Here is a 72,089-nt window from a genome sequence, read left to right as displayed (position 1 = left end):
GGTTGTGATATCCGTGCCCGACCAGATATCACGACTTAGAATTGTTCTAGGAGTGAAACTCTCCTACTATGTAAAGGAGATAACTTTTATCCAAGGGATGCGGTAACACGCATATTAAGGCAATATGCACATGTTTTTCTCTGCTTCTGAAAGTTATTCATAGTTCTTCATAAGTATTTGGCTCCGAATCGAAGGCATACTAGTTGTTAAGCTCATAATCGAGCCCAGATTTAATATAATTACTGGTTTGGCTATTTATTCTATCTTTAATTTGCTCATCTAACGTTATTAATCACTTTTATTGAATTGGTCCATATGTCCTTAAAACCGCGTATAAATTTAATTGTTATCCATTTTCAAGAGTAAGTAACTTTATTTCCTATTTATTTCCATCTCTCAATTTTTCGTTTTTCTTCCAGTGTGGATACCCGCACTGGGACAATGTTTCATACCAATATTTTTTGAATTCCCTATACTCGAAACCTAAAACCTGTGATTATGGATCCATCCCACCCGGCCACAACCATGGGTGGTTATTATTTCAATCTCAGTGTAAATGCTCTAACCCCCAACAAACATTAGGTAGTTAGTTGATAAAAATGTCAAGTCAAGTCTAAAATAGTAAACCAATGTAATAGTTTATATTTGTTTGAACTGTTGGAGAAAATATTGGAATTTAACGACAAAGCAAATTTTTTGGGACAGAGAAAATTCAAGTTACTAGAATGGAGGAAATCTATGAAATTGTATTTTAAATTACTTTAAAATTTGACCAGACATTCACATTAATGTGTAACTCCATCTTCTGCATTTTAATGCTAAAGTCATTATTTAATCTTTCACAAGGAAATAAACGTTGTTTTAACAATTTAGTACGTCTTTTTATAATCATTCTTCGTAAAAGGTTGTAAAGAACAAAAACAAAAACAAAAACAAAAAGAAACGAAAACGAGAAGAAAATTGGTTAATTAAAAGAGAGAAGAAGTCAAAGTTCAAGTTAGGTGATATGGCCGTTGTGGGTTGAAATGGTAAGAAAAATGCAGAAACATTTGGTCTTATTACGGGACAGATTAAAACGTGGCACAGAGAGGTGGGACCTGATAGAGACGTGATCAAAATGTTTATACATTTCTGGTCCCGACCACGATCTTCTGCTAAAACTGGGAATTCAACGGTCACGTTCTACAGTGCCGTAACCTTTGAGTTTTAACTCATTTGCCGCTCAATGCCCCCTTTTGTTCTTCCCACCAACTTTTTATTTGCTAATCTTTTATTTAATTATCCCATATTTGACTTCGCCATGTAGAAAACCTATTATAAAGGTTTTTAACAAAACAAATGGAATTTCATTTAGCCAGAGTTCCACTTCTGGTTTGTATGGGCCAAAAAAAATCTCTCATATGGGTAAACCACGTCAGTATTATAGTAGCCCTCGTTGACCGCCACGTGCTATCAACAAGGTCCCCACAAAGATCGGCCTCGAGGTGAAATAGCCTCAAAGCAATGAAGGATACGCTCGAAGAGTCAGCAAAGCTCAAAATCGCGAAGTCACCGTGGATCAAGGTCGAGATCTAGGCCAAACATCTTCGACAGAGTTATAACGGTTAGTTCCAAGATAAGAAAAAAAAATATTCAAGTGGATATTCCCGGTATATGTATTATTAGGATTTTCTGGGAACATATTTGTATACGGTCAAAACTGGGCTCGCCTTTTTATGTGGTTAATTGAGACTGGAATATGATAGGTTAAGGTTCGACCTCAGATTATATCGAACAAGGTGCGAGGCTATATCGTTGAGTTCGACCCCGGGACCGGACAAGATTGAGATTAGACGAGATCGAGGGAAATTTGCCATGCTGAATAATAGAAGGACGAAATATCCATGATCGGGTGCAGATCACGACAGGAATCTCGGCACATATTAAGGATGTGCTAGTTAATTAGCTAATCATGAGATTCCTTACCTCATATAGAACTGTAACAAGAGTAGGACTCCTCTACTATATAAAGCGGGTCTGATCATTTGTAAAAGACATCATCTTTACGCAACATAAAATGATATACCGTCATTTTCTAGCTTTCATTATCTTTTTACTCTATCACTTGGTTCATACTTCAGTTGGAACACCTTTGGTTCGAGGGTGGTCGAACTCGAGGGCCAAGGCAATTTGACTCGTGTGGTTTGTATTTATTCTTTTACTGTCAATCTCAATATTAACCTATTCTCTTAATTTGTACCAAGTTATATCACGTATCCTTAAAATCACTTATAAATTCAATTGTAATCCGATTTTAGGGTAAACTGTTTGGTGCACACCGTGGAGCTAAGGATAATAGTGGTTACCTGCTACAAACTTTCGTGATACACACTATTTACACTTATTCTTTGAAGTATCTTTGATTACAGGACTAAAAACTCTCAGTCAACCCCTCTACACGTTGACAATGATTTCGGCCACCCTGGCAAAAATGATAACATAGCGCTAGGGAACGATGTACCCCTGGTTGGCCTCGATGGAGTTCCGATTATAGATCGAATCGACGTCAGTTCACATGTAGCAAAAATTTGGCCGTCGATCCCGAAGGCAGCATCCGTGGCGATGCTCGATCAGTCGCTCAAAGCATACGTGGCAGTGATCTTCGAAATGTTGCAGGCTCAGCATGCAGCAATAGCCCAGCTCCAAAACCAGAATCACATACCGAGCAGGGTCAAGCTCGAGCCATTCTAGGAAGTTATGCATAGGATTGAATCGGTTTCAAGGAAATCGAGCGAGAAAGAATCAGAGACCAATCTTGCTATCATGAAGATGATCGAAGAACTGACAAAGCGAATCGAGTCGGGAGGAAAAAAAGATCGAGGAAAACGACAAGAAGGTGGAAACTTATAACTCCAGGATCGATCAAATCCTGGGGGCACCGTCAATATTGAAGGGACTGGATTCCAACAAGTTCGTACAAAAACCTTCTCCCCCTCCCTCCCCCCCCCCCCGGGAGTGCGGCTCCAAAGCCAACCCCCAAGAAGTTCCGCAAGCCCGAGATTCCTAAGTATAATAGAACGATCGATCCAAATGAGCATGTCACCTCTTACATGTGTACTATCAAAGGGAATGATCTAAAGGACGATGAGATCGAATCTGTCTTGCTAAAGAAATTTGGGAAGACCCTGTTGAAAGGAGCTATGATATAGTACCATAATTTACCGCCTAATTCCATTGACTCATTTGCTATGCTTGCAGATTTTTTCGTAAAGGCACATGCCGAGGCTGTCAAGGTCGAAACGAGGAAATCAAACATTTTCAAGGTAAGGCAAAAGGACAACTAGATGCTTAGAGAATTCGTGTCTCGATTCCAAATGGAATGGATGGACTTGCCATCGGTCGTCGATGATTAGGCTATTCAAGCTTTCACTCAAAGACTCAATGTTTGAAGTTTAGTGGCTTCACAGCAGTTAAAGCAGAATTTAATAGAATACTCGGCTGTTACTTGGGCCGATGTACATAATCGGTATCAATCAAAGATTAGGGTCGAGGATGATCAACTTGGGGCTTCTTCTGGGTCCGTTTATCCTATCAGACCCGTCGATAGAATCAAGAGGGATATTGACCGAGAACCAAGGTCGAATAGAGATCGTATCAGCCATTGAACGCATCAAAGATACCAAGTGGCTCGACCTTTACAAATTGATCCAACATAGAGGGATCCCAACCAAATATGAAAATATCATGGCATACATGGCCACCGAATGGAGGACTGTCGACAATTGAGAGAAAAAGTAGCCCGGTTATTCCATAATGGGCACCTTCGAGAATTTCTGAGCGACCGAGCTAAGAATCATTTTAGAAATAGAGATTCCTATAAACAAAATGAACAAGATGAGCCCCATCATGTCATCCATATGATCATTGGAGGGGTCGATGTTCCTTAAAGTCCGATGATAAAACGCACCAAAGCATCAATTACAAGGGAAAAGCGGACTCGAGATTGCATACTAGAAGGGGCTCTATCTTTCAATGACGAGGATGCAGAAGGGATTATGCAACCTCATAATGATGCACTGGTAATTTTTGTACTCATGAATAAAACTCGGGTTAAACGTGTGCTAATTGATCCAAATATCTCGGCCAACATCATTCGATCGAGGGTTATAGAACAACTCAGCCTATAGGACCAGATCGTACCTACAGCCCGAGTGCTAAACGAATTCAACATGGTTTGCGAAACTACTAAGGGAGAAATAATGTTGCCGATAAATATTGCTGGTACCACCCAAGAAACCAGGTTTTATGTAATAGAGGGGGACATGAGATACAACACCTTGTTCGGGAGACCATGGATCCACAACATGAGAGTCATGCCCTCGACCCTTCACCAGGAATTTCCAACACCAGAAGGGGTAAAGACGGTTTATGGGGAACAACCCGCCGCAAAGGAGATGTTTGTCGTCGATGAGGTAATTCCAATGTAAACACTCTCATCGACAAAAGGCTCAGGTTTAAACACAAAATAGGAAGCCAAATAGCAATCATCGATGTCATCCTCGACCCAATCAAACAAGCAAGGGATTGACGAAGACGAAGATTGCGGGGTTCCTCGATTTTTTATAGCCCCCGATGATTCCGATGCTACCAAATCAACGGTCGAAGAGCTAGAGCAGGTCATGCTGATCGAACATCTGCACGATAGAAAGGTATATCTGGGCATGGGGTTAAATTCCGAGCTCAGGAAAAAACTCATTCAATTTCTTACAGCTAATATAGATTGTTTTGCTTGGTCCCATCTCGATATGACATGGATCCCACCGGAGATCACTACTCACAAACTGAGCTTGGACCCGAAGTTCCATCCGGTAAAGCAAAAAAGGAGACCCCAGTCCAAGATCAAGCATGCCTTCATCAAAGACGAGGTAACTAAACTCCTTAAAATAGGGTCCATCCAGGAGGTCAAATACCTGGAATGGTTGGCAAACATCGTAGTAGTTCCTAAGAAAGGGAACAAACTGAGGATGTGTGTGGATTATAAAGATTTAAAAATGTCATGCCCCAAAGATTCCTTCCCTTTGCCTAACATTGATCATATGATTGATGTCACGGCCGACCACGAGATCCTCAGTTTACTCGATGCCTACTTTGGGTACAACCAAATACGGGTGAACCCGGATGATCAAGAGAAAACCTCTTTCATCACTAAGTATGGTACATACTGCTATAACGTAATGCCATTTGGATTAAATATGCCGGGGCCACTTACCAACGACTAGTAAATCGAATGCTCGAAGAACAAATAGGGAAATCCATGGAAGTTTACATTGATAATATGTTAGTTAAGTCCCTGTGAGCAGAGGACCATTTAATGCATTTGCAGGAAACCTTCAGTATATTGATGAAGTACAACATGAAGCTAAACCCAGAGAAGTACACGCTCGGAGTCGGATCGGGTAAATTCCTCGGATTTATGGTGTCCAACCGAGGAATCAAGATCGACCCCGGCAGGATCAAAGCTATCGAAGATATCACGGTAGTGGATAATGTCCAGGCCGTACAAAGGCTAATTGGGCGCATTGCAGCACTAGGGCGATTTATCTCGAGGTCTTCCGATAAAAGTCATCGATTTTTCTCGTTACTGAAGAAGAAAAACAACTTCACATGGATCCCGGAATGCCAACATGCTTTAGAAGAACTTAAGCAATATTTATCGAGCCCGCCATTGCTTCACATGCCGAGGGCAGATGAACGACTATACTTGTATCTAGTGGTATCAGAAATAGCGGTAAGTGGAATCCTAGTCCAAGAAAAACAAGGTACGCAATTTCTAATTTATTATGTTAGTAGGACCTTAGGTGAGGCTGAAACTAGATATCCTCACTTAGAAAAATTGGCACTCGCCTTGCTAAGTGCCTCTAAAAAACTGAAATCATATTTTCAGTGCAATCCTATATGTGTTGTGACAACCTACCTTTTACTAAGTATAATGCATAAACCCGAACTCCCGGGACGATTGGCCAAATGGGCAGTAGAAATCAGTGGGTACGATATCGAATATCAACCCCAAACAACCATTAAATCTCGGATTTTGGCAGATTTCGTGGCCGACTTTACGCTGGCCCTAATACCCGAAGTCGAAAGAAAATTGTTGGTAAACTCGGGAACATCTTCGGGAATCTGGACCCTCTTTACGAACGGTGCTTCGAACGTAAAAGGGTCCGGACTTGGCATTGTATTGAAGGTGCCCACAAGAAATATAGTTAGAAAATCTATTAGAACTGTAAAATTGACTAACAACGAGGCCGAATATGAGGCCATGATTGTAGGTCTTTAACTAGCCAAGCTAAATGTGATTCCTTCCTTGTAGTAAATGAAGTAAATGGAAGGTTCGAAATCAGAGAAGAATGAATGCAAAAGTACTTGAACAAGTTACAGGTAACGTTACAACATTTCAAAGAATGGACTTTGCATGTGCCCCGAGATCAAAATAGTGAAGTCGATGCCCTTGCAAACTTAGGGTCGTCGGTCGAAGACAACAAGCTCAATCGAGGGCGATCGTACAACTCATAAAGTCGGTAGTAGAGGAAGGTCACGCCAAAAAAAAACTCCACAAGTTTAACCTAGGATTGGAGAAATAAATACATAGAGTATTTGAAGACCAGGAAACTCCTTTAAGATCCCAAGGAATCGGGGGCCCTGCGCACAAAGGCAGCCCGATTAAGCTTGTCCGAAGACAGAACCTTGTTTAGGAGAATTTTTGATGGCCCATAATAAATATGTCTGGGATTGGGATATACTGAATACATTATGAGGGAAGTCCACGATGTCAATTGCGGTAATCATTCAGGCACCGAATCACTGGTTCAAAAGGTGATTAGAGCCGATTATTACTGGATCGACAAGGAAAATGATGCGAAAGAGTTCGTAGAAAATGTGACAAGTGCCAAAGGTATGCTCCAACAATTCACCAAGCTGCGGAGCTGTTGCATTCGGTCTTATCACCATGGCCATTCATGAAATGAGGGATGGACATTGTCGGCCCTCTTCCATCGGCACCGGTTAAGGCTCAATTTGTCTTATTTATGACTGACTATTTTTCTAAGTGAGCTGAAGAACAGGCATGTGAGAAGGTCAGGGTGAAGGAAGTCATTGACGTCATTTGGGACAACATCATATGTCGGTTTGGGATACCATCTGAAATTATATGTTTCAACGGAAAACAGTTTATCGACAGTAAAGTGACCAAATCTCTCGAAGACTATAAGATCAAAAGGATCTTATCGATACCTTATCACCCTAGTGGGAACGTACAAGCCGAATCGACCAACAAAACCGTAATCTAAAACCTCAAGAAAAGGCTGACTGACGCCAACGGAAATTGGAAAGAGATCTTGCCCGAAGTTCTTTAGGCATATCGCACAATTTCGAAGTCTAGTACCGGGGCTACCCCATTCTCATTGGTTTATAGTACCGAAGCTCTAATATCGATCGAAGTCGAGGATCCAAGTATCAGATTCTGATATACAACAAATGAATCAAATGACGAGGCCATGAACACGAGCCTGGAGCTATTGGATGAAAAACGTGAAGCTGCCCTTGTTCGATTGGCCGCCCAAAAGCAACGGATCGAGAGGTATTACAATCGAAGGGCCAACCTTCGATACTTCAATGTTGGGGACTTAGTACTAAAGAAGGTCACATTAAGCACCCGGAATCTGAACGAAGGAAAATTGGGTCCGAACTAAGAAGGTCTATACCAGATTCTCGAGGTCACAGGGAAAGGATCCTATAAGCTTGGAATGACAAACTGGGAACAACTACCAAACAATTGGAATGTAACTCACCTAAAACGATATTACTGCTAAGGTATGACCTCATTTCATTTATTTTTATTTTTAGACTAACACTTGCAGGTGATCGACAAGGAGCGGCACAGAGTCTTTAGGTCTGAAAGCACACATTACACTCTTTTTTCCCTTGAATCGTTTTTGTCCCAATTAGTTTTTTCGACAAGGTTATTAACGAGGCAACAATGGATCGTACTAACATAGAATCAAAGGCCGATCACAGATCAGTGTCGAAGACAACACTAACAATATTCGAGGTTCCTCTACAATCAACCTCGAATACTGGGGGTATTACCTTCGGATGTCAACTTTTTGCGAGGAAATTACTTCGTAATAAAAGGGTCTCGATAGGTAAGATTTGTTGTAAGGAACAAATGATCAAACGAACTGTGCCTACATAGGTTGCTCAAGCCCTAGCCTAAAACATGTACACATGTATAACTATTTTTCATAAGAATAAATAGAAGTACTTTCCTTGCAACTATCTCATGTCATAGAAAAATTTCTACTTTACAATTTTTTACTTTCGATCTCTTAAGGAAACGAGCTCAAGGGCCGATTGTAACAAGAGTTTGGATGATCACTCCTACACTAGGGGACTGCCATCCAAAAAACAAACTCGAACAGATCGAACTATTAATCATCGGGGGCATAAGACCTCTTAGGCAACCCCCGAATTTTAAAGGCTACGGCCATACCCACTCGGGGGCTGTTATCTTAGGCAAGCTCGGATAACTCAGGAAAATAAGCTCACTCGACTGTGCCCGAATTAAAAGGCTACGGCCGCATCAACATGGCTCGGAGACATCCGAGAACCGTAACAAAAAATAGGCCTTTGAAATTTTTATAACCGATTTTAAAGGCTACCCTCGACAAACTATAGTCTGAGTTACTTGCTTTGGGAGAAGGTTCCCGGTAACACCGAACCTCCAAGATGACTCAAAAATAAAAATAATATAAAGGCAGGATTGTTCGAACTTACACAACCTAAGCTATTTTATGCTAAGGCATTCCGTCCTTTGTGAATACAAGTAATAAAGCAAAGGAAAAAATTCGAAAGCCAAAAGGGAAGAGAAAGCCATGTATATATTTACCTTTTCTCATAATTTGTACCAAGTTATATCACGTATCCTTAAAACCACGTATAAATTTAATTGTTATACGGTTTTAGGGTAAGCAATGTTCCCTATAAATAGAAAGAGATACAACGATTGGGGGCATGAGATAAGAACACATTGACTTTATAGAGAATCTGGTATTATCGCATATATACAAAAATAAACTTTTTACCATGATTTTAATCTAGCATTCCACCGGATCCAAGAGCAACCCAAGTATTCAAAGGTTTATCAATCATTCATCATTGTCAGAAAAAATAACCACTGATCTCACCCCATTTTGGTGACTCGCACGTTTTATTTACCTGGGTACGATTTATTACTATTTGTTACTACTATTTAATGTCATATTCCATCTTTTTGTGTCATTGAATATTGTTATCATTGTTCATATTCATTATCGTTCAGGCAGATTATATTAGTCGCTTTGCCTTGTCACCAATAACTTTATCTTTTGGATATTATTTTTAATTAAGATTAACTCTTCTTTATATAAATTTAATTAATTGAGCAAAAATCAATAGTTTTTTTGGTCAAACATGGTTTTGATTAAAAGTGGAGAACTTTTACCATTTCACTGTATCGCTTGGTGATAAAATTTTTTTTACTCACATTCATATATACACCAATAATAATATGACATGTCTCTTTTATGGGCGACTCTAGTGCTACGGTTATGAGTTCATATGAATTCAGTAATTTTTGTCTAGATTGTGTATTTGTACTAAAAACGTTATTAAATACAAAAGAATATTTAGCTTGGAACCTGGTTCATTGGTTTGAGTATTATTATATATTAACTTGAGATAGTTATAAAATTAATTCATAAATTTAAAATTCTGAGTCCATCTCTGGTCTCTCAAGTATATACTTTTTATGGCTTAGTTATTATTATTAATGAAATTTTTTATCTCAATTTATTTCCTTAAAAATATAATCGTAAATAAACAATTATTCTATTACTACTCCCTCTATCCTCTTCTACTAGGCCGTTGGTTATGTTATCCAGGCGAAAATGGCAAATGCCAAGCCCCACGTAACTAGGCAGTCTATTTTATCCTCCATTTTCTTTTTTAGAAAACCATATATAGGATATAGTTTCTGCCCACTAACAAACATTCTTGTATTAATCGTTCTTAAACAACTGGTGTCTCTTCCAAAAACATTGAAGCATCTAATATATCGTTATTCGAACTCATAAAAGACAAAAACACTTTACAATACTAAAAGAAGTTTGACTTAATGTTTGATTATAATTAAATGCATACCTAACAAGATGCTTGTTCTTTAACAGCAAGAATTTCGTTGTAAGGAACGAATCGCTTCTGTCCCTTTTGTCGTTTCTCTGTTGTGGTTTATACAATCTTTTACTTTCGTGGATCGGAGGTATCTTTTTTCTTCTTTCACTTTTAACCCTTATTAAAAATTTATATTATATTAAAAAAAGAGTGGTGAAGCATGTGGTTAAGTTAAGTGACAAGTTAAAATGAAGCCACATGACAATTTTATAGAATCTATTTGTTGGATTCTATTTGTATAACAATGAAAAAATTTATTAATAGATATTCTTTTGGATCTAATTAATAATAAAAAATATATATATGAGGAATTGCATATTCTATAATCTATCTATTATATTAAAAGGAGAGTAGTATGCATTATGGTTAAGCCAAGTGTCAAGCTAAAATGAAGCCACTTGGCAATATTAAATTAATAATTAGAAATTATATATAGAAACATAATTAATGGAGGTAGTTTAATGAATCTTATACATAATCTAAATAAATCTAGACAAATCTAATCTATATATCTATATTTAAATTTATATGTATATTTGTATCAATATCTATATCTATATCTATATATTGATCTACTCATAGATTTTCTTCTATGTTAGCTAGAAATATGGAGGTGAAAAATTAATGAAAAACTATAATAGAAAAAAAATATATAAAGACGTAAATTGAGATAACCTATGACTATTTATACTTTGGAGTAAGTTAAAATATAAAATAAATCTAAAAATTACTTAAGATAGTAAAGATTTATTGAGTTTAAAAACTAAATAAATTCAAGCAACAAAACAAGATCTTACATAAAGTATACAAATTAATTATAAGGTAAGAGAAAAATTAAATAATCAACAAAAGATATTTTAATAACAAGAAAAATAAATTCATATTAATATTGATAAATCGTGCAAACGAATATTTTATACGTAAATATTACTACAACATCTAGGTATAACATGTTCAAATAATTAAGAAAATATTTTTCTATGATTAATATTTGAATTGAATTTAGTTAGTTTAAGTTTGAAAGCATACCAATTTTTTTTGAAAATATGGTCCAATTAAGAAAATAGAATGATAAAAATTATTTTAATTTGAGATGAGAAAGTATTTTAATTTTTATTTATATTATATTAGAATGAATGTGGTAAAAATAGATATTAAATTCAAACGGGCTAATAAAAATTCACATGACAATGTAATAATATTAGGTATTGAATAATATAAAATCAATAATAAAGAATAAATAGAAAAAAAATTAAAATTTTTTATCATAGGAAAAAGTGTAAAACTTATTTAAATTTGAGATGAGAAAGTTTTTTATATTATGATAAGAAAAGTCATAATATAAGTCCACATAATTCAAGTCTATTAGTAAAATCAAAAACTAAAAATATTGAACAATAAAAATAAATTAGAGATAATATAAGGACATTTATAAATCATAAGTTTAGAAAATAAAATAAAATAAAGTAAATATACAATACTTAAAAATATTATTAAATTTTAAATAATTTAAAATTTTCGAGCAATATTTTTAAAAAATATATTTATTTTATAATTAAAATATTATATATTTATCTTATATTATTAAAGAAAAGTAGTTGAGAATGAAATTAAATGAAGTTACGAGTTAATGAAAAGCCACATAAAACGTAATAAGACTATATATTATATTAAAAAAATGGGAGAATTATGTTAACTTATTAGAAATTTACTATCAGAAATGAAAAGAAAAGACTGTTGAATTTGAGAATAGAAAGTTCTTAAAACTATGCTATGAATGCTCAAGTTATGAATAATACCATGAAATTGAAGTCTTATTTATTAAAAATAAAACAATAATAAAAAATAAATTTTTAAATTATAAAATAAATTTTCAATATAGGTAATTTTACAAAATCTTAAAACTAAAAAAGAATAAATATTATGTAAAGAAGTAAAATGACAATGAAAATATTACTACAACATTTAGATATACTATGTTCAAACAATTAAGAAAATATTTTTTTGTGATTAATATCTTAATCGAGTGCAGTTAGTTTGAGTTTGAATGCATAGCATAATAATTTGAAAATGCGATTCAGTTTAGAAAATAAAATGATAAGAATTATTTGAGTTTGAGATGAGATTTATTTTTGAAAATATTACGTAAAGGATTAAAATGATAGTAAAAATATTATTACAATATTTAGAAATAATGTGATCAAAAAATTAAGAATTGTTTTTCTATGAATTAATAAATTTTTAAAAATACAAAATAAAATTCTAATATTGGTAACCTTAATAACGAAAATTAAAAATTAAATTTTATCTTGTAGCTACAAAAGAACAAAAATTTAACTGCATCTAATACAAAATTAATTATAAGAGAACTCAATATATTTGGAACACGATAATCAAATAATTATGTATTAATATTTTAGACTTATGATTGATATCTGAATTGAGTGTAGTTAGTTTGAGTTTGAATGCATAGCATAATTTCTTGAAAATGTGGTCCAGTTTAGAAAATAAAATGATAAGAATTATTTGAGTTTGAGATGAATTTTAAAAAAAAATATTACGTAAAGAATTAAATTGATAGTAAAAATATTATTACAATATTTAGAAATAATGTGTTCATAAAATTAAGATTTTTTTTCTTTGATTAAATAAATTTTTCAAAATACAAAATAAATTTCTAATATTGGTAATCTTAATAATTAAAATTAAAATTAAATTTTATCTTATAGCTAAAAAGAAAGAAAATTTAACTGCACCATACAAAATTAATTATAAGAGAACTCAATACATTTGGAATATGATAATCAAATAACTTATGTATTAATATTTTAGACTAATTAAAAGCTACAATTTAAAACAAAATATGATATTATTTTGGTTATAGATAAAATATTAATATAAAACTAATTAACATTTATAGTAGGGAAGAGAATGTATATTAAAAAGAAAATAGAGGTAGTGTGAGGATACTTATACTTTAAATTAATTTTAATATAGATAAAATCAATTAATTAAATTATATTAAAAATATTACTGACAAATTTAAATGATTAAAATATTATAAATAAGAGGATAAAAGCATAAACATATATTAAATTTCGAGAATAAAATATTTATTTTATCACATACTAATTAAAGGATAATAAGCAAGACATTAATTTAATCATAAGCTAACAAAAAATTATATGATAGTATGATAATATGAAATATTAAATAATATAATAACTATAAGAAAAGAACAAAAAAAAAATTTACGTAAAAATGATGTGATGAATAAAACATATTTGACTTCCTGTTAAAAATAAAGTGATTGTAAGAATTTTGTTAAAATAATATGATCTAATGTGCTCGAACAAGACAGATCACAATATGACATATTTAGTATTCTTTAATATCGATAATGGAACAAAATGCAAGTACTAAAATCAAGGGGTTAGGTTGCTACAAATATATGTTAAAAAGATTGGTTGTCTACTACGAGATTTGATCAATAATTTCATATCCTGCTTCATAATTAAATTCCCATGTTATATAATTTTTATCCGAGATATATATATAGGTTATTTGTACATGATTCAAACAACATACATCACAATTTGAAATGATTTGTTCGTGCATTGCGCGGGTACTAATACTAGGTTGTAATTAAACGGAACAATATTGACATTTTCGAAATTTAATGTTTTTTGGATTTGGATGGTATAATAGTATGTTTGGTCAAGTTGCAAAAATTAGCTTATTTTGAGAAGTGTTCTTTTCTGAAAAGTACTTTTGGTGAGAAATAAGTTGTGTTTGGCTAATTAATTTGAAAAGCACTTCTGAGCAGCAATTAGTGTTTGACCAAGCTTTTAAAAAATAGCTTTAAGTATATTTTTCTCAAAAGTGCTTTTTAAAAAGTGCATTTGGAGAGAAACTATTTTTTTCTGCTTCTCCAAAACTGATTATGCTTCTACTCAAAAGCACTTTTTTTTCTTCTAAAAGCTTGGCCAACCACTCAACTTTGAAAAAAAAAAATTAATACACTTAGAAGAAACTTGGCCAAACAAGCTATAAGCCGCCTAACCGTTTTCCTTTTTAGTTTTAGATACAGCGGGAAAGTGTAGGATGTCATGATCATCCAATTAAATACCAAAAGAATTAAAAATATAAAAACGTTACACTTAGGGATGGCAAACAGGCGGGTCGGGTCGGATATGAGCAGGTCAAAATGGGTAATTTAAAAAAATGGATAAATTATCCGATCCGATCCGTATTTGAGACGGATAAAAATAGGTTTATCCGGCGGATAATATGGATATCCATATTATCCATGACTTCTTAAATGTGATCACTTATGAGAAAATTCCTAGTCTTCCAAACTTGAGGAACTCCAATTTAAGGCTTTACAAATGTAAAAGTTAATCACATTAGTTAGGGAGAAATTCAAAAATAGCCAAATTTACAAACGGTCATTCAAAAATAGCCACACTTTTAAAAGTAATCAAAATTTACCTATTTTTCATGTAAAAATAAATTTGAACGAAAACACTGTTCAAAATTCGGAAAATACTCCGGTTTATTATACTGGAATTCCAGCATAAGTATACTGGAACTCCAGCATAATATAATGGTGTTCCAGCATAAGTATACTAGAACTCCACCATAATATACTGGCATTCCAACAAAGTATACCGGTCCCGTATAATATGCTGGAAGTTCATAAACATGTGCTCAAATCTTCAGTATATTATGCTGGACCTTTTCGCGTGTTGGAGTTCCAGCATAATATGCTGGAAGTTCATACACATGTGCACCGAACTCCAGTATATTATGCTGGACCGGTCTCTGTTGCACCAAAATAGTGGCTATTTTTTAATGACTTGGCAAACGCTGACTATTTTTGAATGACCAGTCCGAAAACTAGCTAGCCCGTGCTATTTTTACCATTATATATCCATTGGTTATCTATTTGGTTAACCATTTTCTAAGTAGATAATATGATTCTTTATCCATATTCGACCCGTTTTTAAATAATTCATTATCCAACCTATTTTTTGATGGATAATATGAGTGAATAACTATTTTCTTTTAACTATTTTGCCACCTCTAGTTACACTCCAATATGAGTTTGGAGTGTGTTGGGAATCTTTTTCTTGTTTTTTTTTTTTGTCCCTATAATACTAAAGTAGCACGATCTTTATTTGTTTCTCATTCTAGTATGGTTTTTATTTGGATAGAATCATGTTAAAGTTAAAACTTCTACTCGGTTGTGGTTATACGACTATAAAGTATATGCAAGCAATTTTAGGATACATTGTATGAATAAGCCCACTTATGTTTTAGCGCTTCATGATATTAAATGCATAGTACTAAGTGTTAGTAAACTGTATTTGTAAACTAATTCTGAAAAAGATAAAATAACATAAACAGAAATATAAACGAAACAAAAAATTAATTCGAGCCCACTAAATTCACAGTGTTTCTTTAAGGAATTTAATCTCCTTCTAGTACCCAAGGTTATGGATTATTTTCTCCCGGGATAGATTACACACTGGTGTAGGTGTACTTCAAACCCCAGTGTTTCAGCGAACACAAAGTTTGGTAGCAAATCACACTTACTGTTGCTTTCTTTGAAGTTAAAACAATGCAGAAGAAGGAGGAAAAACTCAGAAAATCGTATGAAAAATCTGAGAGAATGGACTTGTATTTATAGCCAATGTTGGACTGAAATCTGAAAAGGTGAAACTCTTCAGAATGGCTGTTTATGCAAAATGGCCACAACATAAATGCCATAACATAAATGGTTATTTACTCAGCAATGAAGAGGGAAAATAAAGAGGAAAAATTGAAGAGGGTAGTTAATTTTCTGTTACCAAAATTGAAAATGGAAAATAGAAACAGTTGAATTTTAATATTAATATTCTTGAATTTAATATTAATATTTGTTATTTAAATGGATATTTAATAATATTTCTGTTAATATTTACTATTAACAAATAATTTTGGTCCCAAAAATTAATTAATCAATCAATCATTTGACCAAATTCAAATCCAAATCCAAATCCGAATCCGAATCTGAATTCGAAGCCGAAGCTGAAGCCGAAGCCGAGTCGAGCGAGCGACGACGACGACGGCGCGAGACTTGCCTTCTTCTCGACTCTTTAAGAGCTAGAAAAAGAGCAATGTTCCTTCATCAAGGAGGGAATCTCAAATGAAACTTAAATATTTTATTTTCACTCCATTTCCCATTCACCCTCTTTTAAGCATATACTTAAAATCCAACAATCCCCCACATGAATAGGGAATGACTATATCACGAAAATATGCATGAAAACTGTATGATTCTCAAGTAAGGATTAGTTGCATCTAGATAAGTACGTTTTCCTTTGAACTTTCCGTAGTGAACTTATGTCGGATATACTCGATCAATCGCTAGATTTGATATCTTTGAATCGTCGAACTTTGGTGTATACCTAGACAACCATAAGTCACACAACCAACCCTTAAGCATCTTTGGTTCTCATTGTTGTGTTCGTTTCATCCATGAACACAGCCTGGTTTCATAAGTGTATAGAGAACTGGACTTGCAAAATTCTCCTTGAAGCGGATAACACTTCACACTTACATAGGTGATTCCTAAACGTGTCATCCCGTAGATACACTATTTGATATACCCCGTATCAAATTTAGAAATCATTAAAAAGCCTTAATGCTTTATCCTTAGTACTGCACATTTTCTCATCACGAGAATGGACCAAAAGTTAAGTTTGACAATGTCGAACCGTCATTAATGACTTTGTTTGATCTCCTTGAACCTAGATCTTGGGATCTATAGTCTTCTAGGTAGCTTTACCGCCACTATGACTTGTTCTCGGCCATAGTCCCATTCCCCTTGATGATTTCTCAACTACCTCTCTAGTTAGGCCTTTTGTAAGTGGATCTGACACATTATCACTTGATTTTACATAGTCAATCGTGATAATTCCTCTAGAGAGTAATTATTGAACGGTTTTATGTCTTCGTTGTATATGACAAGATTTACCGTTATACATAACGCTCCCAGCCCTTCCAATTGCCGCTTGACTATCGCAATGTATGTATATTGGTGCTAACGTTTTGGGCCAAAATGGAATATCTTCCAAGAAATTTTGGAACCATTCAACTTCTTCACCGGCTTTATATAAGGTTATGAACTCAGCCTCCATTGTAGAGCGGGCAATACAAGTTTGTTTGGACGACTTCCAAGATACCGCTCCTCCACCAATAGTGAATACATATCCACTTGTGGACTTGGAATCAGTTGATCCGATGATCCAGTTTGCATCACAGTATCCCTCAATGACCGCGAGATATTTACTGTAGTGCAAAGCAAAGTCTTGGGTATGTTCTGAATATCCCAAAATTTGTTTCATTGCCATCCAATGAGATTGACCTGGATTGCTCGTGTATCGACTCAATTTACTTATAGCACAAGCTATATCTAATCGTGTACAATTCATGATGTATATTAAGCATCCCAACACACGAGCATAATCCAATTCTTATATGCTTTGGCCTTTATTCTTTGCTAATGCAAGATTCACGTCAATTGGAGTCTTTGCAACTTTAAAACCCAAGTGCTTGAATATTTCAAGTACTGTCTTAATATAATGAGAGTGTGATAATGCTAGACCTTGAGGAGTCTTTTGGATCTTAATCCCCAGAATTAAATCAGCAACTCCCAAGTCTTTCATATCAAACTTTCCAGTTAGCATATACTTAGTTCGCATTTATATTGGCAATGTCATTACTCAATATCAGCATATCATCCTTATATAAGCAAATAATGACTATGTGATTTGGAACATTTTTAATGTACACACATTTATCACATTCATTTACTTTAAACCCATTTGACAACATTGTTTGGTCAAATTTCACATGCCATTGTTTGGGTGCTTGTTTTAGTCCGTAAAGGGACTTAACAAGTCTACATACCTTCTTTTCTTTACCTGGAACCACAAACCCTTCAGGTTGTTCTATGTAGATTTCTTCCTCCAACTCTTCATTTAAGAAGGCAGTCTTAACATCTTTTGATAAATTTCAAGACCATAAACTGCAGCTAACGCTACTAACGTTCATATGGACGTAATTCTTGTAACTGAGAGTATGTATCAAAATAATCAAGACCTTCTCGTTGTCTATACCCTTTGACACCAAGTCTTGCCTTATATTTGTCAATAGTGCCATCATCTCATTTTCCTCTTTAATATCCATTTAGAACCCAATGATTTATTTTCAGGAGGAAGATCAACCAATTCTCATGTATGGTTGTTAAATATGGATTTTATTTTACTATTGACTGCCTCTTTTCAAAAAAATAATTCCGAAGAAGACATAGATTCTTTAAATGTTTGAGGCTCATTCTCCAATAAGAAAGTACAAAAGCTGGTCCAACTGAAGTAGACGTTCTTTGACGTTTACTACGTCTTGGATCCTCCTGATTAAATGTACTTTCTTTTGTTTCTTCCCGAGGTCGTTTAGAACTTTTTCCAATCGACTCACATTCCTTTTTATATGGATATATTTTTTAAAGAACTCAATATTATCTGATTCTATAACCGTATTATTATGAATGTCGAAATTTTCTGATTTATGAACCAGAAATCGATATGTTTTATTATTGGTCGCATATCCTATGAAAACATAATTAATGATTTTCGGTCCTATTTTTACCCTTTTGGGTTTATAAACTTGTAATTTTGCCAAACACCCCACACTTTAAAATAATTCAAGTTGGGATTTCTTCCTTTCCATTTTTCATATGTGTCACACCTCCTTTTTACCCGGCGCCTGCAGGGGCACAGAGGGAGTTTTTCCAATTAAAGGACAATCGAGACGGGATTTGTTGTTTAATTCAGAGTCGCCACTTGGGAGATTTATGGTGTCCCAAGTCACCGGTTTAATCCCAAATCGAGGAAAAGAATGACTCTGTTTAACAGTCAGCGTACCAGAAATCCGGATAAGGAATTCTGTTAACCCGAGAGAAGGTGTTAGGCATTCCTGAGTTCTGTGGTTCTAGCACGGTCGCTCAACTGTCATATTTGGCTTATTTATCTGATTTTAATACATTTTTAATTTGTGTACCAATTTTAACCTTGAACAGCTTTTATCATTTATTATTTAAAGAATTGCAACGTCGTGAGAATGCATCTAGAATTGCGCCACATAAATGTACCCGCAATTTTCGATACGTTCCAACATCGTTGAGATTTGTATTTGGGTCACATAAATGTGCACCCGAGTTTAGGAAGATAACATTATTAAATACGCGCCTAAAGATGCTAACGCGTTATTATTTTGAGAATGCCGCGAAATTTGCTAAGACGGCATATCCCGAAACCTAAGTGTTTATCATAAGCACCTATTGAGGGCCCCACAGTTTTCAACTTATTAGGCGAGGCACGCCTCGTTTATTTTAAGGATATCCTAAAGCGACTATGGTTCTCTATTTACTTTTGTCTCTAAAGATAGAGAAAAAGGCCTAATTAATTACAAGCGTGCAATGTCCCAGCTTTTGTTGTTCGAACCAACAACTTAACGATGACGCACCTCAACGACAATGCATACCTTCATTTTAATTGACAGACATGAACTCCAAAATTCTTAAACCAATTTATCATACTCATTATCTATTACGAACTATGGGTTTTAACGAACCGATTTAATGTAAATGAGCCTTTCTTTTCCTGACTTTTAACTGATTTCAACACTAGTCTACCAACAACAATTCAGGTTTTGCTTACTATCGAATTCAGAAACTGTTATTCAAACGAAGACATCCTAATACACTAGCATGATTAATGATAAAATTACTAGCGAGTAGGATGAATATTACTAGATCAGCTCATGAATTGAAATCCTATTACAAGTTCATTACCCTTTTAACCTGACATTAATCTAGATCCACCTATTACTGATGACAATCGAGTTCCTCCAAACTGATTTAACAATCCCATTTCACAAACCTATTGAACTGACTACACTTCATGTCATTCCAAGGGTTCAATTTAACAGTTCAATGTTATACAATGTTTAACAGATAACCCACCTTAAGAAACAGTTTTAATTATACACATAACTACCATCTATATAACAGGAAAACATCTAAACTACTATCAATTAAAATGCAGGCAGTCCTCAGTTGAACAATAAATGTGTTCGAACATTTCATTTCAAACTTCAACGAGCTTACATCAATGTGGTTCAGGGTAGTGTACCTGGTATTGGAATACAAGAAGAAGAAGATCAGCAGAGTAGTATGTAACACAACAACAACAACAATAACCAGCAATAACCAGTAAACAGAACACCCAGTGACAGATTTGAAAACCAATAGGATTCTATCACACTCAATGAAACAGTACCAACACAAACCAACACAGACCAGAAATAACAACTCAAAAAACCACTTAAAACCTCAGTGAAATCCCAGAAATAACCAACAATCAGAACAGAACCAGAATGTATTCAGAAGTGAGACAGGAGAGTAGATTTTCTGATTTATGTTCTTCAGATTCTCAAATAAAGACACTCAGAACCTTAATTAAACAGTAACAAACTGATTCTGATTTTCAGTAGTAAAGAAGACCTCACTTTTTCAGTATTTAGCTCTCAACCTATTGAACTCTTTAGGGTAAAAACTCAGCTTGTATTTCACTCTTAAACTATTTGATGTCAAAATCCAGCCTAGACTCTCTGAAAAAAACTGAAAGAAAACTGAATTTTCTTCTCCAAAAAAAAACCAGCCCCTAAATCTATCTTAAATGACTCTATTTATAACCCAAAAACAGGCCTGCTATCTCTGCCTTGAAACTATCAGATTCTAACTGCCCATCCCCCTTTGAATCCCATTACTTGATGTTTTCTTGTTTGAAGTTATTTTGTTCCCCACACTTGCATGCCTTGTTCCCTATTGTTTCAATCAAAACTATGGGTTATTATAGTATCCCTATTAACTCCCATACTATCATGTTATGTTCCCCATTGATATTAAACTAATGGTATCTATTATCCACTGAACAGACCCTTAAGTTAGTCCACTTGTAGACCTGCTAAATTCCAAAAATTACCCCCTTAACCCCTGTGTATTACTGCCCTGCCCTAAGCTTCATTGATCTGTTATTAAAACTCTATGAGTTGTAACCCTAACAACTAATTTCTAATTGATCACTAAATTACTATAGCTATAACCAATTCATAACCAAATTCAAGCAATGATTCAATCAGAATTGAAGCAGTATGAATCAAATTATTATCAGGTTATTCTAACATTCAAGCATGTAAAACTAATCGACGACACTTATCCAATCGACTACATGAATTACAACACATACAATCAATAACAAATAATCAGAATCGAACAGGCACACATGTGATTCGAGTCGTATTGATAGAAGCAGGGATTTATAATAAAACTTAACTAATCGACGAAACTCATTCAAATCGATTATATAGTTTATTATATACTTGACCATGACCATAAAAAGTTCGACCAAATAAAAGGTCATTGAAGAAGGACAGAATCAGTCGACCACAAAAAAAATTAAAAAATCAATAAAACTAAACTAAACAAATAAACAGATATAAACAAATACAAAATGGAATAAACAGGAAAGGAAAAATACCTCAAGAACTCGGAAACTGGACGACCCTGACTTGGACTCTGACTCGGACCTTTTTTGAGGTCGAACGGACCTTAATCGAGTGTTCTCTACTGAGAACACTTCGACTAAGGTCCACTGGAGCCTTTGGTTTTCTAGGGTTCTTGGGGTTTGATTTGGGGTTCGAACAGTTTTAGCCTGATTGGAACCAAACCAAAGGTGGTTTGGTAACGAGGGAGGTCTGGGGGCGTCATGGTGTGAGTTTGGGGCTGGTTGGGGTAGTTTCAAGTTTTGCTCGAATCTTCGATTGAAGATTCGAGAAGCTACAGGCTGATTCGAGCAAAACGGATAATGGATTCGTGGAGAGGGTGGTTAGGTGCTCTAGGGGTGTTAGTTTCATGGCCAACGACATCGTTGCCGCCGGCTTTCAGGCGAAGGGGTTTCAGGGCGGCTAGGGTTTCAGGGGAGGTCTGTTTGGTTTAGTCTCTGAGAGAGACGAGATAGGAACGGGGGATATGGCTTAGGGGGGTGTGGGGTGAGAGGTTGGACTTATATACGGGGGAGGGAGTTAGATCCTGGCCGTTTGATCAATTGAGATCAACGGCTAGGATTAATTCATTAATGAGAAACGGTACTGTTTGGTTTAAGTGGGGGGTTGGCTGGATTCGGGTAACGGGTCGAGTTTGGGAACGGGTAAGGGGGATTGAATCTCAGCCGTTAGATCGATTTAATCCAACGACCTTGATTAAGAGTGACCAAACGACGTCGTTTTAAAACGTCTCTGGCCAGGCCAACTGGACCTGGTAAATGGATGATTTGGGCCTATTTTTGGTCAAAAAATAATGGTCCAATCCGATTTTCACTCTTTTCTTCTTTTTCTTTCATTTTCCTTTTAATTCCTAAATACCAAAATTCCTAAAATAAATTGTAAAAAACAAAATTAACTTAGAAAATACTAATTGACCTTTAACAATAAATATCGCACCAAAATAAAATATTAATTACAAACAAAATCGGACACTTGGACATTAAATGCCAAAAATACGAAAAATATGTATTTTTTGTGATTTTATTTATTTTAAAACCAAACTACGGTTAATTAATTCCTAATTGTAAAAATAAAAATCCTAAGTGCACATGCAACGTGTTTTTTGTGTTTTAATTAATTAAAACAGGATAAGCGTTCATAGACAAAAATACAAATAAATCACGAACAAACACAAAACCATTTTATTTTGCATTTTTGGGAGTAGTTCTCGTAGGGCAAAAATCACGTGCTCACAATATAGAGTAGATTGTGTTTTGCTATGAGGTACTCGATTTAGTATTCGGTTAGCCGTAAGAACGGCTTCCCCCCACGAGTTCTGTGGCAAACCAGAACTTATCAATAATGCGTTCATAATCTCCTTGAACGATTCTTTCTTTCTGCAATCACATTGGATTGGGGCGTGTAAGGGGCCGTTGTTTGATGAATAATTTCATATTCTAAATATTTTGTTCAAAAGGAGATTCATATTCACCACCCCTATCACTTCTTATCATTTTGATTTTCTTATTAAGCTGTGTTTCATCTTCATTTTTATATTGCTTGAATGCGTCTATTGCTTTATATTTACTATTAAGTAAGTAAACATAGCAATATCGAGTACTATCGTCAATAAAAATTATGAAATACTTCTTTCCACCGCGAGATGGTATTGACTTTATGTCACAGTGTCACGACCCAGATTTCCCACCTTCGGGAGTCGTGGTGGCGCCTACTAATGTGAGCTAGGCAAGCCAATCCTTAACTACTTACTTCATTAACAAATTACTTCTTTTAACAATTGTCAGTAATATCATGAAAACAATGGAATTAAATAAATGTGCGGAAGACTTAAATTAAAGAAACTGAACAATAATGCGGAAATCAACATATGCCTCTACCCAAGAACTAGTGTCACATTACTCACGAACTTCTAAGAGTACTAAATGCAACCGTTTGAAAGAAAAATATAAAATGTTTGTCTCAAAAACATGAGATACATACTGAAATAAAAGATAGAGGAGACGCCGGGCCTGCGGACGCCTGCAAGGCTACCTCGGTATCTCACTGGACTGAAGGCTGGCTCCCACGCTACTCTGCTATCCAAGACCTGGATACGTGCAAAAGAGCACAAAGTGTAGTGTCAGCACAACTGACCCCATATGCTGGTAAGTGTCTAGCCTAACCCCGGTGAAGTAATGACGAGGCTAAGACCAGACTCCAGATAAACCTGTGCAGTTATATACCATATGACGGAAAAAGTAAATAGGTAATAAGCAATCAAAGCTGGGAAAGGGGAAACATGCTCCGGGGGTAGCAGATAAAATAGAATATCAAAGAATAGTAAGGAAACTACAATTTAACTTCTAACACGGATAAAGAGAAATAAGGCAACTTTCACTTTCAGTTTTATCTTGTTGCAGGCGTGCAACCCAATCCCATTTCTCATATCTTGTGGTAGGCGTACCACCCGCTCCCATTTCAGTACATCTTGTGGTAGACGTACCACCTGCTCCCATTTTAGTATATCTTGTGGTAGGCGTACCACCCGCTCCCATTTCATAATATCTTGTGGTAGGCATACCACTCGCTCCCATTTCATTATCTTGTGGTAGGCGTACCACCCACTCCCATTTCATTATCTTGTGGTAGGCATACCACCCGCTCCCATTTTATTATCTTGTGGTAGGCGTACCACCCACTCCCATTTCATTTCCTCACACAATCATAAGAAATTCCGGCAAGGAACATAAGTAATATAATAACTTCCCGGCAAGGAAACCCAACAATGTAATAATTTTCTCGGCAAGGGAACAACAATATTGAAATAGTCATCCCGACAAGGGAGAATCAGCTATAACCAATCTCAACTTAACCTGTACTCAGTTCAATTATCGAAAATTGCTCAATCATAGAAGATCATTAAGTAAAGCATACAAAGTGTCATTCAAGAACACAACAACTTTCAATTTAAGACCTACGGTCATGCTTGACACCAACGTATAGATACTCGTCACCATACCTATACGTCGTACTCAACAAGAAGCAAGTGGCAAATATGACTCAACTCCTAATCCCTCAAACTAGGGTTAGACCAAACACTTACCTCGATGCCTTGAACAACAATCAAGTCTCAATTATAGGTTTACCCCTTGATTCCACCACCAATCCGCTCGAATCTAGTCACAAGTTATTTAATTATATCAATAAGTGCTAAATGAATCAACCCCAATGCATGAAAATGAGTTTTCCAAAGTTTTACCCAAAAGTCAAAAATCACCCCTGGGCCCACGTGGTCGAAACCCGAGGTTTGAACCAAAACCCGATTACCCATTCCCCCACGAATCCAAATATATAATTTGTTTTGAAATTGGACCTCAAATTGAGGTCCAAATCCCCAATTTTAGAAAAACCTAGGTTCTACCCAAAACACCTAATTTCTCCCATGAAAATCATTGATTTGAAGTTGAAATCATGTTAAAAGATGTTAAGGAGTGAAGAAAATGAGTTAGAAATCACTTACCAATATTTTTGGAAAAGAAAGGTTGTTTGAAAAATCGTCTCTTATGTTTTTTGGGGTTTTGAAAAGTGAAAAATAACTGAAAATTCCATTTATTTATACCCCTCTCAGACCCCCAGTGCGGACCGCATCAAATGGACTGCGACCGCACAGCCTCCACCGCGGACCGCATAAAGGCGACCGCGGCCGCACAGGCCTCCCTGAAGACCTGCAGTTCAGCACCCTGTGCAGACCGCACAAAGGCGACTGCGGCCGCACAGCTTTTACCGCGGGCCGCACAAAGGCGACCGCGGTCGCGCTGGCCCCTTCGCAGTCGCACGCGATTTGTCGCGGACCGCACTAGAGGATTCAGAGACCTGCGACTTCCTGAACCTACAACATCTGATTTTCTAAGCCTAATGCATCCCAGAACCTACTCGAAACTCACCCGAGCCCTCGAAACTCCAACCCAAGTATACACACAACCTCAAAAACATCAATGATATTTCTCAAAACTCTTTTAAACATCAAATTTCTCAATTTAGGTCCGGATCGCGTCAAACGACGTCCGTTTTCAACCAAATTTCGCATGAATGACTCGTGTCATGTATAAGACCTGTACCGGGTGCCAGAATCAAAATATGGGCCAGATACCATTGCTTTCTAATCAATTTTTATTTCAAATTTTCCTTAAACAATTTATGAAAACAATTTCACTTAAAAATTCATTTCTCGGGCTTGGGACCTCGGAATTCGATTCCGGGCATACGCCCAAGTCCCATATTTTCCTACGGACCCTCTGGGATTATCGAATCACGGATCCGGGTCCGTTTACCTAAAATTTTGACCGAAGTTAAATTTATTCATTTTAACATCAAAACTTAGCATTTTTCACAGAGTTTCATATTTAAGCTTTCCGGCTACGCGCCCGGACTGCGCACGCAAATAGAGGCAACTCTAATGAGGTTTTCAAGGCCTTGGAGACATAGAAATCAACTGAAAGCAAGTGATGACCCTTTGGGTCGTCACACACAGATATCTGTGTAAATTAAGTCTAAAGGATTTGAATTCCTTTCAATTGACTTATAAGGATGTTTAACATACTTAGATTTCACACATACTTGACATTTCGATTTGTCGCATTCAAACTTAGGCAATACTTCCAAATTAATCATTTTTCGCAAGGTTTTATAATTAACATGACCCAAACATATATGACATAATTCATTTGACTCAAGTAAGTAAGACAAAGCTGAAATTTTATTATTATTCTCAACAACCATTACATTCAGCTTGAAAAGGCCCTCAGTGATGTAACCTTTTCCTACAAACATTTCGTGCTTACTTATTACAACCTTATCGGATACAAAAACACATTTAAAACTATTCTTAACAAGAAGTCTAGCTGAGATTAAATTCTTCCTTATCTCGGGAACATGAAGGATGTTGTTCAAAGTCACCACCTTGCTATAAGTCATCTTCAGAAAGATCTTCCCACATCCTTCAATCTTGGCGGTTGCAACATTTCCCATAGAAAGAGTCTCTTCGGGTCCAATCAGAGCATATGTTACAAAGGCTTCCCTGATAGCACAAACATGACAAGTGGCTCCAGAATCAATCTACCACTCCTTAGGATTTCCCACCAAGTTGCATTCCGAAAGGATAACACACAAGTCATCAACATTTTTATGCTTTTCAACCATGTTTGCTTGACCCTTCTTCTTGTCTTTCTTCGGAGCACGACACTCTGTAGATTTGTGCCCAGCTTTCCCACAGTTGTAGCAATTTTTGTTGAACCGCTTCTTGCTTGGGTTGCTTTTCGGTCCAAAAGCCTGCTTCCTCTTTCTCTTATTTTGAGAAGTATCCTCAACAATGTTTACTCCTATTATTGTTGAGTTTCTACGGCCTTTTTTTCAGCAGCTTTGTTGTCCTCTTTAATTCTCAACTGAACAATGAGATTTTCAAGGGACATCTCCTTGCATTTGTGTTTCAAGTAGTTTTTGAAGTCTTTCCACAAAAGAGGCAACTTCTCAATCATCGCTGCTACTTGGAATGCTTCATTGATGACATGACCTTCAATAAAAATTCTATTAGTAAAAATACTAAGATTACTACTTTCAACATCAGTATTAATTTGATTTATACCTTTAGCAAGGAGATCGTGAATACTCACTTGCAATTCTTGGACTTGGGTAATAACAGACTTGCTATCTACTATTTTGTAGTCCAAAAACTTGGCGGCAACGAATTTCTTCAACCTGACATCTTCAACTTTGTATTTCTTTTCAAGCACAGTCCACAATTCTTTTAACGTCTCCACGCCACAGTAGACATTATACAAATCGTCCTCCAGTCCACTAAGAACATAATTCTTGCACAGAAAATCAGAATGTTTCCACGCCTCAATCACGAGAAAACGTTCATTCTCTGGAGTTTCATCGGGCACAACCGGAACATCTTCCTTGATGAACTTCTACAGACTTAAAGTAGTCAAGTAGAAGAACATCTTCTGCTGCCACCGCTTGAAATCTAACCCGAAAATTGGGTTTCTCCGTCGGTGCCAACGCTAGTGTTCGGCTTGTTGATGCATTGGCAGTCACCATTGGAACAGTCCGGTTCCCGTTATCATTAGTCATTTCTGTAAAAGAATAACACAAACAAACATTAAAATTACGTAGATTTTAATCTCTAACGGAGTAAAAAACAACAAAGGTTTTAAACTCTAAAATAGTGAATATAACACAAATACAGAATACAAATTAAATTCCTTAAGCTTGTTAGTAAACTGTATTTGTAAACTAATTCTGGAAAAGATAAAATAACATAAATAAAAATATAAACGAAACAAAAAATTAATTCAAACCCTAGTGTTTCAGCGAACATAAAGTTCGGTAGCAAATCACACTTACTGTTGCTTTCTGTGAAGTTAAAACAACGCAGAAGAAGAAGGAGAAACTCAGAAATCGTATGGAAAATCTGAGAGAATGGACTTGTATTTATAGCCAATGTTGGGCTGAAATCTGAAGAGGTGCAACTCTTTAGAATGACTGTTTATGCAAAACGGCCACAACATAAATGACTATTTACTCAACAACAAAGAGGGAAAATTGAAGAGGGTAGTTAATTTTCTGTTACCAAACAGAAAACTGAAAATGGAAACAGTTGGATTTTAATATTAATATTCTTGGATTTAATATTAATTTCAAAAAATTAATCAATCAATCAATTGACCGAAGCCGAAGCTGAGCGACGACGGCGCGAGGCTTGCCTTCTTCTCAACTCTTTAAGAGCTAGAAGAAGAGTAATTGCTTATATACCCATTAAAAACTTCTTCCTTTTCCAATATGGGACAATATTCCTTCGTCAAGGAGAGAATCTCAAATGAAACTCAAATATTTTATTTTCCCTTCATTTCTCATTCACTCTCTTCTAAGCATATACTTAAAATCCAACACTAAGGACCCGTTTTCCCAAAATAAAGTTTTTCTTTTTTTGATTTTTTTTTAAAAAAAATATGTTTGTCCATCAAATTTTACAAGTTTTTAAAATTTTTTTGAAAATGAGTTTTTCAAAACCAAATTGTAATTTTTTTTTTCAAAACCCAAATTGTTTTTCAAAACTTTTAAAAAAAATTTCCTCACTTACACAATTGTAATATTTTTTCTAGTAAATGCATGTCGAAACATAACTTTAAATTTTAAATATTATTTTTCAATTTAACTCCAAATACTTTTTTTAAAAAAAATTATAATTTATGTTCAAACACCTACTAAATTGCTAGAAAATTCAAAAATTCTGGTCGAAGAAAGAAGAAAGTAAAAAAGGAGAGGATGTGAAGGAAAAAAATATGCACGCACAATCTTTGGGATGCACAAAAGATACGAGTACGAGAGATAATGGCAACGCCAGTATACAGAAAAAAGCTGCCAGGTAGGTAAATGGCCCACTTGTAACGAATTCCAGCTGTGCCAACTTTTTCTTTAATTTTTGTTTTTCCAACCTAGCATTGCCAATGAAAAGATTTTTTAAATTAAGACATTTTTTTTTATCTTCCTTACTTTCATTATCCACAAGCTCCCCATCATTAAAAACGTATAATAATAACAAAGAAGTCCATATAAGTAAATGTATAATCCTTCAATAATGGAGATGCCACAAACAAAACTAATTTTATATGTGTAGTTTATACTGGTGTGAGATAATAAATACATAGAAAGGTGCACGTCGAACTTATTGAATTGCCGTTATAAAAAAAATAGGAAAATGATGCCATATAGACGTTCTCAAAATAAAAGCAATATATATGTGTATTATACACTAAAAACATATACGAATTTTATATATTTTTGCAGCTACTAAATATAAATAATTTCTATCGCGGACTAAAAGTGATCTTTGCCCAAATAATTCTAACATTCCTTGACATTTGGTTACCATTGTCTAATTAGACTTGTCTAATTTCCCTGTTAATGGTGTAAAAGAAAAGAAAAATTCAAGTAACCGAAAAAAATAAAGCATATCGTTATTTCATTTCCCTTAAATAAAAGGGGTAAAGGGGAAATAAGAAAGAAATAAAACTCGACGAAAGGAAAAAAAAAAAAGAAAGAAAGAAAGTGAGAGAGCACAAAAACTCCGGCGACAACTCCAGTCCGCCTCGGCCTCTGTTTAAATTTCTCTGCTCTTATAGAAAGCAAAGTAAACTGCATTTTCCTTAACTGAAAACCTAGCCGGAAAACGGCTTTATTCGCTGCCGTGAGATGGGCCTTGAGCCGCCGCCTCCTCCGGTTTTATTCTCTATATATATAATTTCATTTCCTCTACAATTTATTATTCACCAAATCGGACCTTAACTTGTTTTGTAATTAGCATCAGTAATTGGAATTACGGATGGCCTTAATGTGGAAGATGCTGGAGAAAGTAAGGAGATGTTTGAGGACTATATATTTCATGGCGGCGATGTTAGCGTCGCTGCTGATGCTATCGGCGCCGGTGATGGTGATACTAGGGGATGTACTGGTACCGAGCGTATTGATTTCAAGCTTCACGTGCGTAAGGTGTTACAGTTTCAAGGAGCATTTGCAACGATATGCCTTCAAAACTTCCTTGACCGATATTCCTCTCGTTTCCATTCTGAGATCTCTTCTCATCACATGTACGTGCTTAGTTACTACTTCCCTTTCAATTTTTGAGCCCGCCTGAGTTAGCTGAGCGCAAGTAGTTGATACTTAATTTCTGAAAGAAACTGATTATATAAAATAAGCAGCATTTGAATAGAAGTGCTGAAACGGATAATAAACAATTGATGAAATATATTTTTTTGCTGTTTTAAGTATTAGTTCCAAATGTCTTGATGTTGTGATTCAAATTGGAATTCGTTCTAACTTGTTATTGTTCTGTGATGATAGGTGTTTATTCTCTGTGTGATGGACCTGGTCTCTCACATGGACCATATCTCGGGACTGTTACATTCTGTTCATTTATATCCATTGTTCTTCTTTCCGTAAAGGCTTGTGTTTTCTCTGTCAATTCATACCTCGAGGCTGAAGCTGAAGCTTCATCTGCTATCTCAAAGCAAAAGCTTCATTTGAAAAAGTCATGGGGGATGCCTGTGTTGTTTCTATCATCTGTAGTGTTTGCTATTGGACATACTGTTGTTGCCTATAGAACAAGCTGTCGAGCTAGGAGGAAGCTCTTATTTCACCGAGTTGACCCCGAAGCTGTAAGTTGTTATGTTTTCCCCCTTCTGGTTTCCTTTATTTCTTGGATACATTTAGTTCATTCACTGGCGGAGCCAGAAATTTATACACGGGGATTACAAAAGACATTAAAATGTCGCACTTCGGATTGAAACTGTCACCAAAATTAATTTTTGAAGCCATCTTTGCCACTAGACTAGAATTTTTTCTTATATTGAGGGATTCAACAGTTCATATATACTAACAAATAAAAAAAACTCACTTTTCTCTATTTGCGCAATATAATTTTTTGATGGAGGGGATTCAATTGAAACCCCTTATTCCTACCTAGCTCCACCCCTGAATTCATTGATGACACGGTGCCAATGGTTCATTTTTGTGATTTATCAATGATAATGTTAAAATGTGAAGGTAATCAGTGCTGTTGGTTTTATTGATTTCTCATTGCTCTTCAGAAGATGCAATTTAGTGGAACCTATAAGTTTGTAACAGTTCTTTTTTCTGAAATAACAGGTGCTTCCTTGTAAAGTTGTCTTCTCTGCATACCATAAGGTTCCACGGTCTCCAACTCCTTCCGCTGGGAAAGCATCAAAATGTAATAGTGAAATGAGGAAACTTGCTGGCTCAGCTCGTGAGGAAGGGGAAATTCCTGCCAAACTGCTTGCTGATGTTGACAGCTTATTCATCTCTTGCTTAGGGGTTACTCTTCATTACAAACTTAGGTTGCCTGGATCACCTTGCCGTTCCTTGTCCTCCACACCCCGTGTTGACAGGCCATTAAATCTTTTATCAAATTCGGATTATTGTATCCGGAGGAGCTACAGTAGTCAGTTTCTTGCGAACTGTCTATCCACACCTTTATTAGATGGTTTTCAAACTCCCTCCATCCTGTCTGAAGAAATGCCTAGTCTCAACCTAGATGAAGTTGGTGATGGAGATGCAGTTCATGGGTCGGGGTCTCCTCTGTCTATACGAGATCTGGAAGATAATGATCAGTTTGGAATTGTTCTGGTGCATGGTTTTGGTGGCGGGGTCTTCTCTTGGAGAAATGTGATGGGAGTACTAGCTCAGCAGGTAGGTTGTGCAGTCACTGCTTTTGACAGGCCAGGATGGGGATTGTCATCTAGGCCTTTCCGAGCAGACTGGGAGGAGAATCAATTGCCTAATCCCTACACGCTTGATGCTCAGGTAACATCTCACTTTTCAATCGTATGTTTCAATGACTATTTAGTTAAATTCAGCACGAAACCAAACAAGAGAGGTGACAGTAATGAATTGAAAATAAACAGCGAGTTACCAATTTAAATGCAGTACCAGAAAATGTGTATGTGTATGCATATGATGTACTAACAGAGTATTCAGGGCTCTGATTTCTAGGATATTATGTATATATGTGTATGCATATGATGTATTGTATACATGTAGGGAGTTTCTTTGACTTTGAAAAGAGATGGCATCTGAAAAGATCCTTTTCAATTAGTCTTGGAGAGTCTAATTGTTGGGCTATATTTGTCCTTCATTCAAACAGATACTCGTAATGATGACAACCGGGGATGTTGTTTTCCTTTTAAATTTATTCGCTTTTATTTTTGACAGTTAAATTTTCACTTTTCAGGTTGACCTGCTTCTGTCTTTTTGCTCAGAGATGGGTTTCACTTCAGTGGTACTTGTTGGCCATGACGATGGTGGATTGCTTGCACTAAAGGCTGCACAAAGGGTGCAGTCATCCACAAATTTTATTAATGTGAGTGATAACGGTGTGTGCTTTAACAAGTATAGTTAGCATAAGTCTTATCGTCTTTGGATGAATTGTAAACCGGGTAAAATTGCAATTCAAATTTGAGAAAAGATGTCAGTAGCCCACTTCTTTTCTTCCAAACATACATTTAGTGTCCTCGTTGAAGGGGATGATGTGGAATCTTGTGTACCCTCAGTTTTAAACCTATGCACTCCAATTTATTGCATAGTTGTTCATGCTTTGACTGTTTAACTATTTTTGCCTTCTATATTAGGTTAAGATCAAGGGGATTGTATTATTGGGTGTTAGCCTGTCAAGAGAAATGGTTCCTGCCTTAGCAAGAATATTATTACGCACTTCGCTCGGAAAAAAGCACTTGGTGCGTCCTCTTTTGCGAACGGAAATTACTCAAGTTGTTAATAGACGAGCATGGTATGACGCAACCAAGTTGACGACTGACATTTTGAGCTTATACAAGGTATGCTTGCTTATGATTGAAATGTTGATTGTGCTAAAGACTTTCTTTGTTTAATTGTCAAGAAACATCTAATTTGCTGTCTACAAATTCAAGCAAATTTTGTTCTGCTTTTCTGTATTCTGGGATGGATGATACCATAGTCCTCCTCAATTTAGACTTTTGAGTGTGCTACTTGTGATAATTAATTTTTGAGTGGAAGTTAGGAAGTAAAAGAAAAAGAGGCAAAATGAAGATAATCACACCTTGTAGAAGCTCCTAAAGCATGAATACATATAATGAACTGGATCATTTAATATGTACCCGGGGATGAAAAATTGTCCAAGAAAAGATTGATGGACTGTAGAAGTACCTGTTTGGAGAGTTTCCAGTACATGTATATTTATGTGGAAGAAAAACTTAATGGGTTCATATCACAGAAAAACTAGTGTTTATGAGGGTTCAACTTTTGCTATGAATGAACTGAAACCATTGTGGAAAAGTTTTAGAAGACTGCCCCCTAAACAGTTCTTGCCACTTCTGGGCATGTAAGATGCCTATAGTTTTTTTCATAAGTTACAAGACGCCTACAATTGGATTAGATATTATGGGCTTTATCAGTTTCCCTGTTTTCTTCTTTTGTGAAATTTTCAGGTCCCTTCTTTCGATATATTTACATTCTTTATATATATATATCAGATTCCAATCTTAAGCCTTTCTGCTTGTGTATATAATCAGGCACCGTTATGTGTGGAAGGTTGGGATGAAGCACTCCATGAGATAGGGAAGCAGTCATATGAGACAGTCCTCTCCCCAGAAAAAGCCACAGCACTGCTGAAAGCAGTTGAAAGCTTGCCAGTTTTGGTGATTGGGGGAGCTGAAGATGCACTTGTACCTTTGAAGTCTGTTCAAGCTATGGCTTCAAAACTTGTGAATTCTGTGAGTTATGGTGTTCTTTATATCTATCTCTGCAGCTGTAGTCTATCGTATGTTATTATCTAACTCTGTGTCATATGGATTGGTTTTCACAATAGAAGCTGAATTACTTGATCTAGATCAGTGCAAGTGATTATGCCCTTAGTTAGTAACTTAGTTGTTTTCTTTACACGGTCCGGAACATATCAAAACCAAACACCACCTAGTATGATTATTCTTGCCTCATGTATGATTTTACTCCCATGGGAACCAATCTGTAATATACCTCTTACAGAGAAATTTTTAGAAGTTCCTGTGTTTGTGACTAAATTGAATGGAACTGATTCAACAAGAAACTGATGAAGAAATGGGACTACCGCTACCATACAATTCTTGAACATTGATCTAGAAAGAGAAAGTTAAACTGAAAAAGTCCATCATGTCCCAAGAATAGTCATCAATGTAGTGATAATCACCAAAGACATTAGAGAATTCAGCTCCCAGCACGAAAGCACATATAGATCACTGCTTAGTATTAATTTTCTTTTCTGGCTGCTAATTGTTGCATGATGTCTTGGATGACACCTTTATTTTGTTGAAAATCCTGTGTTGTTGGGTGTAGACTTGTATGCACATAATGAATGTGTATAGCGAATAAGATACTTATACCTCCCAGGGATGAAATTGAAACGACATTTTGTGAAATTGCTTCAGATAAAAGCATAATTTTTTAAGGTGCTCAGGCTATTAACTTGTAAAATCTATTTAACGTACAGAGACTGGTTGCAATATCGGGATGTGGTCATCTTCCGCATGAGGAATGTCCGAAGGCATTCTTAGCTGCTATGTTACCGTTCATCAATAGAATTTTAGTTGAACAGCTGCAACACCAATCGGGTGCTCTCTGTTAAGTCAAGCGGCATCCTGTATATTTAGATCATTTTGTATTGTTCTTTTTAGAGTTACTTGAAAGGTAGCCCATCTTTAGGTAGTCTTGCTGATAGTTTGGAGCTCTGCTTTAGAGCTTTTAGATTTAGTTTCGCTGATTCTTAAGCTTGTTTTACTAGTTTCTGTTATCCGCCACACAACGAGTGGAGATAACTTTTCTATGTACATCTTTTCAGCAGAAAAATTCTGAGTAGTTTCCCCAAGGTGGATTACTTTCCATCTCTTTCTCCTCATGTGTGTTCTTTTTCCTGAGAAACGATGATTGACTGGAAGATCAATTGGTATTTTCAGATCATTAGACGTGTCAAGAAGTATTACATGTACTTGGTCACTTATGATGATACCTTTTGTGTGTGTCAAGTTTTTCTGGGAGGATAATTTTCCTTAATTCCATTCACAAGGAAGGTATTGTAGTCTCTCAGCGTACGGAAAATAGGGTCCACTGTTCTAGAGTATTCCATTGTTGACCCTAGGGATATATGGATGAAAATTTTATTGAGCGTTAGATTTTCTTTTTATCTGGCAGGAAGTTCTTTGCACTGTTCTGTGATATGCATTCCAGCATTTTGATTTCGTCTACAGTTGACATATGCTGCATTGCAGATATTTAGCATTGTATTAAGACATTTAAAAGATAAAAGAGTCATTTTTTAATGTTTGACCGTGTTAAAACTTAAAAGTTTATCCTCATTCCCCTAAACCGGGTTAATTAAATCAACACAGAAGATCCCTCAACTTATAGTACAATTAGAGGAAAATGATCAAACTTAGTTTTCTAACCACAAAATCGTTCAACTTTCACTTAATTTTCTACATTATCATTTTTGCCCAAATCAATTACCCTGACCAAACCCAACTGACATTAGCGAAAAACACCCCACTTAAAAGCTCCCAAACCTAGGTTAAAAAACTACAGGTTCCCAACCTCTTTTCCCCAAACAAACAGATGAGGGCGGCCAGTAATTACACTATTTAGCAGAGAAGGTTTCTTTACCAAAGATAATTGAATCTCAAATCCAAGCAATGCACGAAGACAAATCATTACCGTATCAAATCTGCTGTTCACTGAAACAAACAGGCACAACGCTGCATTTTTAAAGCTTGTAATGTCTTCGAGTTATAGCCTTATCCCAATATTACTTTTTCTTATTAAGGCTCTAAAAGCAATTTCAAGTCCAAGGACGACATGAAACTTGGAAGAGAACTACGTAAATATGCCCACCCTCAGTTCTGCAGAGAGAACCACACCAAAGATTTTAAACGATGATAGGTGACCACAGCCAAGCAAACAATACGTAGCACTTTTTAAAAGCTTAATTTTATTTCATAAGCAAAAACCTCAGAAGTCAAGCCAGTCATAGCTTTCCAAGAGGCAAAACCATACAAAACCCTTAAATTCCTAATTAGGCATCAGCAACCTGCTCCACCGCACCATCGATCTGTGTCTCTTCAGTCTTCTTTGCTTCTGAAACATCCAACTCCTCAATCTTTTGGGTCACCTCACCCATGTCATCCTTGGCATTTAAAATAGACCCGTTTGCTGTGGAGTTGTCCTCATTCTGACCAAGTGGCCCAAGCTGCCATATTCTGATAGTCCCATCTTCAGATCCTGAGGCATAGGATTCACCTCCTGGAGAGAACCGCAAACAGTGCACAGGACCATGGTGTCCCTTGTTGCATCCTATGTTGTAGAAAGAGGGAATATACAATATGGTTAAAGCTTGAACCAACTACTTATAAGAAAAAGAAGCATAAACCCCTAGTTAAGTTAAGAGCAAGCAAATTCTGGAAAAATAACTGGTAAAAGGGAACACATAAACAAAGACATTGATCAGAGCATATATAAACAGGACTACAAAGCAACTAAATTTCTAAACATTTACGAACCCACAGCACCTACCAATTTCCTCTCCAGTGTGAAAATCAAAGACATGAACCCACATATCTTCTCCTCCAGCAATGAACCTATTACCGAATTTTGGTTCCAATGAAGCAGATTCAACTTTGCAGGATAGGTCATAGCTCTTCACCAATCCAAAGCTGTTTTAGAACAAAAGATTAAAAAGCAATGTAAACCATGGAAAAAATCTGTATTCACAGTTTTTTTGTGCCAGTAAAGAATGAAAGATTATACTTACTGGTTAGCATCCCAAAACTTGACAGAGGAACCATCAGCTGTTGTTATGTATCGACCATCCTGACTTACTTCAGCACTCGTTACAGGAAACTTGGTTTCAAGGGTTTGAACAACTTTGCCACTCCTCACATCCCATAACCTAGGTTACAAGAATTCGATCAAAATTAAGATAGTGAACAGAGTGATGCAGGAAAGTGGCGAAAGAAATTAGCATTCCCTTGCAGCCCAGGGACTCATACACAGGGAAAGAGAAAGTTCATGACAGAAATATGAACCATATGTGGCCTTTATAGCTATCTGGTAATTTTGCAACAAGCCAAGATTCAAATCCAAGTGACCTACAGGTTAACAAAATGGCATCCAATCTATCAAGCATCTGAGCTTTGATCAATGCAACGCTAGATTAAAAAAGGGATGAAGAGTTACTCGATAACTTTAAGTGACCGTTAACACTGGCCACGTGAATAATACAACCAGAAAAAGAATGAAATGAACAAAACAGTACAACCAGAGTCATCAAACTCTGAAGGTCTACCTCAATCCACCTGCATCACCAGAGGAACTCAATAAAGTTTGATCACTGTGTAACCAAGCAACTGTCCTAACTGAACCAGGAGAGCTGTCAATTTCCCTTGGAGGTGCATCAATTCGGTTTAGATCATATATCCGAAGAATTTTTTCAAAACCACCAGTGAGTAGCAGATGTGTATCCTACAAAGTCATCACACAATAGTAGTTCGTGTAAACTATCAAAACACAAGAGATTGAATACAGAAGATTACTCAGAACCTTAAACAATGTATATTCTTTTAACACAAAAAAAATCTTTGTCATCCAATTGAAGCAGCGTCTAATGACTCAGCAGTAATTGAACTTGGCATTCACTGCTTTTTATTTTTCATAGGCTATAGTAAGGAGGTTTTCTATCAGAACCCAAGGATGTGGCCTAGCGATCAATGAGGGATGAAATCCATTGGAGACCAAGATTTATATCCTGGCAGAGGCTAAAGACGATAATCTGTCCATACATTGGTTGAAAGAGTTACTAGTGGGAGGTGAAAAATACCCGGTTTAATAGTCGAGGTGCACGCAAGTTAGCACAAACACTAATCTTAAAAATGAGATGTTCTATCAAACCCCTAAGTTGATTTAGTACGGGTAATTTCAGGGACTTCTCTATTTTCATTGAAACAATCAACAATTATTTTGGGGTCAATTGCGAGTATACGAGCATTGACAAACTTTAAACACAAATGAAAAAACTTGAGAAGGATAGGACTACAACTGGAACACGGGATTTCATGTAATCCTTCAACTAAAATTGGATTTCATATAATGGTATCTGTTACATTCACAGTATTTTGTTAAAATCCATATCGTAATACAAGAGATGGCCACAGGCTTTCATAGCACAATCCTTTGAAACGACTTAGATCTGCAATCCCATAGTGCCAGCGAGTTCCTCCCAAACACAGACGTTCTAAACTAACAAAATAAGCAGAGTTTACGTTGTCACAATTTGGTTACTATGACTTAACTGAAGTTCTAAATCTCTAACCTGAAGGAACTATTATACAATAAAGGAGAAATGGTTGTAATGGTACCTCTGAAAAGGCACATGCTCGAACTATGTGCTTGTGATCAAATGAATGTAAAACATCTCCAGTCAGTGCATCCCACAATTTCCTGAAAACAACCAACACAAAACACAATATAGAAAGCAAAAAGATAATATATATAGCAAGGGAAAATTCTAAAAAAGGATGACCAAGATTCTGCTGTGTCTGATATTAGATTAGCTATTTAACCTGTTTTAACTAATGACATGCTAGGTGCTACAATAGCACTTCTATTGTTCAACATCACTTCTCTAATGACAGATGTCAGCATATAAATATGGTCGCTTAAATGGTTATTTCCAAAGTATGAAATGACGCCACTAGATAACATACGCGCTGAAATCGGCAGATGCAGATGCAGCACGGAGAGCATGTTTATCCAGACAACAACTCCACACGGCTCCTTTATGCCCTTCAAATGTTCCAATCCAATCTCCAGTTTCTCCATTTCTCAACATTGGTGTAGAATCTACATGAACGGAATATTTCAGAAGGTAAAACAAATAATAACGGCACGAATAATTATTGCAGTGAATGAACATACATTAGAAGAAAAAGAGCAACAGGAAAAAATCTTTTTCGGTTAGACTGTAACACTAAAGAATATCTTAGTTGATATTTTTTTGTGCTTTTGGTTGCGCTCCTGAGACTGTTCGAGAAAAATCTGAGGTTATTGAGAAATCATATGTGGGTTCACCTACCAATCTGCTCACAAATAAGGTGAAAAAGTAGGCATACATAAAATGGCCTGCCTGATCACTGACAAATACTAGAAATAAAATCTAAAGGCTATTGACAACACGTAATACCATGCGCTGCAGAATACCCATCATTCTATTCACCAACAATTCGAAGATTTGGTGAAAACACTAGGCATACAAAGTACTTAGATGATAATGTATGCCATGCCCGCGCCTACATTAGAACCATCACACGGAGTAATATTTTGATAGAATTGATTGCCAATAAAAGCATTAAGGTTTACATTACGAGAGTTTGATAACATCTACAAGTAAATCAAGTTTGCATTTCAAAGCAACCACTTAGACTTGATAAGAGACAGACATTTTCAAAGTTTTTCCCTCTGAATTCTATGACAATAGAAATTCCTTTAGATTGAATAATAATCTCTTTTGGGCTTTTCTTAGATTCCTGCTTCTTGGTAATTCTCCTAAACTCTATGTCTTGGCATCATCTCCACTTTAAAGAACCTCTGCTCTTCCCTCTAACATTTTGCTCAGCTCCCCATAAGCATCTTCACACACACACACACACACAGAGAAAACAGTGAGAGAGAAAGGAAAAATAAAAGTAGACTTAAGACTCCTGTCTAAATCAAACGGCTCATTCATGACTGTCCGGAAAATGTTTGATCAAGACAATGTAACGCACTTATGTCAAATTCACTCAATGCTTCAATATGTTATCACAACTACCAAGAGGCATAAAAAAAGATCAAAAGAATTACCCTTGCTGGCACTGATGAGGAAAAATCCATCAGGAGTGATTGGGCTGTAGAACAGATCAACGACAGGCCGAGAATGCCCATGGCATACAAGCGGTGCCACTGCCTTCTTTTTATCCATATTAAATCAAATAAAAGCCCTAACAATATTATAATATCAAGGAGAAACCCAACCCAGCGCCGAATATGATAAAAATGAAATTGATCAAAAAGTCCCCAAATTAAACAAACCGACAATTGACCGATTACAAAAAAAATACGCACAATTGCCTTGACCGATTTGTGACATTAAAAGGATCAAACAATGATAAAACAAAAAATCAAAAGATCTACAAATCACAAATAGAGAAATATATGTATGTATAGATGTATAATAGGTGGGGAACTGGCGCGATGAATAAAGGTGGGAAACCCTAATTTTTGAGATTTGATGTTTCTAGGATGGATCCACACCTTTTTCTAACCCTATCAACTCATATAAAAAGAAGGTCCTAAGGATAGATCAGAACTCGGAATTATTGGGCAAAATTAGAAAGAAAATATAAAAGAAAAAAAATACAAGAAAAATAAAAATAATACTGAACTATAGGGCTTGGCTGGCGCAGAGAAGACAATGCGGCAACAGGATCTAATATAGCCCTCTTGCCCCTCTTCACACCCACCCCCCTCCCTCTTCCTTTCTTTTCTTTATTTTTTTCTCACCTTTTTTTTATTATTCTTATTATTATGTTTATATCAACTAAATAAATATATAATACGTTATATTTATTTGTGTATACTATTATCATTAAATCTTAGGTAGTTAATTAATATTAATTCGCACCTCCATCGATTAGTCAATTCGAGTAAAACGATGTGAATTGCTTTGAACACCAGATACATTTAGTTTGTATCTTACTATTTTGAATGATATGTGATATCATTCTAAACTTATATTTGCTGGGAAAGACCGATCAACTTGGATATATGACGTTAATGCTCTCTTCTCTTAAATAGGTGTCAAAAGATTAAAATACCTCAATATCAACTTTTTTAAAGCTAAAATTGGAACTTATTTCAAGTTCGTCTTTTTTTTTTATGAAGAAAATAATTTTGTTGATGATTTTTTTACTACAATTATGTTCGTTCTCTCGATTTTTCTTTCTGGATTAGTCTCCTTAATTTGAGGACTGGAGCATGGTGTTTAAATGTAGGTTGATGTAGACCTCCATAGGATAAATTTGGTCTCCATAAAAGTCAGTCAGTTCTTCCGATCAATCACGAAGAATGGCTTCTCTGTTGAGTGTATAAACAAAGTCCCACATGAAAAGTAAAAAAGAAAAATAAGTTACTTATACGGAGTTGGATACTCTTAATGGTGTGAGGCCTTTTGAAAAAAATCGTGCAGGCTTGGCCCAAAGCAGACAATATCACACCATGTTAAGAGTATCTTTTGATCGTTTTAGCCCAACAACTAGTATCAGAGCCAATAGTTTTGTAAGACGAGTATGGAGATGGCGAAATGATGGCATAGGACCTGGCTTAGTGCCTTTGCCGGTATATGGGTTGGTTCACTACCTTTACTCATAGCTTTGAAGACGCATACACGACCTTCAAATACTCAAAATCATGTGGGTGACACACAATTCATCTTCAAATTAGCCCATAAATGGTGGTGGGTCATGTGGAACTTAGTTCAAGGGGGAGAATGATGAGTGTGCGTGAACAAAGTCCCACAAGGAAAGTAGAAAAGAAAAATAAGTTACTTATAAAGAGTTGGATACTCTTAATGGTGTGAGGTCTTTTGGAAAAAACTGTGCGAGCTTGGTCCAAAGCGGACAATATCACACCATGTTAAGAGTATTTTTGGGTCGTTTTAGCCCAACATTCTCTTGATCGCTCCGTCTTATTTCACCAATCAAGGCCCAAAATAGCATATTTCACGATCAAAGGATATTGTGAATTTTCTTGAAATATTTGATTGTCAAGAAGCGTTTGCCTGCATTTCCAATTGATCTTGACAAAGAATATCTCTTAATCACTTCGGCTTCAAGAAAGACATTATTTGATGTTTTAATCTCTTTATTAGTATATCAAGAGTTTATGAGATTTTCGAAATATTTTAAATTCACCTCAAAATGAACAACCGTTACCTTCTCTAGACAATCACGAGGTAATAGAAGTCTTGTATAATAGACGAGACGTTCTCCCAATGTACACTTCTATGCGCAGGACTATTTGTCTTTTACATCCCAATTCTCACGAATGCTTCACGTATACTATACAATTTATTCTTTAGTTTGCCAATTATGTAACCTTACAACAGTTTCTTTTTTTTTTAAAATTGTAATAATTATTTGATTATATCTTATTTTATATGTTTAAAAATTAAGAATATAATTGCTTAGTTATATGTGACTAAATTCTTTGTATTTGTATTCTCTGTTATTTGAAAAGATCGCATAGGATTACATGTTCCAACCAACTAATTGTAAGAGTCAAAATTAGATCTCGTTTAGCCAATGTAGATGGGCGGGATAAGGTCGAGGTTGAGATCAAGTATGGCTCAGTGGCGAGGAGTCGCCCAAAAGGAGAGACCGATGCCGAGGTCGAGTAGAGAGCAAACGGATGCAACAGTTATAACGTTCCTAGTATTGCGAACGAGAATATTCAATATTCCCCATTTTGTACTTTTTAGAGTTTTCTAGAGATATCCCTTATAAATAGAAAGAGAAAGGAAACAAAAACGGATTCGAAACTTCTGTAAAAGAATATCTGGTAAAAGAATTGACTATTAAGAATATAAAAAAAGCTTGTCTTGTCTCTTTTGCTTGATTCCATCATGCAACATTCTTCTTTAGTTCACAAGATCCGAGGGCATATTGTTCACTACTATTGCATGATGTCGCATATTGTCTCTGAAGAAGGAATCATCCACCCCATCCAACATTTGGGTGATTTATTGCTTCTTATTATATTAAATGCCATTTACCATATTTATTGCATGCATTCATTCTCATATTTATATCTAATCATTGAGCATTAACTCGACATTTTATTGGTTAGGACACGGTTCACTCCGTCTAAGTTGTTAAAATTCGGATCTAGGATTTATTACTTTTAACTTGGATTCACCCTTTATCCATTTATTAAATTGGTTTAACTAAAAAGGGCTCAACATTTTTTTTGGTAAAATAATTTGGCGCCGTCTGTGAGGAGACCCTAGTTAACAAGTTTAGTTTCTTCTAGATCTAAAAACGCAACAACAAAGTCTTTCCCTTCCTTGTTTGTACAAGCTAACCGTGGCAGAAAAAAGAGAGGAAAGACTGAAAGCAGTGATGGGTGTCACTACTAACCTCCTAAACACCATCAACGAGGTTAGCAGGGAGGACGTGGAAGATGTGACATCGAGCGCCTCACCAAGACAAAGTGACTCACCCCTTCTCATGGTAGTGTAACCACTTCGCGTGAGAAGGGTGTCACGCCCCGAACCTGGGCCTGGACGTAACACGACACTCGGTGCCTAACTACATGTGACCGAGCGAACCAACTGGCTGGCTGATCAACATGTGATATCATAATATACTAAATGCGGAATATAAACTAACACATGCTGATATACTGAAAGTTTGGATGATATAAATCAAAGTGCAGAAATACTAAAACAAGTCTGAAATATATATGTAGCTAACATTGCTTAACATGAAAGGCCTGAGACTCTGTCTAACTGTTACTCTAGTCTATGAAGCCTCTAATGAAGTACTGAAAACACTAATTATCTAAAAATACTGAAGATTGTAAGGTAATGATAATGCCCCGAAAGAACTGGGGATCACCAAATAGCTGGTACGAGAATCCTAGCGCTCTGAATCATCAACCTGTAAATCATTACCTGCATCGTGAGATGCAGGCCTCGAGCAAAAGTGACGTCGGCACATTTGAATTGCACTGATATGTAATACAACTGAAAGAAAGAATTAAAAATGCTAAAACTGAAACTAAGTTGATAAATGATAATTGATAACTGAAATGATAACTATTGAAACTGAAACTGAAATGATAACTGATAACGGATAACTGAACTGATAACTGATAACTGAACTGATAACTAGTAACTGAACAAATAACTGATAACTGAAATGATAAAGGAAGTAAGGATATGAATAATCCCTCTTCTGAATGATGAACAACCTGTTTATTTGAATAAGCTATGGCCTCGTGCCAAATATATATGTGCACAAGCTACGACCTCAGGCCCAAGTATACGTATACATAACTACGTCCTCGGGCCCAAAATGCATAAAGCATAAACTATGGCCTTAGGCCCAAGTATGCATAAAGCATATAAACTACAACCTCAGGCGCAAATACAAGTGTTCAACATTCAGGAACTGAGAATCAAACTGCAATACATGATACTGGAATACTGGATCACACAGAGTTACATAATATTGGAATACTAAATAAGACTAGACTGAGACATATATTCTTGAACTGATTATGAACACTAAAACTTCAACTGTTTATGGCATACTGATTAATCTATATTAAGACTCGGGGGCATCAAACCCAAGTCTATATTGAATACGCACTGTGTCACACCTCCTTTTTCTACCCCGGAAAGGATATAAGGGAGTTTTTTTCCAATTTAAGTGACAATCGAAACAAGATTATTTATTTATTGTTTAGAGTCACCACTTGGGATAATTTATGGTGTCCCAAGTCACCGGTTCAAATCCTAAATCGAGGAAAGATTGACTCTGTTTTACAGTCCGCGAACACAAAAATTCGGGTAAAGAATTCTGTTAACCCGAGAGAAGGTATTAGGCATTCTCGGGTTTCGTGGTTTTAGCACGGTTGCTCAACTATTATTATTGGCCTATTTATCTGATTTTAAAATATTTTTGGAACCTATGTGCATTTTATTCCTTCTAAACCGCTTTTAATGCTCCAATATTTATATAACTAATTATTTTAATTACACATTGAGAATCGTGTCACGGGAATCGTACCCACAATCTACAAAGTGTTTATTTTATTAACAAGATTAAATTATGGTCGGGTCACATCAATGTACCCCCGGATTTAGAAATTAGGCATCACAACTACGTCACGGGAACCGTACCTGTAGCTGTGATAATTTATTTACATAAACGCGCCTAAAGCAAACTACGAGAGTTCAAGGCATTTTCTATACTAGTTAAAATAATTAATAGGAGGGCCATAGATTATGAATTTTGTTTGTGTATGGTGCACCTCAACTTATTTAAAAAAAAAGATTTGTACTCAACTAAAGCGAACTACGGATGTTCATATTTAAAACTAATTTGAAATTAGGTATCACGACTACGCCACGGGAACCGTACCCGTAGTTGTGATGATTTAATTACGTGCCTAAAGGTTCGCGGCCTAACATGCTCTTATGACTAATTAACAGAATACAGTGATACACTCCAATTTTCTTTCATTTAATGCCAAGCTTGTGGCCCAATAAACTCAAATTCCCACTCATTTAATGACAAAGCTCGTGGCCAAATGTTATTAAAAGTTCTACTAAATCAATGCATCCCATTCAACTGAGGTAAAACATTCAATCATAATAGATCAACCAAAGTGATTAAAGAAATTAAAACCTCGGTTAATTCACGTTCTTGCTGACTCACTGTATTAATTCAAACGACTTTCCTCAAATACAATTTAGCATGTACGCTCGTTAACCACAGATCTAATTTAACCAAACTGCACACCAAGATAAGATTTCAAGGTACAGAAGATAACCATCTTTATCAATTCATTCACAGGAATATTACAAGAAACATTGAAGAAGAAAGTTAGAAACGGACCTCTACTGCGGCAAATTTTCACCGTGTACAATGAAAGAAGATTTCCAAACAGGTGAGATGAGCTACTGATGCAAACCTCGAACCAATGACAAAATCTCGAACGGCATCCCGAATCGGTAGCTAACATAAGACTTTGATCCTCGACGAATCCCCGAATTGAACACGAACTCAGTTTTTTCGGAAATTGTTTTTTTGCTCAAACGATTCTACTCAATTTGCTGTGTATTCAAGCATTTGGACAACTCTTTTTTTCTAAAATAGAAGCAACTTTGGATTCATATTCCTCACACAAACATCAAAAAAGAAGATTTTTTTATTGAAGAAGAACCCGAACACATGAATACAGAAACAGAAATGCCTTGATAAAATTAACCATCTACTAAGCTTCTTATAAAATAAGACATTGCATCCAATTGTGGAGATCACTCCAAAACTAATAAAATCATTCAAGTGGAGGAATTGAAATATGACCCAAAGCTAAGAAAGGTGACGAGAAGGGATTTCTAACAAGGGAGCTGAACTGGGGTTATGTGTGTTTGGTGAAGAAGAGGGGTTCCTGCGATTGATTAGGGTGTCTGCCGTCTCTTTTTAGAATTAGATTCAAGCTGTTCGAGGAAGTAATGTGGTAGGTGTTGTCACGGAGGAGTTGTTTTTTTGGATGATGCCACGACTGTGTCCGTTTTCTCAATTTTGAAACGACTGATCCTCTAAGTCTAGGTCTAGGTTAGTTTTGTCGGGTTTTTTAGGTTAAGGGGTATGAGCCTAGGAATTATGAGCCAGGTCCGAAAATTAAGCTTAAAATGGGTTGTTTGAGCCCAAACTTTATTTTTTCTCCGTGAATGATACTAAAATACGACCTCATTTACTAATTAATCTTATTTAAGTAAAATAACTATTAAAATAATACTAATCGTTAAAACAAACCTATTTTTTGGTATTTTCAAATAACGTACGATTTTTTGTATATTTTTTAGTTTTACGAAAAGTAATAAACTAAAAGCAACTAAAAGAAGAAATATTTTTGTAATTTTTATTTTTTTAAAAAAATAAAGTAAAAGAGTCGAAACTAATTGAAATATCGATATTAGGCCTAAACTAAATATTTTATGCTAAAATGGATGAAATCTCGGGGAGGGTCAAAAATCACATGTCTACACATTGAGCTCACAATGTTCAAAATGAAAGTGGTGAACAAGTTATGAAGCCAGAGAATAGAAGTTCTACAACTATTCAAGGAACTTGGCTTAACTATATTTCAGAGACAATTTGTAACGTCGTAAAAGAAACGTAGTGTAGGGAGAATCATTAAAATTCCCAAACATAGAGAGTTCGCCTCACATACCTTAACTTCCTGCTCTTGAATGTAATACAACATTCGCCAACCCTTTCAACTTTAATCTATATCAATACAAGTCAAAGAGATTCCATATTAGAATTAATTCTCATGTTTTGGTCACTTAAGCATTTTCTCAAACACTTGGTGACATAAAGCTTCATAGTCCTTATTAATGGTGTTTCTACACCCAATAACCTATTCTCTTGCTCCTAGATAAATTCTAAAGTCTCAAATGGTTATAATCAACATCATTCTTTATCACCTATAAGGTAAACAACACCCTTAATCAATAATCAACAATTAACAAGCCAAACCTATAATTGTTCATGTTTTTCTATCAAATCCATCAACTCATATCTCATAAACTTGTAGTCTACAATCATTAATCCAATGCTATAATCAATTAGAGGGTGAAGATATTACCTTCTTAACGTTCAATCTTCTTGAATTCAAGTTCTAGGGTTCCTTCTCTCAACAATGATGCCCCAATCAAATATCTAATGATTTGGAGGGTTTACCCATGTTAATAAGATGTTAGGAAATTAAAATTAACTTAGAATCACCATTAGAACTTACCTTAGGTAGTGGAGGGATCCTTAAGGAGTTAGGTTTTTGAGAGCTTCCCTTTATAGAACAAATTTTTATGTTTTGGGGTTGTGGGGGACGAAGTAGGGCATTAAAATGGCCCCCCATGGGCGCCCCCGTGCACCTGACCGCGCAAAATGGCAATAACACTGTCTCAGTAGCGCGGTCGTGCTCAGGGCGCGCATATCACATACTATTCTGTAAAACACGCATAGCTTTTTGCACAGAGATCCGTTTGGTCTCCATAATATATTGTTGGAAAGCTATTTCAATGGCCTAACACTTTCATGCTTTGAGGTTTCCCAAATTTCTTACATATTTTCACTAAACCCTGATGGAAGATAGACCTTTTGCAAACTTAGTCGATTTTGTCAAATTTTATGTATTTCACTTTCCATCTTGATTTTGAAACAACTATTTTACCCATAATCATCCCGATGGGACTTCACATGTTCAAAATATAACCTTACTACTCCTTTAACTCATTCATACCTAAGCCGAATTTACGGGGTGTTACAAAGGGAGCCTCCACGTCCATGACAGAAGAAGCCCCGCCTGCAGCGAAAAAGTTATTGCAAGCGTGGCTGACAAGTACCCTGAGCAGCATACTCGACAAACCCGCTCAAGGGGCGAGTAGGAACGCCGCTAGAGTGGACACCCCAATAGTTGTCAATAAGCAACACGTCTTGCCCCCAACAGGTAACACTCACACTGCTGTCAATGCAGGTAACAACACCTTCGTAGTTGTTCTGAAGAAAATGGAAGAAATGGAAAATGAGAACAAAGCACTCCGCGACCAAATGAGGGAACACCAAGAAAGGGTCGATAAGATACCAAGCGCCCCAAAACTCCTGCCAAAAAGAGACATCGGCCGGTTCATGGAAAAACCATATAGCGATGAAGAAGCCCCACATACCATACCCAAAACTTTCAAAATGCCACTGTGAGCACGTGATTTTTGCCCTATGAGAACTACTCCCAAAAATTCAAAATAAAATAGTTTTGTGTTGTTTGTGATTTATTTGTATTTTTGTCTGTGCATGTTTATTTCTACTTTAATTAAGAAAAATACAAAAATATGTGTTGCATGTGCATTTTAGGATTTAATTTTACAATTTAGGACTTAATTAAACAATAAAGTTTGTTTTACAAAACGGAAAAGTCACAAAAATATGTACTTTGCATTTTTAGCATTTAATGTCCAAATTGTGTGATTGTCTTTGTATTTAATTTTGGGTGATAATTATTATGAAGCGTTAATTAGTATTCTTTAAAGTTAATTTTGAGTTTTGGTAATTAGAAATCAAAAAGAAAATAAAAGAAAAGAAGGAACAAGAGAAGAAGAGTTAAAATCGGATTGTGCTGGTTATTAAAAGGGAAATCAGGCCCAAAATAACCCCTTACGAGCCCAATGCTCTCCTGAAACCCAGTCCGCCCCAACCTCTCCCCAAACGATGCCGTTTAAATCATCTCCACCAAAGCCGTTGATCTTCGTTGATCACATGGTCACAAATCCCCCTCACAACCCGACCCGTCCATCCCAATAATCAATCCAACCCCAACACTGAACCAAACAACTCTGTTTCCCTTCCCCAAGTTGATCTGAACCCTCCATCATCCTTAATCCAACGGTTCACATTGATTGACCTTTTTTTAATATATCAAACCCCCCCAATGCCCATAAACCCATCTCCAGTACCAAACCCCCCTCTCTGTATCTTCTCCAAGTTCAGAGACCAAATCCCCTCCGAAACCCTAGCCGCCCCTCCACTCCTTCACCGTAAACCCAGCGGCTCCGACTCCGATGACCACCAAAACAACACCCCGGAACCGCCAAACCACCCCCTCCACAAATCCACACCCCTTTTTCTTCGAATCATCACCAGTGTCTTCGAATCTTCAATCGAAGATCGGTCCTAAACCCTAGCCGCCTCCACTCAATCCCAAACTAACACCCGACGCCCACCCGATCTCCCTCGTCCCTAAACCACCCCTAGTTCCCTCGAATCTAACCGGAACTTGTCGAATCTTAATTCGACTGAACAGGCCCTAAAGAGCCAAAAGAATTCGAGGTTGTAATCGACCTTAGTCAAGTGTTCTCAGTCGAGAACACTCGATTAAGGGCTTCAAAACTCAAGTCGAAGTTTCAACTAGAACTGTTCGGAGTTTAGCCTTAATTTAGAGGTATTTTCTTTTCTTCTCCTCTTTTATCTTTCGTTGCTGTTTATCTGTTTTGTATTTCACCATCGTTCAAATTCGTATGGTTGGTTGGTATATGTTGAATCGATTGAGTGTGTTTGTCCATTAGTTTGATTGTAAAAGTCAGTGTCAATAAGGCCTGGTATAAAGCCATGATTACTCCTGTGATGGTTTGGTGTTATTATTTGGTTCAAGATGTTTCATCTGTGTTGTCTATCTTTTTTGTCGCATATGAATTCAGTGTAGTTACAATGATTCATTTGTTCTTGTTTGGATTCAATTTAGGATTGTGTTAGTTCATTTCTCTGTATCCGTAACCTTGACAGTTCAATAGGAGTTTGTCCTGAATCATTGTTCTTATGTTGATGCCATTTGATCTGATTTAAATTCTAGTTTGAACGGTCATTTGAATTCGAATTGAATTGGTTATAGCTGAAAGATGTAGTATAGATTAAAGGGTTTAAGGTAGGACATTAAATCGCCAGGAGTTTTCAGGGGTATTTTGGGGTTTTAAAAGGCTTGAAATGTTTAGTGTTAGTGATCTGACCGTAAGGGTACTTAATTAACCATTAAACTAATACTTTGTCTAGTAGTAGTGGCTTGGGAAACATAATAGCATGGGGGATTAATTGAATATTATAAGCTGCCCATGCCTTTGGACACAAGACACTTGATAATGGACTGTAAGAGAATATCATGGGCAAAAGATGGTGGTTGTATTAGTTTAAGTGTTTCAAGAGGGCCATGAAGGGGGTCAGTTTTGGTGGTATAAATAAAAGCATTGAGGATAGATTTAGGGTTTTTTTTGGAGGTCTTAAAATCAGTTTAAAGAAAGAATTAGAAGAACAAAAAAGAAAAGAAAAGAGTCTTTCAGTGAGTATTGAGAAAGAGTTGAGGTTCAATTTTAAAACGATAAACTTCAAGGGTCAGTATTTGAGTGTTTTTACTGTTTCATTGGGGTTCAGTTTGGTCCTATTTTGATCTTGAAGAGTTTGGGGTTCAATCAGTTGCTGAATACTACTGCTGATTGGGATTTCTGGTCATTTGCTGTTGTTACTATTGTATTGGTTGGTTTGGTCTTTCCAAAGTCGCCTCAGTCGCTGGTGTTATTGTCCCATTGGTGTTACTGGCTGGTTATTTATGAGAGTTCACTGAGGTTTTAAGTGGTTTTTTTGAGTTCGTTATTTCTAGTCTGCATTGGTTTGTGTTGGTACTGTTTCATTGAGTGTGCTGGAACCCTGTTGGTTTTCAAATCTGTCATTGGGTGTTCTGTTTACTGGTTGTTGCCTGGTTATTGTTGTTGCTGCTGACCTGCCCTTCTCTTTCTTCTTCTTGTATTCCAATACCAGGTACACTACCCTGAACCACATTGATGTAAGCTTGTTGAAGTTTGGAATGAAATGTTCGAACACATCTATTGTTCAACTGAGGACTGCCTGCATTTTAATTGATAGTTATTTTAGATGTTTTCCTGTTATATAGATGGTAGTTATGTGTATAATCAAAACTGTGTCTTGAGGTGGGTTATCTGTTAGATATTGTATAACATTGAACTGTTAAATTGAACCCTTGGAATGGTATGAAGTGTAGTCAGTTCAATAGGTTTGTGAAATGGGATTATTGAATCAGTTTGGAGGAACTCGATTGACATCAATAATAGGTGTATCTAGATTAATGTCAGGTTAAAATGGTAATGAACTTGTAATAGGATTTCAATTCATGAGCTGATATAGTAATATTCATCCTACTCGCTAGTAATTTTATCATTAATCATGCTAGTATATTAGGATGTCTTCGTTTGAATAATAGTTTCTGAATTCGATAGTAAGCAAAACCTGAATTATTGCTGGTAGATTAGTGTTGAAATCAGTTAAAAGTTAGGAAAAGAAAGGCTCATTTACATTAAATCGGTTCATTAAAACCCATAGTTGGTAATAGTTAGTGGGTATGATAAATTGGTTTAAGAATTTTGGAGTTCATGTCTGTCAATTAAAATAAAAGTATGCATTGTTGTCAAGATGCATCATCGTTAAGTTGTTGGCTCGAACAACAAAAGCTGGGACGTTGCACGCTTGTAATCAATTAGGCCTTTTCTCTATCTTTAGAGACAAAAGTAAATAGAGAACCATAGTCGCTTTAGGATATCCTTAAAATAAACGAGGCGTGCCTCGCCTAATAAGTTGCAAACTACGGGGCCCTCAATAGGTGCTTATGATAAACACTTAGGTCTCGGGATCGGCCGCTTAGCGAATTTCACGGCCTTTTTCCCAAAATAACAACGCGTTAGTCTCTTTAGGTGCGTACTTTAAATAATATTACCTTCTTAAACCCAGGTGCACATTTATGTGACCCAATCCAAATCTCAATGAAGTCGAAATATGTCGATAATCATGGGTACATAGATTGTGACGTGGTTCGAGATGCATTTCCGTGACGTTGCAATTTTTTTTAATAATGAATGAGACGAGCCTCGACAAACAAAATACATAAGCTGCGGGGCCCTATATAAGTGTTTGTAAAATTCCTTAGACTTCGGGATGGGCTATTTAGCAAAGGTTCACGACCTTCCCCAAAATGATAATACGCTAGTCGCTTTAGGCGCGCCTTTAATAATTTACTTTCTTAAACTCGGGTGCACATTTATGTGACCCAAATCCAAATCTCAACGGAGTCGAAATGTGTCGATAACCACGGGTACATTGATGTGACGTGGTTCGAGATATGTTTTCACAACGTTGCAATTCTCTGTTAAAATAATAATGATAATAATAAAAGCGGTTAAAAGTTAAAATTTGCACATAGGTTCATAATTGTATAAAAATCAGATAATTAAGCCGAATATGACAGTTGAGCGACCGTGCTAGAACCACGGAACTCGGGAATGCCTAACACCTTCTCCCGGGTTAACAGAATTCCTTATCCGGATTTTTGGCTCGCGGACTGTAACACAGAGTCAATCCTTTCCTCGATTCGGGATTCAACTGGTGACTTGGGACACCATAAATCTCCCAACTGGCGACTCTAAATTAAATAATAAATCCCGTTTCGATTGTCCTTTAATTTGAAAAACTCCCTCTGCGCCCCGGAGGGCGCGGTAAAAAGAAGGTGTGACAGCCCTGACGACTCTGCTGGGGAGATAACCCAGACTCTCTGGTTCAGGGTTCAGAATTCGAGCTTAGATAAATTTTTATATTTGGCTTTATCTGATTTTGTTACATATTTGGGCCTAATGTGCTAAATGATGCTTTTACCGCTTTGATATTATCTGAACTGTATATAAACTGTGGCGAAACCCTTCTCTTCTTACCTCCGGGGATGTGCTTACTAGTTGAGACTCCCTATTCTGTTAGTGTCATACCCTGAAATAAGAAAGAGGCCGAACAAGTTACTAAGCCGGATGGCCTTTTGGTTCCCGGTACGTAGTCCCCTCCTCGACTCGAGTTGTCTGCTCTGGTACACATTCTAGAACAAATACCCAGGTTACGAACCTAGAATAACTCAGCTTCATGTCGGATACCTAGTAGGAGTTGTTTGCATCATATGCATTTGACTTTGGAGGCTCAACACAGGGGTTGGGTCTGTCTAGGACATGTGTACCAAAAATGAAAAAGACCATCCTGATGCATCTTACTTGCTACTTGTGCATTTATTTGCTTCGGACTTGCATGTTGACCGACTTTTGAATATTTTGAGGAAAGAGAAATAGCAGGATGAGGGTTAAAGAGAGTTAATCGCCTGTTTTGAAAAAATCAATATCCAAATAGTGTCGAAACTCTGCCGAATTTTTGAGAAAATGAAAAAAAAAGAAAAGAAAAGGGGTTTTGTTTATGAAAAATAGTTTATTTGCCAATGAAAAGAGTCTTGTTTTCAAAAGAAGTTTGTTTTATCGACCCGAACTATGCCGGTTTGATTCTCACAAGGTGCGAGATACGTAGGCAACCCTCATCGGGTCCAACCTCCCCTTTTACAAAAATAGCCAAAAATGTCAAATTTTAATTGTCAACATAAATAAGTCGGGTGATGCCGTTTTTGGCAAGAATAGCCGAATGTTCTCGAAAGGGATGCCGGAAGGCTGACTTTGCATAAACGGCCACTTTTAGTCATTTTTTGGATTTTTGACCGGTTGACTCACCCAACTTTAAAATTTTCGTTCTCGAAGTGCTGAAAAGCCGTGTGCGGAGCCGGATCTTCCTTTTAATCTGTGAAAAATTAAAAAATAGTCAATTTGTTGAGTCAAATAAATTTTATTTCTTAATCACCTTAATAAATGTGCAGGATGAGCACGATGCAAAATGAACCTTTTTCAATAATGACTAAAATCCCTTTCAAGTTGTGGCTATGGTGGGATGATTTAGGTGGTGAAGGGCAAGATGAGGTCACGAAATATCTAAAAGGTCTTACAGGTTTATTGAAAATCCAGCCTCGGAGGGATATCATAAGAGCTTTGGTCACCTGCTAGGACCCGACACACAATGTCTTCCACTTCTCCGATTTCGAACTCACTCCGACTTTGGAGGAAATAGCCAGGTACATCGGAAATGCTGAAGTTCCGTTGAGGCAAAACTACCTAGTTGCTCCAAGAGCTGTCACTGTGCATCGGTTTTTGGATTCGTTAAAGATACCCAGGACGGTCCATAACCTAAATTTGGCCGCAGGTTTTTGTAATCCGCGCTTCATATATGACATATACGGTCATGTCAGAGGATTCAACAACCCGGGTAACAAGTTATGCAGCAAAAGTAACCGTCAGAAATGGGACGAGCATAGACGAGTGGCTTTTATGATAACCTTTTTGGGCCTTTTGGTATTTCCAAGGAAAGACGGAAACATTGATCTGAAAGTAGCCGGGGTCGTCAATACCTTGCTCATTCAAGATGAAAGAACTCTCGCACCCATGATAGTAGCTGAAATCTTCCGCGCTCTCACAGCTTGCAAAGCCGGGGGAAACTTTTTTGAGGGGTGCAATGTGTTGCTGCAGATGTGGATGATTGAACACCTATGTCGTCGTCCTCAATTTATGAGTTATGGGTCGACAGAGAAAACATGCATAGAGGAATTTTCTACGAGGATTGATGGAATCAGCTTACCAGAAAGGGTCACAAAATGGATAGCACGCCTCCGTTCTGTCACTGCGGGCCAAATAGAATGGATATTTGGATGGTTGCCTATGGATGATATCATATATATGCCAGCCACTGGACCCCATTTCCTTTTGATGGGACTCCAGAGTATTCAGCCCTATGCCCCGTATCGAGTCTTAAGACAGTTGGGGAGATGCCAAATAGTTCCGAGTGATGAATATCTTAGTGGCCAAGTAGTCGAGATCGGGCCCAACGGACAGTTTCCTGAAGCAGCAGTCCGACAAATTTAGTGTCAGTACTTAACAGCCAATACATGTGTAAGTAATCAGTCCAAGGGTGAAGTTTCGCCGGGATACCTTGCTTAGTTTAGGAAAGAAATCGAGTTTGGGAGACCGGCCAAAAGGCCCCATCTTCAGGAGTTCGTCCAGGCGTCGCAAGAACAGTGGGATTGGTTGGCTAAAGAGGAGAGTTACAGGGCAGAAATAGGCAAGCTGAGGCAACAGATTAGAGACCTGGAATTTGAAAATAGTCTGCAAGTTGATGCCGATCGGGGAGAAAAGAGAAAATTGGCCCAAGAAAATGAGGCGCTTAAAGCCTAAATCCGACAAAATGAGGAGAGATGCTGACAAACAACAAAAGAGTCGGTCGGATGAGCGGTTAATAAAAGGATTGAAAAAGGAAATCGGTGAGTGCCAGGATGATTTGAAGAAATCTGAGGATACCATAGCACAACTCCAGGCGCAATGGGAAAAGAGAACGAAAGAGCGCACACAGTACTTACAGCAAGCGAGGAAAGATTATGAAAAGACCATTGTCAGTCTAAAAAGGAAGGTGACCACCCTAGAGAGCAATGCGGCTAAACAAGCCAAGGCTTTTGAAACCGAGAGTAAACACTGCTATAATCTGATGGCTTCAATGGAAGATGAAATACAGCAGTTACGGAAACAACATCTGCATGATTCTCGGGTTTTGAAGACTAGAGGGGATCAGACAAAACGCCTACTCCTAGAGAAAGACCGAACCAGGAACAAGATCCTGACTATTGCTCATGCTATTACCAGGAAATGTCGGGAGTGTGAAAACATGACCCGCACTACCTTCTTCTCGGCGGCGATGGTATTTGTGAAGCAGATCATGTATGAATTTGAACAGCTGGAAAGGAACCTTACACCTAAACCCGCGGTGAGGCCGAATGACGCCCCGCGGGCACCCAAATTTAAAACTTTAATATGTTCATAGTTTGAATTTGCATTTTCTTTTTCTTAGAGTCTGTTTCCTGTTAGAGTCTGTCTTTATTTCGCATCAGAGTATGTCAGTAGTTATTGAGTTCGTACTTAGTTTGGTTTCGAGTATGTTATTTTCCTTTCCAAAAAGCGTCTGGTTTGTAATAGAATGTTTATTAATGAAAAATTGAAAATTTCCAAAAAATTATCTTTTTGCTTTTCGCACTTATGTGGCAGAACTACGCGCGGTCTGATTCATGCGGGGACATGATACGTAAGTAATCCACATAAGATTCGACCACCACTAAAAAGAATAAGAGAAATGGCAAAGTGAATAAAAGAAAGGAAAAGAAAGAAATAAAAAGAGAGATAAAGAAAGTTTCAGAAACACTTAAACGAGGCACGAACAAAGTAAACCGGAATGACGCATGCGGTCGAAGCAAAGACATGTTAGAAATGGTTAAACTGCCTAGGAACATTGCATCCCCCAACGTGAAATTACAATATGTGTTAACTCTAACGCTAACAAGTTTGTTGTTTCCCTAGAGATTTCGAACCAGTTAGTTTGTTAGAACGTTCTGGCAGATTACCATTACCAAAAAAGATCCAAATGGCCCGTACTAAAAAGCATGACTAGTTCAGACCAAAGTGTCGAGGATGAAAGGACGGAGAATCAAATGCTGAAGGAGGAAATGGATAAGATGAGATAGGAGATGAAAGAAATGCAGCTGGTCTTAGCTAGGGTACAAAAGCTGCCTAACCCTCCCGTTATTCCCACTCTCCCACCAGGACACACGCCGGAATACCCTTCCCCCGGCCCTTTGACAAGCTTCCCCAGTCACCAATACTATCAGGGAAGAAATGCCTATGATCCCCAAGATTCACAACCCAATGAGAACCCTCCTCCACCAAATGTTCCTGTTTTCGTGGTACCCCCACCAGCCACGCTGCAAAGATCATCCAACGAGCCGTTGTTTCAGGCTCACGATAACCAATATTACCCCCTGAACCAACCTTCAAAGCACCCGAGCCTCATACTTATAATACTCACTTCGAGATCCCGGTAGAGACTGAAAAGCCGGCTAAGAGCCTAGAGCAAGACGAAGTGCTTCGAAAGTTTAAAAGCCTAGAGTAGTCCTTCAGGAATATCCATGGGTTAGGCAACCAAGTTAGTGTGGCCTACAAAGATTTGTGCCCATTCCCCGACATTCAATTGCCGGCAGGGTTCAAGAAGCCAAAGTTTGATCTATATGAGGGGCACGATGATCCAATGGCACATCTGCGAGGGTTTTGCAGCAAGATGAAAGGAGCAGGTGGTAAAGATGAGCTGCTAATAGCTTACTTTGGTCAAAGTCTAAGCGGGTTTGCACTGGAATGGTACACAAGGCAGGATCCGAGCAGGTGGTACACCTGGGACGATATAGCATAAGCATTCATAGGTCACTTCCAGTACAACCTTGAGATCGTCCCTGACCGTCTCACATTGTTGAAACTTGAGAAGAAGCCCGGGGAAAGCTTCCGAGAATTTGGGTTCCGCTGGAGAGAGCAGGCGGCAAGAGTTGATCCTTCGATAAGAGAGGGGGAAAGGGTGGACTACTTTCTACAGACTCTGGAGCCAACTTACTTCGGTCACCTGGTGACGTTAGTTGGCAAATCTTTCAACGAAGTAGTAAAAATGGGCGGTATGATTGAAGGGGGACTTAAGTCCAACAAAATCCTAAGCTATTCGGTGATTAAAGCAACCACTCAGGCCATCCAGAGCGGCGCAGGAGGTGCACTCGGGAAGAAGAAAAGGGAAGATGTCGCAACAGTCGAGGTAGGTACTTGGTCCAGATCCAGAGGCCCTCCCCTCACTACCAACCTAGACCCTATCACTCAAATTACCCACACATTCCATACGGCCCTCCACAGCCCTACTACCCACCACAAGAGCCACATTTCTCTGTCCATCATGCCCAAACTTACACCCAGCCTCCGGCTTGCCCGCAATGGCGTGCGCTGGCTCCCCAAAATACATATCCACCTCCATAAAACACATATCCACCTCCACAAAACACATATCCACCTCCACAAAATACATATCCACCTCCACAAAATACATATCCACCACCAAGGTCCTACAAGAATCCTTCGGGACCAGGTTTCCGTGGGAATCAAACTTTCAGGAATGAAAGGGTGCAGAGGCAGAGAACATTCACTCGATGGGAGAAACCTATACTACTCTGTTCCATAAATTGAGGCAGTTAGGCCTATTGAGTCCCGTGGAGCCCAAATTACCAAATCCCCTTCCCAAAAATCTGGACCACTCGGTAAGCTGTGAATATTGTTCGGGGGCTCCCGGGCATGATACTGAGAAGTGTTGGAAGTTGAAGACTGCCGTACAAGATCTTATTGACATAAATAGGATCGAGGTCCAGGAGCCAAAGGCACCTAACATCAATCAGAACCCATTGCCGGCACACCATGAAGCCCACATGATCAAACTAGTGCATGAAGGAGGGAAGCTCAAGAAGCCCTCACAAACGGTAATGATGATCCGTGCCAGTCCGAAAGAAAAGTCGATCAGTAGAGAGGCGGTAGTACAGTTGGAAAGGGAAGAAGGCAAGCCAGTGGTGGTGATAGGGAAGAGTTCGTCTGATGTTTCCAAGAATCCAGAGCCGGTCAAAGTAACGATGCAAGGGATATCAAGCAAGCCAGTAGCCGTGAAGGGGGCATGCACAGGACCAGTTATTATCAGGCCAGTAATGCAGTTGCCAATAATCAGCGAGAAAGCTGTGCCATGGAGCTACAGTCAAGTAATGGTAATGCATAAGGGGAAGGAAGTTGTGGAGGAAATATGTGAGGCACAGGGGTTAACTCGTTTGAGAAAGTGTTTTGCTCCCGCAGAGTTAAGAAGGGCCAATCCAGTAGTGACAAAGAATCCAGTTACCGAGGAAGAGGCGGAAGAATTTTTAAAGAAAATAAAGGCGCAAGATTACTCCATTGTGGAGCAGTTGAGGAAGACCCCGGCACAGATCTCATTGTTATCATTGTTGATCCATTCAGATGAGCATCGCCAGGTATTGATGAAAATTCTGAACGAAGCCCATGTTCCGGATAAGATCTCTGTGAATCATCTAGAGAAAATAGCAAACAAGATTTTCGAGGTCAACAGGGTCACTTTTTCATACGATGAGTTGCCCGTGGAGGGTATAGAACATAATAGAGCCCTTTATTTAACCGTGAAGTGCGAAGACTCGGTAGTCACCCGAGTACTGATTGATAATGGGTCCAGTGCCAATATCTGTCCTTTGGCCACATTGAACAAACTGAAGGTCGATGTTGACATGATTCACAAGAACAACATCTATATTCGAGGGTTTGATGGTGGTGGTACAGACACAGTGGGTGACATCATACTTGAATTAACAATTGGTCCAATCGAGTTCACCATGGAGTTTCAAATGTTAGATGTGGCAGTGTCATATAATCTTCTGTTGGGGCGACCCTGGATCCACGCCGCCAAAGCAGTGCCTTCTACATTGCACCAGATGGTGAAATTTGAATGGGACAGGCAGGAGATAGTGGTGCACGGGGATGATACTGTGAGTGATGCCGTTGTGCCATTCATAGAAACTGATGATGGCAAAGGTCCATGGGTGTACCAGGTTTTCAACGCGGTTTTAGTGGATAAAATTTCTAAAGGCGAGGACCTTCCACTTCCCAGGATCGCAGCTGCAACTGTCATGGTAGCCTCGGAGATGTTGAAAAATGGGTTTGTACCAAGGAAAGGTTTGGGGGCTGATCTTCAGGGTATTGTTCAGCCGGTTTCTTTGCCCAAAAATCTGGATACTTTTGGGTTGGGGTTCAAGCCTACAACGGCGGATGTGAGACGGGCCCGCAAGTTGAAGAAAAGAGTCTGGGTCCTTCCTAAGCCAATCCCGTGCCTATCCAGATCATTTGTCAGAGCAGGTATCAGAAAGTTGTCGGTCCCCAAAATTCCCGGACCTCTGATTGGGTCAGATGGAGATTTGAATCAGGGTTTTGAAAGGCTGTTCGCCGACGTCAACGTGATAGAAGCTGGAGAAGGTTCCAGTAGGGCATATATACAGTTTGTGGGGCCTAGGGCAAATATCAACAATTGGATGGCTACTCCCCTTCCTACTCGGAGGGAGTCTTGGTAGTGGGCTCTGATTTTTCTTTCTTGTTTTTTTGGATTATTCCAGGGTTGTAATCCAGTTTTATTTTGTATTCGGCAAATTGTGAAACTCTGTTATCCCGTATTTTTATAAAGTAAAAGCTTTTCTCTTCTTATTTTGTTTTAATTTTGTTTTCTTCTTTTCTCTTTCTGAATAGTTCTCTTTATATTGGTTCTAATGACATGGCATGCATAACGGATCTTCAACCTAGTCTAAAAAATCAGTCTGATTCCGAACTAATTGTACAAGAGGTCGATTATGATGATGAATCGGAATACGATGAGGATGAAGCCTTCGAAGAGATAAACAGAGAGTTAAGCCAGTTTGAAGAGAAATCCAAGCCCAACTTAAATGACACAGAAGCCATCAATTTAGGGGATGCAGATGATATCAGGAAAACTAAAATAAGTATCCACATTGCACCGAATATCAGGGAAAAACTAATCAAAGCACTTATTGAGTTCAAAGACGTTTTTGCATGGTCGTATGATGACATGCCGGGGTTAAGCACGAATTTAGTGGTTCACAAATTGCCCATTAACCCGGCATGCCCTCCCATCAAGTAGAAATTGAGGAAGTTCAAAACAGACATGAGTGTGAAGATTAAAGAGGAAGTAACCAAGCAGCTGCAAGCAAAGGTTATTCGGGTCACTCGATATCCTGATTGGTTGGCTAATGTGGTGCCAGTGCCGAAGAAAGATGGGAAGATCATGGTGTGTGTCGATTACCGCAATCTGAACAGGGCAAGCCCAAAGGATAACTTTCCATTACCCAACATCCATATCTTGATCGATAATTGTGCCGGACGTGAGATCGGGTCTTTTGTGGATTGCTATGCTGAGTATCATCAGATTCTGATGGATGAAGAAGATGCGGAAAATATGGCTTTCATTACACCATGGGGGACTTATTGCTACCGGGTAATGCCATTTGGTTTGAAGAATGCTAGGGCAACGTACATGAGAGCAATGACTACTGTGTTTCATGACATGATACACAAAGAGATTAAGATATACGTGGACGACGTGATCATAAAATCCAAGCATCAAGAAGACCACGTAGCAGACCTGAGGAAGTTATTCCAAAGACTTCGAAGGTATGATATTAAGCTCAACCCAACCAAATGTGCATTTGGTGTTCCATCTGGAAAGCTGTTGGGATTCATCGTCAATCGGCGAGACATTGAGTTGGACCCGTCAAAGATCAAATCCATCTAAGATTTGCCACCGCCGAAGAACAAGATAGAAGTAATGAGTCTGTTGGGAAGGTTGAATTATATCAGCAGGTTTATTGCTCAACTCACAGCAACTTGTGAACCTATTTTTCAGCTACTGAAGAAAGATGCTGCGGTAGAATGGACGACAGAATATCAGGAAGCATTTGACCAAATCAAAGGATATTTATCAAATCCACCTGTGTTGGTTCCACCTGAGCCGGGAAGACCGTTAATTCTTTATCTAACGGTCCTAGAGAATTCGTTTGGCTGCGTACTGGGGCAGCCCGACATTACGGCAAGGAAGGAGCAAGCCATCTATTATCTCAGCAAGAAGTTTACAGGCTATGAGGTTAAGTACACTCAACTCGAGAAGACATGTTGCACCCTAACTTGGGTGGCCCAGAAATTGAAGCATTATATGTCATCATATACTACTTATCTCATTTCCCGCTTGGATCCACTGAAGTATATTTTCCAGAAGCCTATGCCCACAGGGAGATTGGCGAAATGGCAGATATTACTCACAAAATTCGACATCGTCTATGTGACGAGGACGACCATGAAAGCCCAAGCATTGACTGATCACTTGGCTGAGAATCCTGTTGATGAAGAATACGAGCCCTTGAGAACGTATTTTCCTGATGAAGAAGTGATGCATGTAGATGAGTTGGAAATAACCAAGGAACCAGGATGGAAACTTTTTTTCGATGGAGCCGCAAATGCGAAGGGAGTTGGAATAGGAGCGGTACTTATTTCTGAAACAGGACATCATTATCCTGTTACGACCCAGCTGCGTTTCTATTGTAACAACAACATGGTTGAGTATGAGGCATACATTTTGGGTCTACGGCTAGCTGCAGACATGGATGTACAGGACGTCTTGGTCTTGGGAGACTCGGACCTCCTGGTGCATCAGATTCAGGGTGAATAGGAAACAAGGGATTTGAAGCTCATACCATATCGACAATGTTTGCACGATCTAAGCAAGCGATTTCGATCAGTGGAGTTCAGACATATACCAAGAGTTCATAATGAGGTTGCCGATGCTTTGTCCACCTTAGAATTGATATTGCACCACCCAGACAAAATTCATATTGACCCATTGCATATCCAGGTTCGTGATCAGCATGCTTATTGCAACATGATAGAGGAAGAAATGGATGGCGAGCCATGGTTTTATGATGTCAAGGAATACCTCAGGATGGGGATATACCCAGAGCAGGCCACCGGAGATCAAAAGAGAGCCATTAAGCGATTGGCAAATGGATTTTTCCTCAGTGGAGGAGTGTTATACAAAAGAACACCAGATTTGGGATTGCTGAGATGTATAGATGCTAGTCAAGCCACGACAGTTATGACAGAGGTACATGTTGGAGTTTGTGGGATACATATGAGTGGATATGTATTGGCGAAGAAGACTCTTTGAGCAGGGTACTATTGGCTCACTATGGAGCGTGATTGTATCAGTTTCGTGCAGAAATGCCGTCAGTGTCAGATACACGAAGATCTGATTCATTCTCTGCCGACAGAATTGCATACAATGTCAGCACCATGGCCATTTGTTGCTTGGGGCATGGATATCATTGGACCAATTGAGCCAGCAACTACCAACGGTCATAGGTTCATTCTGGTGACCATCGATTATTTCACTAAGTGGGTTGAAGCTAAAACTTTCAAGTCAGTAACCAAGAAAGCAGTGGTAGATTTTGTTCACTCCCATATCATCTGTAGATTTGGAATCCCAAAGGTGATCATCACGGATAATGGTGCTAATCTTAACAACAATTTGATGAAAGAGGTATGTCAACAGTTTAAGATTACACACCGCAATTCCACCCCATATCGTCCCAAGGTGAATGGAGCAGTTGAGGCAGCCAACAAAAACATAAAGAAGATACTTCGAAAGATGGTAGAAGGTTCAAGGCAATGGCATGAAAAATTACCATTTGCATTGTTGGGTTATCGCACTACTGTCCGTACTCTAGTAAGGGCAACTCCTTATTTGTTGGTATATGGAACTGAAGCAGTAATACCGGCGGAAGTTGAAATTCCATCCCTTCGGATTGTCGCTGAGGCTGAGATTGATGATGATGAGTGGGTCAAAACCCGTTTGGAGCAGTTGAACTTGATTTATGAAAAGAGATTGGCAGTTGTGTGTCATGGCCAGTTATATCAAAAGAGAATGACAAGAGCATACAACAAAAAGGTGCGTCCCTGGAAGTTTGAAGTGGGCCAGCAAGTGCTAAAACACATCCTCCCACATCAGCCTGAGGCAAAGGGCAAGTTCGCCCCGAATTGGCAAGGGCCATTCATTGTAACCAGAGTGTTGTCCCATGGCACTTTATGTTTAACAGATATCGACGAGAAATGCGTCGACATGGCTATCAATTCTGACGCAGTCAAGAGATATTATGTGTAATCCTTTGATTGCAATTGATGTTTGTCTGTTTGTACTTGGCATTTATTGGAGAATGAAATGACGGAGGCAATTCTTTCTTTTATCCAAACACTTTAACCTTTGCTTCCCCTTTTGAGCCTTATTTATTTCTTTCATACCCCTCTTTGGAATCAGTAATGAAAATGAAAGAAAAAGAGAAGAGAAAAATAATGATAATAAAGGCAAAAGAAAAGTCACAAGAAAAACAAAGAAATTGGGAACTACGTTTGACCTGATTCCTTAAAGAGGATATGTAGGCGCCTCATGGCTCGGTCATAGGGTAACAAAAAATAAAAATCCCCAAGCAAGAAACTGGGGCAAAAGTTGTGTTTGTAATTTTGGAAAGGAAGTTGATTCCAAGAGTTGTAATGTTTTACCCATCAAAATTATTTTAAACCTTTTGATACCCCTTTTTTCTTTTAGCCATACACAAAAAACCATATTGATGTCCAAAAAAGACCTCCCGATCAGTATCCGAGAAGTGCCAAGTCATGCAAATAGAAGTCGGGAATAACATTATGATCCCCAGCAGAGAAGATGATCACAAGCTGGAAATGAATTGGTAGCCGAAAGAATCCCCAGCAGAGAGAGTCATATCGGCAACACTCCAATCCCTAGCTGAGAAAGAAAAAATAAAATGAGAGAGTCTTATGGTGAAAACCTTCATAGGCACCGTAAGGCGACGAAAGCTGAGAGAAACAATATGAGAGAGTCTTATGGTGAAAACCTCCATAGGCACCGTAAGGCGACGTAAGTTGAGAGAAATAAAATGAGAGAGTCTTATCGGTGAAAACCTTCACAGGCACCATAAGGCAACGGGAGTTGAGAGAAATGAGAGAGTCTTAGTAGTGAAAACCCCTCGAAGGGCACTATGAGGCGACAAGACAAGATTGGCGAAAAGGATCCGCATTTGGCAAAGAGTTGAGTGCCTGTTTATCCCCAGCAAGATGAGGCCGTCCGAAAGATTGATTGATACAAGTAGACTGGGTTGATTAATCCGGAATGCACGAAATGATCGTTGGGATCGATTATATCATTCAGATAAGTTCTTTTCTTTCTTTTTCCCCAGCATTTGTTTAGAAAGACTTCTTCCTTTTCTATCTCTTGAAATCATCACTTTTTTATTTCTTGGTAGCAGTTTGTTTTTTTTGAAAAGGATTTTCAGAGCTTATTACCAGTTGCCAAAACGATGCAAAGCAAAATGCGAATAGGACAGGCCAAAGATAAGGCGCCAAAGCGAAAAGAAGTTTGTCGCAAGACCAAATGATGAATGGGTCTAGATTCCAAGGGGACCAAATTTCCAGGAGAAGTTAGAGAAAAATAGAAAATTAGGAAGTTGAATTCCAAGAGGATCCCCAGCAGATTTGCGAGATGTAAGAACAACTCCGATAGATTATCGACCAAGTTCTACGATGGTCGGACAACACAGAGCGGGGAAGGAAGAGAAAAGAAAAACCATCCCCAGCAGGAATATCATCCCCAACAAATAATATCATTCCCAGCAAGTTTTGTAATAAAACGCAAAGCAAGGGAAGGAAAAAGGGAAAAACCATCCCCAGCAGGAGTGGCACGACCACTCGCCACGTTTTAAACTAGCATATTTTTTCTTTGATTTGAATCAGGGGAAAGGAAATGTTATTGACAACAAAGAAGATTATCAAACTGGGACAGAAATTTTTCTCTCATTGCGAAAATTTTCTTGAAATCAGATAGCCACTTGGGGAAGATGGAAGATAACACAAGTTTTGAAGAAGTGGAATCCCCAGCAGTTTACGAGATAAGGCAATACAAGTTTTAAAGAAAGCAATCTTGGAAGAAGCAAGATAACCCAAGTTTTAAGGGTAGTGGTCTTTGAATCAGTATCATCCCCACCATTGTTAAAAGGAGGAAAGTAACTAGTCTTAACGAAGGAAGATAATTCCCTAGCAGTGTTATCCCCGACAGGTTTCAGAAAAGTGAAAACACCAGTTTGAGGGAAGTAGTTCCAGTGGAAAGAAAGCGCCAACTTTAAAGGAAGTAGTCTTTGAAGAAGGAAAATAACATATTTTTGAATAAAACACCGGTGTTATCCCCAGCTATTTTCAGAGGAATGAAGCACCAGTTCAGAGGGAAGCAGTTCTAAAAGAAATAATTTCAAGTTAGAAGGAAATTGGTTTGGGAGGCAGGAAGGAACAACAACAATAAAACGCATTTCTTGAGAAGATTGAAGTCAGGAGCCCACCTGGAGAATAGAGGTGTCATATCTTTAAGTTGCAGTCAAAGTCAGGAGCCCGCCTGAAGAATGAAGGTGTTATATCTCAAATTATAGCTGAAGTCAGGAGCCCGCCTGGAGAATAGAGGTGTTATATCTTTAAGTTGCAGTCGAAGTCAGGAGCCCGCCTGAAGAATGGAGGTGTTATATCTCAAATTATAGCTGAAGTCAGGAGCCCGCCTGTAGAATGGAGGTTGCCATATCTTAAGTTGAAGAAGTCAGGAGCCCGCCTGGAGAATAGAGGTGTTATATCTCAAAGCTGTAGTTGAAGTCAGGAGCCCGCCTGTAAAATGGAGGTGTTATATTTCTTGAGAAGGTTGAAGTCAGGAGCCCGCCTGGAGAATGGAGGTGTTATGTTTTTAAGAAATTGTTGAAATCAGGAACCCGCCTGGAGAATGAAGGTATTACATTCTGAGTTGTAGTTGAAGTCAGGAGCCTGCCTATAGAACGGAGGTTGTTATATTTTTAAGTTGAAGAAGTCAGGAGCCCGCCTGTAGAATGGAGGTTGTTAAATTTTAAGTTGATGAAGTCAGGAACCCGCCTGTAGAACGGAAGTTGCTATATTTCAAGTTGAAGGAGTCAGGAGCCCGCCTGTAGAACGGAGGTTGTTACAATTTCAAGTCGAAGTCAGGAGGCCGCTTGTAGAATGGAGGTTGTTAAATTTCAAGTTGTTATTGAAGTCAGGAGCCCGCCTGTAAAATGGAGGTTGTTATCATTGCAAGTTGCAGACGAAATCAGGAGCCCGCCTGGAGAATGGAGGTATTATATTTTTAAGAAGTAGCTGAAGTCAGGAGCCCGCCTGTAGAACAGAGGTTGTTATATTTTAAGATAAAGGAGTCAGGAGCCCGCCTGTAGAACGGAGGTTGTTATATTTTAAGTTAAAGGAGTCAGGAGCCCGCCTGAAGAATGGAGGTATTATGTTCTGAGTTATAGTTGAAGTTAGGAGCCCGCCTGTAGAACGTAGTTTGTTATATTTAAGGTTGATGAAGTCAGGAGCCCGCCTGTAGAACGGAGGTTGTTATATTTTAAGTTGAAGCAGTCAGGAGCCTGCCTGTTAGAACAGAGGTTGTTATATTTGAAGTTGATGAAGTCAGGAACCCGCATGGAGAATGGAGACAGTATTATCTTTTTTAACGTCAAGTTGGAGTCAGGAGCCCGCCTGTAGAACAGAGAAATAAATTTCAAGATTGAGGTCAGGAGCCCGCCTGTAGAACGGATGTTGTTAAATTTTAAAGTTGTTGCATTCGGGAGCCCACCCGTAGAACGGAGGCGTTACTTTTTAAGTTGTTAAAGTCAGGAGCCCGCCTACAGAATAAAGGAATACATTTCAAGATCAAATCAAAGGTTAGTAATGCGGAGGGTTACAACAAAATACCCCAATCATGAATCCCATCGCAGAAATCAGAAGGAAGACTACAAGAGCAAGTTGAAAATAGATAAGATGTTGTAATCCCCAGTTTAGTCTAGCTTCTTGTTTTCTTTTGGCCCGGGGTAATAAGGAGGTCGGAAAGCAGTAGTAACAGCATGCAACAGCAGTAACAGCAAAAATGCAGTCCCATGGTAGTCCCAACTACCAAAACTTCCTAAACTACATTAACCTGATTCCCTTCTAGCCAGGGATATGTAGGAAACCTTTGAAGCAAAGGTTCAGTTAAATCTTTTCAAAAATGCTTCACACGGAGTATTCCAACGGGCAAAAATCACTCGTATCCGCTCACTTTATCTTTGCATGAAAACTCTTTGTGTTTTCGGACAAAGAGGGGCAGCTGTGAGCACGTGATTTTTGCCCTATGAGAACTACTCCCAAAAATTCAAAATAAAATGGTTTTGAGTTGTTTGTGATTTATTTGTATTTTTGTCTATGTATGTTTATTTTTACTTTAATTAAGAAAAATACAAAAATATGTGTTGCATGTGCATTTAGGATTTAATTTTCCAATTTAGGACTTAATTAAACAATCAAGTTTTTTTACAAAACGGAAAAGTCACAAAAATATGTACTTTGCATTTTTAGCATTTAATGTCCAAATTGTGTGATTGTCTTTGTATTTAATTTTGGGTGATAATTATTATTAAGGGTTAATTAGTATTCTTTAAAGTTAATTTTGAGTTTTGGTAATTAGAAATCATAAAGAAAATAAAAGAAAAGAAGGAACAAGAGAAGAAGAGTTAAAATCGGATTGGACTGGTTATTAAAAGGGAAATCAGGCCCAAAATAACCCCTTACCAGCCCAATGCTCGCCTGAAACCCAGTCCGCCCCAGCCTCGCCCCAAACGACGCCGTTTAAATCATCTCCACAAAAGCCGTTGATCTTCGTTGATCACACGGTCACAAATCCCCCTCACAACCCGACCCGTACATCCCAATAACCGATCCAACCCTAGAACTGAACCAAACGACCCCGTTTCCCTTCCCCAAGTTGATCTGAACCCTCCATCACCCTTAATCCAATGGTTCACATTGATTGACCTTTTTTTTAATATATCAAACCCATCAATGCCCCTAAACCCATCTCCAGTACCAAACCCCCCCTCTCTGTATCGTCTCCAAGTTCAGAGACCAAATCCCCTCCGAAACCCTAGCCGCCCTCCACTCCTTCGCCATAAACCTGGCGACTCTGGCTCCGATGACCGCCAAAACAACACCCCGAAACCGCCAAACCACCCCCTCCACGAATCCACACCCCTTTTTCTTCGAATTATCACCGGTGTTTTCGAATCATCAATCGAAGATTGGTCCTAAACCCTAGCCGCCTCCACTCGATCCCAAACTAACACCCGACGCCCACCCGATCTCCCTCGTCCCTAAACCACCCCTAGTTTCCCTCGAATCTAACTAGAACTTATCGAATCTTAATTCGACTGAACAGGCCCTAGAGAGCCAAAAGAATTCGAGGTTGTAATCGACCTTAGTCAAGTGTTCTCAGTCGAGAACACTCGATTAAGTTCCATTTTGGATTCAAAACTCAAGTTGAAGTTTCAACTAGAACTGTTCGGAGTTTAGCCTTAATTTCGAGGTATTTTCTTTTCTTCTCCTCTTTTATCTTTCGTTGCTGTTTATCTGTTTTGTATTTCACCATCGTTCAAATTCGTATGGTTGGTTGGTATATGTTGAATCGATTGAGTGTGTTTGTCCATTAGTTTGATTGTAAAAGTCAGTGTCAATAAGGCCTGGTATAAAGCCATGATTACTCCTGTGATGGTTTGGTGTTATTATTTGGTTCAAGATGTTTCATCTGTGTTGTCTATCTTTTTTGTCGCATATGAATTCAGTGTAGTTACAATGATTCATTTGTTCTTGTTTGGATTCAATTTAGGATTGTGTTAGTTCATTTCTATGTATCCGTAACCTTGAAAGTTCAATAGGAGTTTGTCCTGAATCATTGTTCTTATGTTGATGCCATTTGATCTGATTTAAATTCTAGTTTGAACGGTCATTTTAATTCGAATTGAATTGGTTATAGCTGAAAGATGTAGTATAGATTAAAGGGTTTAAGGTAGGACATTAAATTGCCAGGAGTTTTCAGGGGTATTTTGGGGTTTTAAAAGGCTTGAAATGTTTAGTGTTAGTGATCTGACCGTAAGGGTACTTAATTAACCATTAAACTAATACTTTGTCTAGTAGTAGTGGCTTGGGAAACATAATAGCATGGGGGATTAATTGAATATTATAAGCTGCCCATGCCTTTGGACACAAGACACTTGATAATGGACTGTAAGAGAATATCATGGGCAAAAGATGGTGGTTGTATTAGTTTAAGTGTTTCAAGAGGGCCATGAAGGGGGTCAGTTTTGGTGGTATAAATAAAAGCATTGAGGATAGATTTAGGGTTTTTTTTGGAGGTCTTAAAATCAGTTTAAAGAAAGAATTAGAAGAACAAAAAAGAAAAGAAAAGAGTCTTTCAGTGAGTATTGAGAAAGAGTTGAGGTTCAATTTTAAAACGATAAACTTCAAGGGTCAGTATTTGAGTGTTTTTACTGTTTCATTGGGGTTCAGTTTGGTCCTATTTTGATCTTGAAGAGTTTGGGGTTCAATCAGTTGCTGAATACTACTGCTGATTGGGATTTCTGGTCATTTGCTGTTGTTACTATTGTATTGGTTGGTTTGGTCTTTCCAAAGTCGCCTCAGTCGCTGGTGTTATTGTCCCATTGGTGTTACTGGCTGGTTATTTATGAGATTTCACTGAGGTTTTAAGTTGTTTTTCTTGAGTTCGTTATTTCTGGTCTGCATTGGTTTGTGTTGGTACTGTTTCATTGAGTGTGTTGGAACCCTGTTGGTTTTCAAATCTGTCACTGGGTGTTCTGTTTACTGGTTGTGGCTGGTTATTATTGCTGCTGCTGATCTACCCTTCTCTTTCTTCTTCTTGTATTCCAATACTAGGTACACTACCCTGAACCATATTGATGTAAGCTCGTTGAAGTTTGGAATGAAATGTTCAAACACATCTATTGTTCAACCGAGGACTGCCTACATTTTAATTGATAGTAGTTTTAGATGTTTTCCTGTTATATAGATGGTAGTTATGTGTATAATCAAAATTGTGTCTTGAGGTGGGTTATCTGTTAGATATTGTATAACATTGAACTGTTAAATTGAACCCTTGGAATGACATGAAGTGTAGTCAGTTCAATAGGTTTGTGAAATGGGATTGTGGAATCAGTTTGGAGGAACTCGATTGACATTAGTTATAGGTGGATCTAGATTAATGTCAGGTTAAAAGGGTAATGAACTTGTAATAGGATTTCAATTCATGAGCTGATCTAGTAATATTCATCCTACTCGCTAGTAATTTTATCATTAATCATGCTAGTATATTAGGATGTCTTCGTTTGAATAACAGTTTCTGAATTCGATAGTAAGCAAAACCTGAATTATTGCTGGTAGATTAGTGTTGAAATCAGTTAAAAGTCAGGAAAAGAAAGGCTCATTTACATTAAATCGGTTCATTAAAACCCATAGTTGGTAATAGTTAGTGGGTATGATAAATTAGTTTAAGAATTTTGGAGTTCATGTCTATCAATTAAAATAAAGGTATGCATTGTCGTCAAGATGCATCATCGTTAAGTTGTTGGCTCGAACAATAAAAGCTGGGACGTTGCACGCTTGTAACCAATTAGGCCTTTTCTCTATCTTTAGAGACAAAAGTAAATAGAGAACCATAGTCGCTTTAGGATATCCTTAAAATAAACGAGGCGTGCCGCCTAATAAGTTGCAAACTGCGGGGCCCTCAATAGGTGCTTATGATAAACACTTAAGTCTCGGGATCGGCCGCTTAGCGAATTTCACGGCCTTTTCCCCAAAATAACAACGCGTTAGACTCTTTAGGCGCGTACTTTAAATAATATTACCTTCTTAAACCCGGGTGAACATTTATGTGACCCAAATCCAAATCTCAACG

At 37.7% G+C, this 72,089-nt stretch overlaps 2 protein-coding genes and 1 long non-coding RNA gene across 3 annotated transcripts; 1 reads left to right on the top strand and 2 right to left on the bottom strand.

Moving 5' to 3' along the window:
* The first annotated feature begins 29,958 nt into the window (after window positions 1-29,958).
* Window positions 29,959-35,437, top strand: LOC107793040 (uncharacterized). Its single transcript, XM_016615321.2, has 7 exons — window positions 29,959-30,542; window positions 30,796-31,109; window positions 31,600-32,274; window positions 32,702-32,830; window positions 33,099-33,302; window positions 34,017-34,217; window positions 34,970-35,437. Exons 1-7 carry the CDS (start codon window positions 30,278-30,280, stop codon window positions 35,102-35,104), a joined length of 1,923 nt encoding a protein of 640 aa, XP_016470807.1. The 5' UTR covers window positions 29,959-30,277; the 3' UTR covers window positions 35,105-35,437.
* Window positions 35,438-36,443: 1,006 nt separating this feature from the next.
* Window positions 36,444-41,005, bottom strand: LOC107793048 (uncharacterized). The gene is made up of 7 exons (XM_016615330.2): window positions 40,366-41,005; window positions 39,231-39,366; window positions 38,883-38,964; window positions 37,814-37,989; window positions 37,280-37,417; window positions 37,042-37,181; window positions 36,444-36,822 (listed from the first exon to the last, which is right to left on the bottom strand). Exons 1-7 carry the CDS (start codon window positions 40,481-40,483, stop codon window positions 36,545-36,547), a joined length of 1,068 nt encoding a protein of 355 aa, XP_016470816.1. The 5' UTR covers window positions 40,484-41,005; the 3' UTR covers window positions 36,444-36,544.
* A 2,975-nt stretch (window positions 41,006-43,980) lies between these two features.
* On the bottom strand, window positions 43,981-46,868 carry LOC142181538 (uncharacterized). The gene is made up of 2 exons (XR_012710186.1): window positions 46,185-46,868; window positions 43,981-44,305 (listed from the first exon to the last, which is right to left on the bottom strand). It is a non-coding gene; the product is annotated as an uncharacterized LOC142181538 (long non-coding RNA).
* Window positions 46,869-72,089: the final 25,221 nt, after the last annotated feature.

The sequence above is a fragment of the Nicotiana tabacum genome, chromosome 6 (genome assembly GCF_000715075.1).
Source record: "Nicotiana tabacum cultivar K326 chromosome 6, ASM71507v2, whole genome shotgun sequence".
Classification (NCBI taxonomy): Eukaryota; Viridiplantae; Streptophyta; class Magnoliopsida; order Solanales; family Solanaceae; genus Nicotiana; species Nicotiana tabacum.
Note: the sequence above shows the minus strand (reverse complement) of the source record. Positions and strands in the feature narration are given on the sequence as shown.

Bases quoted from the DNA above. Each gene is read 5' to 3' on its own strand.
- LOC107793040 (XM_016615321.2), top strand. From the start codon at position 30,278: ATGGCCTTAATGTGGAAGATGCTGGAGAAAGTAAGGAGATGTTTGAGG. The intron at 32,275-32,701 runs GTAACATCTCAC...TTCACTTTTCAG, and splicing joins CCTACACGCTTGATGCTCAG to GTTGACCTGCTTCTGTCTTT. The intron at 34,218-34,969 runs GTGAGTTATGGT...TTTAACGTACAG, and splicing joins CTTCAAAACTTGTGAATTCT to AGACTGGTTGCAATATCGGG.
- LOC107793048 (XM_016615330.2), bottom strand. From the start codon at position 40,483: ATGGATAAAAAGAAGGCAGTGGCACCGCTTGTATGCCATGGGCATTCT. The intron at 39,367-40,365 runs GTAATTCTTTTG...CCGTTCATGTAG, and splicing joins CCTCATCAGTGCCAGCAAGG to ATTCTACACCAATGTTGAGA. The intron at 37,990-38,882 runs GTACCATTACAA...ATGACTTTGTAG, and splicing joins GAGCATGTGCCTTTTCAGAG to GATACACATCTGCTACTCAC.